General features: G+C 40.4%; 1 non-coding gene and 1 pseudogene across 1 annotated transcript; one reads left to right on the forward strand and one right to left on the reverse strand.

The window, feature by feature from the left end:
- Positions 1-9975: 9975 nt before the first annotated feature.
- On the reverse strand, positions 9976-59587 carry LOC100777896 (leucine-rich repeat receptor-like tyrosine-protein kinase PXC3; annotated as a pseudogene).
- On the forward strand, positions 49416-49522 carry LOC113000985 (small nucleolar RNA R71). The gene has a single exon (XR_003266293.1). It is a non-coding gene; the product is annotated as a small nucleolar RNA R71 (small nucleolar RNA).
- Positions 59588-60948: the final 1361 nt, after the last annotated feature.

Here is a 60948-nt window from a genome sequence, read left to right on the forward strand (position 1 = left end):
TAAAAGGATTTTTACAAGGTTGAAAGAAATCTCAAGGACCGCAGGTCGCTTGGGGACTGGAGCTAGGCATGGGTTGTTGCCGAACCAGTATAAAACTCTTGTGTGTTTGTTTCCTTCTTCCCTACTCTCTTACTTTCCGCTGTGCATTTAATTTCCACTTTTACTTTCTGTTAAGTTTCTCTTCTACTCCATATTCTCTTAACAACATAAGTAAAAGCCTTAAAAGAGTAATTTTTAATTGGTAAAGGTTTAGGAATAATTAATTCAACCCCCCCCCCTTCTTAATTATTCTGAGGCCACTCGATCCAACACAGAGGAGACAACACCATCACTCAATTGGTAGCCTTTGAAGGTGATGATTGCCCCATTATCCTCAAAGTTTAAGGTCCTCATTTTCCAATCCATTGTAGTGTTGCCATGTTTTTCTAACCAGTCCACCCCTACAACAACATCCATGTCACCTAAATCTAGCAGCTAGGCATCCACAACAAACATATATCTTCCAATTATGATTTTCACCTCTTTACAGACTCCTTGCTAGGAGCATTTGCTTCCATTCCCTAAGCCAACATAGAATTCTTTAGTATCTTCCACCTAAAGTCCCAATGAATTGACTAATTCTCGAGAAATGAAGTTATGACTCACCCCACTATCCACTAATAACAGAATTAGGTAACATGTTAACCAACCTTCCAGCTTGATGGTTTTAGATTTTAACAACTCAGTGGAATCAATGGCATTATAATCCAGAACTTGACAGGCTATTTCATGGTTGTCGATCCCGGGTAGAACGTCCTATTCTAATTACATGGGTATTTCTTCAACTAGTTCATCACCTTCCCAAATGAGAAGACAAATGTGTTTTTCTAGGCACAAGTGTGTTGGGCTCCAATTGAACCCACATTTGAAACAAAGACCCTTGTCTCTACAGCTCAAAAGCTGTGGGAAAGACAGGTTAAAAGTAACCTTACCACAATTGGGTTTGTTTTATGGATTTGGTCAAACTTGCTTTAGGCCCATGATCGAAAGGCCCATTAGAGATTTCCATAGATTAGGCCAACTGAGATTGTCCACTTCCCTGTGGATTTGAACCCAAGGAATGTGAGCATCTCATCGGAGTGGTGCGCCAACCGGACAATCCTCCAGACTGGTTGGAATAAGTGAGCTTGTGTTCAATTAGATGAGCCATAGAGATAAGGCGGTGGCGACGCCAATACTTCCATCTTGATATCTTCACGCAACCCTCCAAAGAAGAACCCCATGTATTGATCCTTCGCCATTGGTAGAACTTAGGCCATCAAAACATAAAAAATTTCCACATGATTGTCTCTAGATTGAGTCTGAGTAAGGAGTTTAGGTTAAGAAAAAGGGTTACCAAACTTAAGGTTACCATATCGATCTAAGAGCATGTGACACCCTCTACCCCGACATACATATAAATAAGAAAAACCTATAAAAATGAAAAATTTAATTAAACCAATTTTATCAAAATCATGTACACAAATTCATGTGGTAAAGGGTCACATTCAGTTCACTATTACCAAATAAAACCTATTAAAAACATATCCGGCTCAGAACAAGGTCGTCAAAGTTTACAAAAGAAATATTGTTAAACAGTGGAATAAAATAAAGTAAAATATCATCAACCAATTGAAATAAAAACTCATGCCCCAATGTCACATCCTATCAGAGCATTGTGTTCCAGCGTCCTCTAGCATGAGGTTCTTTAAAGTCATCCACCTAGTCATTTTGCTCCCACGGACACAAGGTTTGAGATCATCACATGATCCAAAAACAAACAACACACAGGGAATGGGTTATCACATTTTTAAATAAAATATAGATAAACAAAGACATATTCAAAATAAATTATAGAAGTGTTTATAACATATCTCAACTTAATACAACCATGTTACTTCACCACTTTATCATTTAAAATTCATTTTTCAATCACCAATCAGATTACACATGAATCACACACTCGAGTCAAGAAGTAATGATACTCGTCAATCTCATAATAAAAAATTCATAGGCATTATGCAACAATTATACTAAGACTCAAACCTATATATCCAATGTGGTACCATATCAGTGAAAAACCACACTGGGGCGCTTAGGAGTACATAACAAGACACACCACACAATGGGTATGTTAAGTCATTCTCACTAAGTAAAATCATAAGGTAATCAGTTAGGGTCACTCTATTTTGTGAGAATACTCCAACCATATGGGATCAACATAGGCTTAAAGGAGCACTCAAACCGAGTGTCTTTACCCCCAAGACCTAGACTGAGAAGAATATGTTAGGGCATCACCTTCCTGATTTAGGTCAAAACCCTAAAATAGTTTTTTTGCACGTAGACATTTCTCATAAATTATACAATACCCACGATCTCACACTAATGTTTCAAACACGTTTAACACATTGTGCTACAATTTAACACTTTAGGTTCCTAACTAAATGATGCAATTCTACCCCGTAAGGGTATTGGATAGAAGACTCTAAGTAGATTGGGCCAGAGATGCAAGAGAAGGCCCTAGGGTTATTATGAGCCTTAGGGTAGATTTCGGACCCATGGGCTAAGTACGAGCCCACTTATCTGTGTAAATATTAGATTAAGGATTCATTATTTTTGGGCCTTGTATTTAGGGCTCCATAATGTAGGTAGGGTACCCTAAAAATATAGGATTTTTCAGCCCTTGTATTTTAGGGCACCTAGACTAGTTTTTGTATTAGGGGTAGTTTTGTAATTTTACATGCACTAAGTGAGTATTTGATGTGTGTGATTGGAAATAAATATAATTGAATTGGTAGAAGCCCAATCCAATTAAATTTTAGAGGTGGAGGTGAGCATTTGCTTACTACACCTCATTGCCACATCATATAGTCACACTTTGTGCATGTCCTTCATGCTTTACATGCCTCATGACACCTAAGCACACTTAGTGGAGAATCTTGGAATTGATCTTGGATTAGTGGGCTGAACCATAACTAAAATTCACTAATCATAATTATTAAAACTTTGGCTCCAAAGTTTGGCTCTACGAATTCAATTTCAAATTCAAGTAAATTTTGAATTGAAATTCAAATTTCCCTCCATTTTTTGTGACACTTAGGCTATAAATAGAGGTCATGTGTGTGCATTTTTTTCAACTTTGATCATTTGAATATTAAATTTCAGATTTCAAAGCTCATTTAGAGCACAAAACTTTGTGATCTTCTCTCCCTCTCCCTTCATTCATCTCCTTCTTCCTCCAAGCTCTTATCCATGGCCTCCTATGGTGGTGAGCTTCTTCTAGACTCATCTTCTCCTTGAAGTGGCGTCTCCTCTCTCCCTCTTCCTTCTCCATTCCGCTGTCATTCATCTTCCAAGAAGAAAATGAATCCATTGATGAAGAAGATCCTAGGCCTACAAGCTCCAATGGAGCTTACATCGTGTGGTATCAAGAGCATCTTCATCTAGGTGATGTTCTTTTGTTTCCTCTATCTTTTTGTTCGGTGAATTCTCTTTAATTCCTTGTTCTTTATCTTATTCTCCATGTATATCCTCCATTGTCTTGTGCTTTGGTGCTTTTTAGAGTAGATTCAAAAAAATAAACCGATTAAATCTTAGATCTACACTTGTTCTTGCATTTCTATGGGTCAAATTTTGTAGATCTATTGTTGAATCATGTTTTTGTGTTGATTTTAGGTTCTATCATTTTTCATTCATAATATTCTTGTACTGAACCTTAGATCTAAATTTTCTTCCAAAATATTGATTAGAGAAAAAAAACACAAAAAATCTAAGTGTAAATCACTTAATCCATGTTGTCTTAGAGTCATGTTTAGTCATAGTAATTGTCACATTATGTTCCAAGTTTGTGTTGAATTTTTATTTTGTTGATTGAATTCTAGATACATTTGTTCATGTATTCTTGTCATTCTTAGCCTATCTTTTGAATTTTAAGTCTAATTGATGCATGATATTTAAGTTTCCTACATGATGCCTATGATGAAGTTGAGTTGTGGTGCTGAGTTGTGGCTGGATTTGTGAATCAAATAAGTCTTAAGCTCTCTTGAATTGTGTCATTCAAGATAATTGAGCATAAGCAAACACAAATTGTAACTATCCAAGCCTTAAGCAACATAAACACTACTCTTGATTTCTAGGTTGAAATTGCTGGTGCTGGCAGCTTGAACATACGAAATTGTATAAATTACTGGGAATTGGTCACTACGTTTTTTGAGCTGAAATTTTTACTGAATTTTCTAGACATCTGGAAAAAAATTATAAAAAAAGAACAAAGCGATTTGGATTAAAAGAAAAAAAATAAAAATCATACAAGTTGGCAGAAAAATCAGTGTCCAGGAAAAAAAAGTGAAAGGGAAGTGTGCTTGTTGTTTTGGCTCAAAATTTGTTCTATAATTGGTGCCTATTTTATACCAATCCTAGTTCTGAAATTTCAATTTAAAATTATTGTGAAAACAAGTTCCAAAACTAGAGGTTTCTTGAGTCTTTTTTTTATTAGTTTTTCTACTCTACTCTAGAGCCATTCTAGGTTTCTCTTTGAGTCCTAGCTTGCTATTTTGTGCTTTTCATTACTTTAATTGATAAATAATCCTTGAAAATTTGTCTTTTTAAAAATCCATTGATTTAGCTTTCATTTCATTTTTTTTGGTCTTTGGTTATTGCTTGTCTCTTTGTTTCCTTGCTTGTGAGTTGCCATATAGGGAATTGGAAAGGAGGATTGGTGCCATATCTTGAAGAATTTGAGTCAAGAAGCAAGGGGCCAACCACCTTAAGAGCTATTGGACTAATAAGCACTCCAAATTGAGTGAAACACTAAAGAGAGAATAGCCACCACAATTGAGGACTTTTTACTTTGTAATTTTGTAATTGGCAATTTGCTTTGCTTTCAAATTTTGTAACAAAAAGGCCTTTCATTGGAAATAAGTTGGGAGCCTCCGCTAGGTCACCCTACTTCCATTTGTGTGTAATAATTTTAGGCAATTTTCCCTTAGGATAGTGAGTGTTTTGTTGGGAACCTTAAATGAGGTCATCCTAACACTCTTAGGATCCGCCTAGTTTGCATTTCTTGCTTACTTTCATAGCTTATTTCCTTTACTCTCCATTGTCAAACCGCCTAGATAACTTACCTTTTACCAATTATTTTTTACCTTATATTTCACACCTCTTTTAGTGTTTATTTTGGCAAGTTTCAACCATAGTTTCTTTTACTTAGATTGGGAAATAAGGGTAGAGCAAAAACTTAAAAGAAAGTCTAGTTTAAAATCTTATGGCTCTCATTCTTATCCAAAGAAATACCAAGGTCTAGGCATCTTAGGGGCAACACCTTCTAAACCCAATGATTACAAGGGGATGACAATAGAAAAGCAACCCCCTAAGGCTAGTATGCAAGAAAAGACTAGCTCTATAAAGTGCTTTAAATGTATTGGAAGAGGACACATTACTTCTCAATGTCCCACCAAGAAAACCATGATTATGAGGAGCCAAAACATTTATAGTAGCCAAGATGACGCTACTACTACACCTTCCTCTAGTGAAAGTGAAGAAGCAAAAGGGAAAGAATCTAGTGAAGAAATCTACCCCCAAGAAGAAGGAAAACCTTTAATGGTTAAGGAGGAGTGTAAGGAGGTAAGTGTCTTCTCCAAGAGGTTAGCTAAGAAGGAAAGACATTTTGAAATAAAGACAAATATTAAAGAAATTTCCCTTCTTAGACAAACTCCACATTTTCTCCTTTGTAAAAAGACACTTGTTAGCATTGCCACACCTCTTGGGTTTGAGTTTATTCTTCAAGTAAAGGAGTTGCTGGATGAGGGTTGGGTTCACAGGAGCTTAAATTCTTGTGCTTTGTTGGTGCCTAAAATAGGTATCATTAGGCACCAAATCCCTATGATAGGTGGTATGATGAATGTGTTGAGTGGTGCAACACTCTTTTGTAAAATCACACATGCACCCAAATCTTCATGATTTGTGTACATAGGGACTCATTAGGTAGGTTTGTTCTTATTTTCTATTTCAATGCAAACCTAGGTGCTCATGTGCGACACCTTAGGTTTGTCGTAATTTTTTGTAGGAATAATCAACATGAAAATAAAGAAAAAGGTATGTTTTATTCCATTACTTTCCTTAACTTTTTAAATAGTGATCAAGGGCTTCCCATGGACCCTAAGAGAATAAAGGTCATTCCTGAGTGGCCTACTCCACCAAGTATAACGGAAATTTGGGGCTTCAATATATTAACAAACTTTAACAAAAGGTTTGTCCCATATTTTTCTATACTTGTAGCACCACTCATTGAGTTGGTGAGGAACTATATTCTCTCCTGGGAAGATGGCCAGGAAAGGGGTTTTCAGTCCTTACCATACTCTAACATACCCAACATCACTAATACATATGTTTTTATTCTTTTTACAGGTGTTGAGGAAAGAATTAATGAGTTTCAAGAACCTCGGGATTTGAGGTCAAATCCTTTTCAAGGGGGAGGGAATGATGCAATCCTATCCCGTAAGGGTATTGGATAGAAGACTCCAACTAGATTGGGCCAGAGATGCAAGAGAAGGCCCTAGGGTTCTTATGAGCCTTAGGGTAGATTTTGGACCCATGGGCTAAGTACGAGCCCACTTATCTTTGTAAATATTAGATTAAGGATTCGTTATTTTTGGGCCTAGTATTTAGGGCTCCATAATGTAGGTAGGGTACCCTAGAAATATAGGATTTTTCAACCCTTGTATTTTAGGGCACCTAGACTAGTTTTTGTATTAGGGGTAGTTTTGTAATTTCACATGCACTAAGTGAATATTTGATGTGTGTGGTTGGAAATAAATTTAATTGAATTGGTAGAAGCCCAATCCAATTAAATTTTAGAGGGGGCGGTGAGCATTTGCTTACTACACCCCATTGTCACATCATATAGTCACACTTTGTGCATGTCCTTCATGCTTTACATGCCTCATGACACCTAAGCACACTTAGTGGAGAATCTTGGAATTGATCTTGGATTAGTGGGCTGAACCATAACTAAAATTCACTAATCATAATTAGTGAAATTTAGGCTCCAAAGTTTGGCTCCACAAATTCAATTTCAAATTCAAGTGAATTTTGAATTGAAATTCAAATTTCCCTCCATTTTTTGTGACACTTAGGCTATAAATAGAGGTCATGTGTGCGCATTTTTTTCAACTTTGATCATTTGAATATTAAAATTCAGATTTCAAAGCTCATTTAGAGCACAAAATTTCGTGCTCTTCTCTCCCTCTCCCTTCATTCATCTCCTTCTTCCTCCAAGCTCTTATCCATGGCCTCCTATGGTGGTGAGCTTCTTCTAGACTCATCTTCTACTTGAAGTGGCGTCTCCTCTCTCTCTCTTCCTTCTCCATTCCACTGTCATTCATCTTCCAAGAAGCAAATGAATCCATTGATGAAGAAGATCCTAGGCCTACAAGCTCCAATGGAGCTTACATCACGACGAATCTTACACTTTCCCTTTAACACTTTGCACATAAACATTTTTCTCAAGGTAAACACCAGTTGGGTTGTTGTATAATTCACAGCATACAACACAAGTATTGTCAAATCAAGTGTTAACTACACACTTGTTCACAACCAAATTTCATGTCCATAATTTTAACATATCACAACGTCACAATCCACCATCACATGTTTACATGTATCTCACAAATCAACACATACTCAATTTATCCATTACACACAATTTCAATCACAATTTCATGATCCCAATATAACAATTTATTACGCTAATGTAATAATCTTGTTCAAAATACAAACAAATTATATGAAAATATTTCTTACAACATGGGGAGTAAAACCCCTCAAACAATTTCACATAATCATATAAGAAGAATTACAATTCAATAAACATCTCATAATAAATCCCCATTTGATCCTCTAAGGATCCCTACATGTGTTCATTCTAACCCCAATTGTAATAAACTCATCTCTTATCTCTAAGTGGGTTCACGTGCATAGTCCGGCAGCAATAGCAGCATCTCTATCAATTCTCTAAGATTTCTCAAGCTTTTCCTCTAGCTACTTTGCTATGATTTTAAAGCATTTGAGAGAAGGAGAAGGGATTGAAACTCCATTCAATTGTCCCTATACGAGGGAAATTTCTATCACCATAGACATTATTTCTCAAATCACCACAGTGGGAATGAGAGGAAATGCGTTTCAAACGTGGTCTTCAAATTTCACAATGATCCAACAGCTAATTAGTCCGGGAACATAGTTTTATTGGGATAAGTTTGAGAGTATGCAGGAAAAACAAAAAGTTACGTGCGAGGGACATTTCCCTCACCATAGAAATTATTTCAAAAATCCCAACGGTGAGTATATGCGGAAATAATTTCCAAACATGGTGTTCAAATTTTACGACAATCCAATGGCTAACGATGCTAAGATTGTCATTTTACTGAGACATATTTGGTTGTATGCGATAAAAATAGAGGGTTTTGGGAGAGAAAAAAGAGAACAAAAATAAGAGGAAGAGAAAATGTAGAGACTGAAAGTGTAGAGACATCTCTATTTATAACTAGGGTACCGACAGCCTATTGTTTACTCTATTTTTCCTTTATTTTATCATTTTATAAAAATAAACATTATTTTACTTCCTATCAAATAAATAAATAAAACATTTTTTCTAAGGATATATATATATATATATATCTATCTATTTTATTTACCTAAAAAATATTAGTTTAATTAATAAAATTATTTCCAGTGGTGTACCTTGGATAGTGAAGTACGTCTTAGCTTTGGCAATCCACCCTACTGGGTCATTGCCAATGAAGGTAACAAGTTTATTGTGCTTTGTGTGAAGTCTATGATTGTTGGAGATGGACAATCCCACAGGAGTAGAACCTGAGAACAATGAAGCTCCATTGGGAAACCAATGAAACCCATCACACACCTCTGAGCATAGGGAGGAAACTGATTTGATGAGCTCTCCGACACTGGTAAGTAGAGATCCGAGTTGGGTGGTATGTTCTTGTAGCGCTTGATTGTGAGATTTCAGAACAGTTTTGATAGTGGCAATTTTGGAATTAGCAACATCAAGTCGTGTCGACATCCTCGTGTGCATACGACAAACGAAATACTCTCAGTGAAAGCAACAATGATACGTATTGTATCAAATGATGCTGCAAAAGGAAGAAGAATAGAGAAAAGAGACAGATAGAGAAATGAGAGCAAGCTCCCCCAAGTTAGAATAATCTCTAGACTCCCAATTTCATTCCAAAGTATCCATACCATAACAGACAACACTCACCCCCATCTAACAGACTCCACTACCCCACACTCACTCCTCTAACTAACTTAGGACACAATTTCCCTTTTGGGCTTGCAAGTGTAATAAAATTTAAAAGACTTAGGGCCTATTTGGGTGTAAGCTTCTCTAGAAGCACTTCTAGAAGAAGAAAATAAGAAGAAAAAAATGAAATGAACTTCTCCATTAGCTAAAATGATTTTTCCATTAGTTAATTTGTAAATGTCATCTCATCTTTTAGAGAAGCTATATTGGTGAGCTTCTAAAAATTAACTCATAGAGAGCTTATTTTTGCTTATGGAAAAGTTCATCTCATCTTTTTTTTTCTTATTTTCTTCTTTTAGAAGTGCTTCTAAAAAACTTACCCAAATAGACCCTTAATCTGTTGGGGTGGGCTCCTATCAGTCATCTTTTCCTTAATAAACTCAGGACTTTAACAATTAGATTTTTGTTATAGTTTGGAGACTCTACAACATAAAAGAAGATTAAAAAAATAGCTAATCCAGAAGATAACATCACTTGCCTGCTTTCCTTTATCTTTGGAGGAATTTGTTTCTTATCAATATGTAAATGCTATTTAAAACCATGTGGACAATTATCAATATGTAAATGTTTATTTTTTTCACTAATAATTATAAAATCATCACTTTATTATACTGTATTTTTATCTTCTACAATGTTGTAGATCATGGCACAGAGAACTCATGTGGCTTGTGATTTCTTATTTCTCGAAGCATTCCCACTATATTCATCATCTTTGGTCGTTTTGCTGGCCTACAGTCAGTGCATAGCAATGCCACTTTTAGAGCAGCAAGCATTTGTCTCCTCCAATCAATAGAAACTGAGCTAAGCCTTGCATCCAGTATCTGCTCTGGAGTTTCACCTCTTGCTGCAGCTCCATGAACCCACTTCACCAAATCCAAACCTTCACCAAAAGCCTCATCAACCGATGTTCGAGTTGTCAGGATCTCTAGCAGAATCACACCAAAGCTATAAGCATTTCCAGGTTCTGTGACTCTCATTGTATATGCATATTCTACAACATAGAATAATTGAAAAAAGTAAAATGAAGCAATAAGTGTTCACCCAAGAACGTGTGACCAAGGGAGTCATGCCTATTTAATTAACTGCCTATCTAAAAGCTACTGTATTAGACCCAAGCATCAAACATGAAAGGCAGAACGCTTGCTCAATCGGTTAATCCAAACTCAGACAGTCCAAAAATATAAGATTATAGGTTAACTTTAAAATTTCATTGCTATACATGATACTATTTTTCAATTGTACCTTCATAAAAAGTCATTCATTTTGATCCTTTGCAAAAAGTAAAACAGTAATGAATTGGTCTAACCTTTTGCTGCAATTATGAAGGTAATAGATTTTGTTAACTTGTCTAACATTTTTAGTGAGATGGCACGTTGCCATGTAAGACAACATTAGCCAACTTAACAAAATCTATATATTATAATTTTGACGAAGGATAAGAACTAATTCATTAACACTTTTAAGGGTAAAATACTTTTTATGCCTCTCAAGATTTCGTCAAATTGATTTTATTCCTACATTTAAAAACAGTGGTTTTAGTTCTAATAGTGGATTTCGTCCCAAACATAGGGACCAAAACTAGCGTTTTTAAATGTAGGGAACAAAACCAATTTTGATCTAAACTAGAAGGACACATTTTATCCATATTTTATATAAGAACCAAAACAATAAACAGTGTTCAACACAACCAAAATTTTAATCTAGTCTAAACTTTTGTAGCAAGAAAATATGAAATAATTGGATTCCAGAAAGTAGTATACCTGGTGGAACGTAAACAGAGGAGCCAACATATGGGATAATCATAGTCGAGCCTTTGATTGAATCTAGAAATTCTGATATTTCGATGTCCCCAATCAATGGCTTAAAATCTGCATCCAGAAGAACATTGCTAGAAGAAATGTCAAGATGGATGATTGCCAAGTGATGAAGGAAAGCCAAACCTTTTGCCACTCCAATTGCAATAGATAGTCTAGCAGGCCAGTCAGGCTGATATCCAAGTAGCATTGTAGATTCATGAAGAAGTTGGGACAATGTTCCATTGGGTAGATACTAATGAATGAGAATAGCAACATCACTACAAATAACATATCCAATGGGTTTCATGACATAGTTTGCTCAGTGTCATACCCTAATTTCGTCCAAGGACCACCCGTTTGTTGGGATGCGACCCTCGTTTGACCACTTCGAGGTACTTGGCACCCATCGTTAGGCAATTCGTGAAATTCCGTGACATGCCGAAAGTCAAAAGAAAGCATAGTTGCACAATCCGTGAAGTTCTGTGACATGCCGGAAGTCAAAAGGAAGTGTTAATGTGCAATCCGTAAAGTCTCATAACATCCCGGAAGCCAAAGAATGGATGGTTACGTAATCCGTAAGGTTTCGTAACATTACAGAAAGAAAACAAGTATCGCTACATAATTCGTAAAGTTCCATAACGTTACGGAAAAAGAACCAGCAAAAAAAAGGCAAGGGGTGTATTTAGTAAACAGGGGGTGCAAATAGTAACCAGGCCCACTTGGGCCTTCCAGGAAGTTCTCCAAAAGGGACATCCTTTTGGAGGAAGCAGCCTAGCTTGCCTGGGCGAGTTGGGTGGCAAGCTCCTCCCTCATTTTCCTATAAATAGGGGGAGGAGGGCAGAACAAATTCGTTCAACCCTCCTGGTTTATGAGATTCACTTAAAATTAGTGAGAAAAATTGTTTCCGTGAAGAAAATTCAAGCCGAGGCGCTTTCGTAACGTGTTCGAGACGTTTCCGTGGGTGATTTCACGAAGATTTTCAACCGTTCTTCATCGTTCTTCGGTCTTCAATCAGTAAGTTCCATAAATCGAACTTTTCAATTCATTCTATGTACCCTTAGTGGTCCTCACTTGTTTCGCGTGATTTTATTTTCATTTCATTTACTTTATGTACCCCCTTCTGACGTGATTTAGTCATTTATTTAAGTCACTTTCTCGCCTAATCAAGAAATAAAATAAATTTCCACCGATCATTTGAATTGCAACATCTTTTAATTTCTGTTAAAATGAAATCTGACCGTTCGGTCATGCCGTAACCATGTTTAAAACAAAAAAAAAGGTAAAATAATAATATAATAATCAAAAAATATCTTTTACTCAAAAAAATCAATCGGACGTTTTTCTTTGGGATTTCTCTTTCTTAATCGAATTGACTAATAATCAAAGTGAAACTAAGACTAAAACCAATTCATAAATCAAACTTTTGTCATCACCTAAAAAGCCATTTTTAAGGTCCAACGCCTTGAAATGGTATTTTTCGTTTTTGTTGGTTAAACGTGGATTTCTAAAAAGCCTAAAATCAACACGTAGCTCTGTTACCTCTTTCAAAAATAAACAAGAGATCATTAATGGTCCAATGCCTTAATGTTTTCTCTCCTTTCGAAAGAATCGAAAGATTGTTTAATGCCTTAAATGACCTTTCATTCAATAAAAATATATCTTGCAAAAAAGATAAAAACAACTTAACCAACGTTCCGTTCTCAAAGAACTACGTAGGTCTGATTTCCTTATCACAATTGAGGAATACATAGGAGCAAGGGAAACACCCTTGTCGACCACAAAAAGATAAAAAAATACAAAAGGCATAAAAAGACATAAAAACGTAAAAGGGAAAATAATACAAATTAAAGTCATATTCGCACACTTGATTAAAGGCCGCTGTCCCTTGTGACGGACGCGTGGGGTGCTAATACCTTCCCCGTGTGTAAATACAACTCTCGAACCTTTAAACACTTAAGTTCGTAGACCACGTCTTTTTCAGTTTTTTCGACGTTTTCCTCGAATAAACATTGGTGGCGACTCCGCGCGTATTCTTTTCTTGGAAGACGCACATGCGTGTAACGCGTCGCCCTCCCGCCGAAGGGTAGGTTGCGACAGTTGGCAACTCCACTGGGGACTATTGTTTGAGAGTTAGGTCGATCAATCAGTGTGCTTTCCTTACTATGACTTCCCTTTTGTTCTTTTTCTTTGTCTCTTCTTTCTTATGTTCTTGTATATATAAACTCTTTTGATGCTTTTAGTGTATGCATGAGGTGAATATTTATTCATTTGATGCACATAAACACCAACACTATTCGCACACACGGTGAGTTGGAAAAAGGCCCTATGCCCGGGTCTGTGGGAACATAAGGAGTGGAGGTGAGTTTGTGATCATGCTAGGTCTCCGACTTGCTTGGTTACAGTGAACCCTCATCTAGAGTTTTTCTCTTTGATAACATGTTGTTGCTAGTAGTCCCTACTGCCGCAATATGTTCTTCGAAGGGGATGATACCTCTAGAGACCATCAAGAGAGATATGACCACCTTGGGGATTATCACTCAAAGCCTTTTAGTTCCTCTCAATTAGGTCCCTGACATAGTGGCACAAAGCAAAAACGTTGTGTGCCATTTTTTACACTGCCATGCATGTAGTCCTAAATGTCATGTACCCCTTTGCTTATATTTGTTTTTGGGTATTGTCGTACTATGTACATCCCTGTGTTGTGCCTTTCACGTATGCATCATGCACGGGTTCTGTCTTGATCCCCTCTCTTTGGCAAACCAATGGAGGGTCCGTGTCACCTTCTTAAATACATACGTTGTATCTAAGAAAGAGACAATTTCCCAAGCTCCCTGATCGAGGCCGTACCCGAATCAAATAAACATTAAAATGCAGTAACTAGGAAGTGATCCTAGGTCGTTTCCCTGTGGCGTCCCTAAATTAATGACTGGTTTAATAGTAATAATTTAAATAACAAAAACTATGGTAAATTTTTTTTTCTTTTTCTTTTTCATTTCTTTCTCTTTTCACCGTAACTAGGTTTAGAAGGAAAATCCTCACTATAAAGTCCTGAATGGCCAGTTCACAACTCTATTCGGAGTCATTTCTTTCTTACCGCTCATAATTCTCTAAATTATTTTGCTGTTTCAAAAGGAAGAATATACCAGCCATTACTTTAGGTCGTCACGTGAAAATAAAAGGGTAAAATACAATCGATAAACTCTTTTACAAATAAAGTTGCTAATGATTTATTTTCAAATAACAAGATCGATCATAAATGCATTCATCATTTAAAGCTGTCCAAAATATGGGAGTTTTACAAAATATATAGTGTCATCCAGAGCAAAGGTGTCCATAGTGGTGGCTTCAGCCACAAGTATACAATCATCAAATTCCTATACATCAAGTCTACCCATACAAAAACAAAAGAGTAAACCTAACAGTCAGTCCTAGATACACCCACCCTCAAAATACACAAAACTAATCCAAGGAGCTGTCCACTCCACCGTGCGCTGAAGCGTCCGTGCAGGTTCATCTGGATGCACCAAAGAAGTAGCCGTGAATCGAATGGTGCCCCGAAATCGGCACCTCGTGTTGCCTTCGAGGGTCTCCCAAGCTCCCTCTAGGCACTCCATCTCTACTCGATCACGGATTAGCTGCGCCGCCATCACGATCTACAAGAAAGAAGAGAAAGGGGTAGACTCTTTCACAAGAATCTAACTGCGCTACACACAATTTGTCTCATAACCACTACATGCAAGTAAAATGGGTATTTTAAGGCTTTCCATCTCTGGTAATCGATTACACAGCCTTGGTAATCGATTACCAGAGGCTAAACTTGAATTACACAGCCTCAGGACATGAAATATGCAAAAATGCACTGTGTAATCGATTACACATGCCTGGTAATCGATTACCAGTGACCCATCCCTCTGTGTAATCGATTACACAGGCTGGTAATCGATTACCAGAGGCTCCCTTAGCTTCCTGACTTCGTTTTCAAGCCTGGTAATCGATTACCAAAGACCATCTTAGCCCCCTGTCTTCATTTTTAAGCCTTGTAATCGATTACCCACCCTTGGTAATCGATTACCAGAGACCATATCTCACATATCAATCAAGTTTCACAGCTGGCCAGCCACCACAAGCCTCCTTGCTTTGTGGTCTTTGTTCCTTTTATCTGTTGACTGCCAGGAGCTCGCCTGCTTAGGTACATCACAGGTTCTCACTGACCGACTATGCCCGGGTTGGGTCGGGATTGGTCAAGCTTGGTTTTGGGCAATAGCACCCCACCTGACGTCCCCAAGGTCTCCTGACCCCCGCGACATATCTCCAGGTACCACTCTGTGGTCAACAATAAAAGCAGGAAGTTTCACCCTTCAACACTTCCTCATCTCAAGCTTGTAGGATTATGGGGTACCCATCACATGTGGTACTAGGTGGCGGTCGGGCGATGGTGCACAACAAGTGTTCCACATCCACAATGCGCGCATAAACCCACCATCCCCTGTTGCCCACCTCCAACTGAGCTCACGTACTCCCACGTAGCCCATATCCTCGTTTCTCTCAACACCGGGTCCCCATCAATCCTCCCAAGCTTCCACAACATCCAAACAAAACAACATTCAAACAGCACAAGCTATCACAGCCAAGCAAAACAGAGCAAAGGCAGAAAACTCTGCTCAACACATCAACCAAAATCACAGCTTTTCTCACTTAAAGACCACAGTAACAATTCCTTCGATCCAATTCGTTAACCGTTGGATCGACTCCAAAATTTTACTGGAAGTCTATAGTGCATAAGCCTACATTGTGACCGTTGGGATCTAATAGCAAACATCCAGAACTCATTCTGTACTACTCTTTCCACAGCCAACCACACACAAGCATTTTCTGCACTAAGCTAAAATCCTGCTGCACCTATTTTGACAGCAAAATTCTGCATAAGTGCAGATTTCGAAAATCACACTTCCCCTCATCCAATCTTGCTCAAATCAAATCCTACAAGTCCCAAATCAGGTATCAAACCTGTCTAAACCAAAGCCAAGCTTCAAACCACAGCAACACAAAATCTAGGTGTCCAAAACCCCTCAATTCAATGGGTTTTCTAGGTTTGAAAAGTGAAATTTAGAATGAGGTAACTATGAAGCAAACTCTCACCTCACACCAGTCCATAACATCAATCTAAACTTGCCCAAACTGGATTTACACCTAAAATTCCACCGAATCAAAATTTGACTCTTCAACACCCAATTTTGCCCTAGAAATGGCTCTTGGTTCACTTTGATCATTTGTTTTTCTCTCTAGCACAGTCCAAGCTTTCTCATAAGTCCTAAATGACATTTCAAGCTAGTGTTAACTCACTTTAACCTCCATTTACCACAGAATTCAGACTTAGCCTTCTAACCCTCAAAGTCTCACTCTTTTTCCACTCATAACAACACATTCTCACTTTCTAACCCTAGGTTAGTTCTACCCTTCGTCTCTAACAGATTTCCATCAGCAATTTCAGCATATAAACATCACAAACATCATCACAAAAACCCTAAAACAGAATGGGTATGTTTAACTCATTCCAACATGGCAATTTCAACAAGTTCTCAACAAGTTCCTTCACAAATAAACATCACACAGCAGAAAACTAACAAAACTATCCATCATATCTCCCAAAACCCCATACCCACGAAATTTAAGAGAGAAAGAAGTCCACCCAAACCTGGATTTTCGAAGTCCCACTCGTAGCCACGCACTTCACGACCCCGAAAATGCTCTCCTTTCACGATTTGGGGCAGAAATGAGCACCAAAGGTTGAAGCTTTGTGTGGAGCTTCAATGGAGAATGAAGAAGAAGAGAATGGCAACGTGAGGGAGAGAGAGGGCTGTCTGAAATTTCTGTTTTGCTGAGTGAGGAGAGAGAAAAGCTTTTTGGTCTTAAATAAAAGGTTTTCCTCTTTTTCTATTATTTTATTCAAGCTCTGCCACATGTCCCTATTTGATTGGAGCAAAAAGGTCCCACTTTCTCTTTTTGACTGTGACCCATACTCAGTCACAAAAGTGAGAAAAATCTGACCTTTGAAACGCTAAAATCCTACCTCGGTTTGCGTGCCGTTTCTCTGATTCCAGTTTCTCACGTTTCTCTGCGTTCGCCGGGGCCAGTTTCCGAAAGCAAGCAATATATATATCAAAACGCTCAGAATAAAACCCCGAGCGTGGTTCAGAGGTTGGTTTCGTTAAATTTTAAGTCGCACGCAAAACGATGATTTTTAACTAATTAATTAGGAATTAACCCATAACCTCCCAGTTATGGATTTCTCTCCCTTAATTAGTCCAACCCGCATATCTTGCCCCCGCTATTCCTACTCTAACCAAGAACATATATGCATATACACTGAATAATACTTATATATATAATCATTCAAAATACATCGTTTTCAAAAATTCCGGGTAGATATTTCCAGGATGTTACAATACTCCCACCCTTTTAGGAATTTCGTCCCCGAAATTAACTACTCGATGAACAAACTTGGGTACAATTCTCTCATCCTATCCTCCAACTCCCATGTAGAATCACCCTCATCAGTTCCCCACTGCACCTTCACCAACGCGATCTCCTTTCCTCTCAACGACTTCATTCTTCGGTCCGTGATCTTCTGAGGTTGTGCTTTATAGGTGAGGTTGTCCTTCACCTGTACCTCGTCCACTGCAAGCATATGTGATGGATCTGGGTTGTACCGTCTCAGTTGAGAGACATGGAACACAGGGTGCAAATTCGATAAACTCGGAGGTAAGGCGATATGATAAGCTACAGGCCCAATCTTCTTCAAAATCTGATATGGACCTAGATACTTGGGTGTCAACTTCCTAGCCTTAAGAGCTCTTCCGACTCCGGTTACGGGAGAAACCTTCAAAAACACATGTTCTCCTTCCTGAAAATCTAGTGGCTTCCTCCTTCTATCATAATAGCTCTTCTGCCTATCCTGAGATGCTTTTATCTTCTCTCGAATCAACCTCACTTGTTCGTTAATCTGTTGTAGCATTTCAGGTCCAAGAAGTACTGCTTCTCCATCATCATACCAACAAATAGGAGTTTTGCACTTCCGTCCATATAGAGCTTCAAAAGGAGCCATACCAATACTGGCTTGGTAGCTATTGTTGTAAGTAAACTCAATCAATGGCAAACAATCCATCCAGCTACCTTGTTGCTCTATAATACACGCCCGAAGTAGATCCTCTAGAGTCTGAATGGTTCGTTCAGTCTGACCATCTGTTTGAGGATGATAAGCTGAACTAAGCTTCAGCTTTGTCCCCAAGGCTTCATGTAGACTCGTCCAAAATCGCGAAGTGAACCTCGGATCCCTGTCAGATACAATACTAGAAGGAATTCCATGCAACCTTACTACTTCCTTGATGTACAACTCCACGAGTTTCTCCATTCTATACTTCATATTCACCGGAATAAAATGAGCAGATTTGGTGAGTCGATCTACTATGACCCACACGGCATCATGTCCACGACTAGTCTTGGGTAAACTAGATACAAAATCCATAGATATGCTCTCCCATTTCCATTCCGGAATCTCCAATGGCTTCAATTCTCCCGATGGTCGCTGGTGCTCAACCTTAGCCTTTTGACATGTCAAACATCTTGCTACATATTCGGCTACATCTTTCTTCATGCCATGCCACCAAAAACTTCTCTTCAAATCTTGGTACATCTTAGTCATTCCTAGATGGAAACTAAGACGACTTTTATGAGCTTCTTCCAAGATCTTAACTCTCAAATCATCTAAAGATGGCACACATATCCTCCCCTTGAATTTAATTAACCCGGTTGTGTCCTTCTCAAACTCCACACCCTTATCCCCTATTACATCTAACACCTTGCCTTGCAAAAACGGATCATCCTCTTGAGCCTTGCGTATGTGATCTACGAATTCATTGGTGATCTGCAACGCTCCCACAAATAAGCTCTTGGGTCGCATCTCGATTGCTAGATTCAGATCTCGGAACTCTTTTATCAATCTCTGCTCCAAACCCATCATAGTCGCAACATGTAAAGATTTCCGACTTAGCGCATCGGCTACTACATTAGCCTTTCCCGGATGGTAGAAAAGTCCAAAATCATAATCCTTAAGGAACTCCATCCATCTTCGTTGCCTCATATTGAGTTCCTTCTGATCGAACAAGTATTTGAGACTCTTGTGATCACTGAAAACTTCAAAGCGAGTACCGTATAAATAATGCCTCCAAATCTTTAAGGCAAAGACCACCGCTGCTAGTTCCAAGTCATGAGTCGGATAGTTAACTTCATGAGGACGTAATTGACGTGAAGCATACGCCACTACTCTTCCCTCTTGCATCAACACACACCCCAAGCCTTGCCCGCTTGCATCACAATACACTTCTAATGTTCTCTTAGGGTCGGGCAAAATTAACACTGGAGCTGTCGTCAACCGCCTCTTCAACTCTTGGAAACTTTGATCACACTTCTCATTCCAGACAAATTTCTCATTCTTACGAGTCAACTTAGTTAGGGGCAATGCCAATTTAGAAAATCCCTCAATGAACTTTCTATAATAGCCTGCCAACCCCAAGAAGCTTCGAACCTCTGTTGGAGTTGTCGGTTGTTGCCACTCCATAACCGACTCCACCTTGTTCGGATCCACCGCAACCCCGTCCTTAGAAATCACGTGCCCTAAGAACTGCACTTTCTCCAACCAAAATTCACATTTCGACAGTTTGGCGAATAACTTCCTATCTCTCAGGATATGCAACACAATTCTCAAGTGCTTCTCATGCTCCTCCTTATTCCTCGAATACACTAGGATATCATCAATGAACACAACCACGAACTGATCCAAGTAATCATGGAATATACGATTCATATAATCCATGAAAATAGCCGAAGCATTAGTCACTCCAAATGGCATGACTAAATACTCGTAGTGCCCATACCGAGTCCGAAACGCAGTCTTTGGGATATCTTCCTTCTTAACTCGAATTTGATGATACCCCGATCGCAAATCTATCTTCGAAAATACCGTTGCTCCCCTCAATTGGTCAATCAAATCATCTATCCTTGGTAGCGGATATTTGTTCTTGATAGTGACCTTGTTTAACTGCCGGTAGTCTACGCACATCCTCATACTTCCATCCTTCTTCCTAACCAACAAGACCGGCGCTCCCCACGGTGATGCGCTTGGACGAACAAATTGTTTGCTCAAAAGATCCTGTACTTGTGCCTTCACCTCTGCTAGTTCCACCGGAGACATTCTATAAGGTGCAATCGACACTGGATTCGCCCCAGGCACCAGGTCAATAATGAATTCCACTTCTCTCTCAGGTGGCAATTCACAAATATCATCAGGAAAAACTTCTGGAAATTCCGACACCACCGGTATACTACCAACTTCAGCGTCCTCTTCCACATACATAGAGAACAACACCATGTAAGTTCGAACATCCCCCGTTCCTTCGTTGGCCGCATCCCCTTTCAAAGATTCACTTGGAACTACCTCTCCACCAAACACTAGCATCTTCTCCTTACAGTCTAGAAAGATATGGTTAGTAGATAACCAATCCATCCCCAAGATCACATCTAGATGAGCTAAAGGTAGACAAATCAAATCCGCCATAAAAGATCGACCCTCAACAATTATAGGACACTTCAAACACACCCGAGAGGTGGTTACAGGCTCGCTCGTCGGAGTAGACACCACCATGTCATATGGCAACTCCGTCGCACATAACCCCAACCTCTCCACACATGCATGAGATATGAAAGAATGCGTGGCACTTGAATCATAAAGTACATCTAGAAGTTTATCAGCAATCAAACACTTACCCCGTATCAACTCGTCGGAGGCAACCGCTTCTGAACCACTCATAGCAAATACCCGAGAGGGTACTTTTGGTCTTCCACCACTAGTGTTGTTGTTGCTAACATTACCGCTCCTTGTGGAATTAGTGGGTCCACGATTGACGGTGTTGGAATTGGCAGTTACCGTCGGTCTCCCAGTAGCTCTACATTCTCGAGCATAATGGCCCACCTTGCCACACACATAACAACGATTCTCCTGTGTCTGCTGGAGCTGTGGGCAATTCCTCTTAAGATGCGGTCCTCCACACTGAAAGCATTGTACCCCAGTTCCCCTTGACTGGCTCATGTTGGAAGTAGCTATAGGTTGCTTCCCCTTGTTGCCAGCATACGGCTTCATCCTCTTGTTACCATTTCCTCTAAAAGGATGGTTCCTCTGAGGTCCTCCAACACCTCTAGCTTGCCTCTCCTTCATCTTATCTTCAAAAATCCTGCACTTCGTCACCAACTGATTAAAATCCGTAATCTGCATATAACTAACCGCCTGTTGGATCTCCAACCGAAGCTCATTCTCAAACTGAGCACATAAATCTTCCTCATTCCGAGCATCTTGGTATTGAGGCCAATACTGCAGAAGCTCATTAAACTTAGCCGTGTACTCCCCAACAGACATGTTTCCTTGCTTCAGATCCAGAAATTCCCTCGCCTTCCTCTTCCTGAGATCTCGTGGAAAGTAATTCTCCAGGAATTTGTCCTTGAAGGCATTCCAAGGAATCACGCCTCCAGGTGCAACAAATGAAGGCTTCACGAACTTCCACCAATTCTCAGCCTCCCCTTGGAGCATAAATGTCGCATAAAGAACCTTATGCTCCTCAAGGCAACCCATCGCCTCAAAAATCTTTTCCGTCTCAGCTAACCACAACCTAGCACCTTCCGGATCATAGTCTCCACTGAACTTTGGCGGGTGGTTCTTACGGAAAGCCATGAGTCCCCGATACTCCGCCGGTTCCACATCACGTTCCTGCACTAGAGTTTCCAGCACAGCGGTGATGCGGTCAAGGACATCACGGTTCTGATCCCTACTACGTCCTGCCATACCTATCCTGTAGGGAAACTATTAGCACCCAAGAAATCCTAAAGAGAGAGTGTACCACACAGGCTATGACAGTTATAACAACATCCTTCTCTTTATACATACTGATACACACAACAATCCTATGAATCAGTCACACATCCATGCTCAAGACAATAAGGCAGAAATACACACAATGTGTGACTTAACGTCACTCCCCGAAACCTACTCTCAAGTTTCAGAGATACACAACATTCACACAGCAAGACCATAAACAGGTTCACTAGAATCCAACTTTTGCTCTGATACCACCAATTGTGGCGTCCCTAAATTAATGACTGGTTTAATAGTAATAATTTAAATAACAAAAACCATGGTAAATTTTTTTTTTCTTTTTCTTTTTCATTTCTTTCTCTTTTCACCGTAACTAGGTTTAGAAGGAAAATCCTCACTATAAAGTCCTGAATGGCCAGTTCACAACTCTATTCGGAGTCATTTCTTTCTTACCGCTCATAATTCTCTAAATTATTTTGCTGTTTCAAAAGGAAGAATATACCAGCCATTACTTTAGGTCGTCACGTGAAAATAAAAGGGTAAAATACAATCGATAAACTCTTTTACAAATAAAGTTGCTAATGATTTATTTTCAAATAACAAGATCGATCATAAATGCATTCATCATTTAAAGCTGTCCAAAATATGGGAGTTTTACAAAATATATAGTGTCATCCAGAGCAAAGGTGTCCATAGTGGTGGCTTCAGCCACAAGTATACAATCATCAAATTCCTATACATCAGGTCTACCCATACAAAAACAAAAGAGTAAACCTAACAGTCAGTCCTAGATACACCCACCCTCAAAATACACAAAACTAATCCAAGGAGCTGTCCACTCCACCGTGCGCTGAAGCGTCCGTGCAGGTTCATCTGGATGCACCAAAGAAGTAGCCGTGAATCGAATGGTGCCCCGAAATCGGCACCTCGTGTTGCCTTCGAGGGTCTCCCAAGCTCCCTCTAGGCACTCCATCTCTACTCGATCACGGATTAGCTGCGCCGCCATCACGATCTACAAGAAAGAAGAGAAAGGGGTAGACTCTTTCACAAGAATCTAACTGCGCTACACACAATTTGTCTCATAACCACTACATGCAAGTAAAATGGGTATTTTAAGGCTTTCCATCTCTGGTAATCGATTACACAGCCTTGGTAATCGATTACCAGAGGCTAAACTTGAATTACACAGCCTCAGGACATGAAATATGCAAAAATGCACTGTGTAATCGATTACACATGCCTGGTAATCGATTACCAGTGACCCATCCCTCTGTGTAATCGATTACACAGGCTGGTAATCGATTACCAGAGGCTCCCTTAGCTTCCTGACTTCGTTTTCAAGCCTGGTAATCGATTACCAGAGACCATCTTAGCCCCCTGTCTTCATTTTTAAGCCTTGTAATCGATTACCCACCCTTGGTAATCGATTACCAGAGACCATATCTCACATATCAATCAAGTTTCACAGCTGGCCAGCCACCACAAGCCTCATTGCTTTGTGGTCTTTGTTCCTTTTATCTGTTGACTGCCAGGAGCTCGCCTGCTTAGGTACATCACAGGTTCTCACTGACCGACTATGCCCGGGTTGGGTCGGGATTGGTCAAGCTTGGTTTTGGGCAATAGCACCCCACCTGACGTTCCCAAGGTCTCCTGACCCCCGCGACATATCTCCAGGTACCACTCTGTGGTCAACAATAAAAGCAGGAAGTTTCACCCTTCAACACTTCCTCATCTCAAGCTTGTAGGATTATGGGGTACCCATCACATGTGGTACTAGGTGGCGGTCGGGCGATGGTGCACAACAAGTGTTCCACATCCACAATGCGCGCATAAACCCACCATCCCCTGTTGCCCACCTCCAACTGAGCTCACGTACTCCCACGTAGCCCATATCCTCGTTTCTCTCAACACCGGGTCCCCATCAATCCTCCCAAGCTTCCACAACATCCAAACAAAACAACATTCAAACAGCACAAGCTATCACAGCCAAGCAAAACAGAGCAAAGGCAGAAAACTCTGCTCAACACATCAACCAAAATCACAGCTTTTCTCACTTAAAGACCACAGTAACAATTCCTTCGATCCAATTCGTTAACCGTTGGATCGACTCCAAAATTTTACTAGAAGTCTATAGTGCATAAGCCTACATTGTGACCGTTGGGATCTACTAGCAAACATCCAGAACTCATTCTGTACTACTCTTTCCACAGCCAACCACACACAAGCATTTTCTGCACTAAGCTAAAATCCTGCTGCACCTATTTTGACAGCAAAATTCTACATAAGTGCAGATTTCGAAAATCACACTTCCCCTCATCCAATCTTGCTCAAATCAAATCCTACAAGTCCCAAATCAGGTATCAAACCTGTCTAAACCAAAGCCAAGCTTCAAACCACAGCAACACAAAATCTAGGTGTCCAAAACCCCTCAATTCAATGGGTTTTCTAGGTTTGAAAAGTGAAATTTAGAATGAGGTAACTATGAAGCAAACTCTCACCTCACACCAGTCCATAACGTCAATCTAAACTTGCCCAAACTGGATTTACACCTAAAATTCCACCGAATCAAAATTTGACTCTTCAACACCCAATTTTGCCCTAGAAATGGCTCTTGGTTCACTTTGGTCATTTGTTTTTCTCTCTAGCACAGTCCAAGCTTTCTCATAAGTTCTAAATGACATTTCAAGCTAGTGTTAACTCACTTTAACCTCCATTTACCACAGAATTCAGACTTAGCCTTCTAACCCTCAAAGTCTCACTCTTTTTCCACTCATAACAACACATTCTCACTTTCTAACCCTAGGTTAGTTCTACCCTTCGTCTCTAACAGATTTCCATAAGCAATTTCAGCATATAAACATCACAAACATCATCACAAAAACCCTAAAACAGAATGGGTATGTTTAACTCATTCCAACATGGCAATTTCAACAAGTTCTCAACAAGTTCCTTCACAAATAAACATCACACAGCAGAAAACTAACAAAACTACCCATCATATCTCCCAAAACCCCATACCCACGAAATTTAAGAGAGAAAGAAGTCCACCCAAACCTGGATTTTCGAAGTCCCACTCGTAGCCACGCACTTCACGACCCCGAAAATGCTCTCCTTTCACGATTTGGGGCAGAAATGAGCACCAAAGGTTGAAGCTTTGTGTGGAGCTTCAATGGAGAATGAAGAAGAAGAGAATGGCAACGTGAGGGAGAGAGAGGGCTGTCTGAAATTTCTGTTTTGCTGAGTGAGGAGAGAGAAAAGCTTTTTGGTCTTAAATAAAAGGTTTTCCTCTTTTTCTATTATTTTATTCAAGCTCTGCCACATGTCCCTATTTGATTGGAGCAAAAAGGGCCCACTTTCTCTTTTTGACTGTGACCCACACTCAGTCACAAAAGTGAGAAAAATCTGACCTTTGAAACGCTAAAATCCTGCCTCAGTTTGCGTGCCGTTTCTCTGATTCCAGTTTCTCGCGTTTCTCTGCGTCCGCCGGGACCAGTTTCCGAAAGCAAGCAATATATATATCAAAACGCTCAGAATAAAACCCCGAGCGTGGTTCAGAGGTTGGTTTCGTTAAATTTTAAGTCGCACGCAAAACGATGATTTTTAACTAATTAATTAGGAATTAACCCATAACCTCCCAGTTATGGATTTCTCTCCCTTAATTAGTCCAACCCGCATATCTTGCCCCCGCTATTCCTACTCTAACCAAGAACATATATGCATATACACTGAATAATACTTATATATATAATCATTCAAAATACATCGTTTTCAAAAATTTCGGGTAGAAATTTCCAGGATGTTACATTCCCAACGAGCAATGATAAACCAAATGTTCATAATATACTTGCAGTAACAGTAACAATGGGGGGGTTGTTTGTTTGTTTTGTGAAATAAAGAACAAGTGAACTAGAATACAAAATTAATAGTATTAAAAACGAGTTGTTTCCTCTGATTCAGAAGTCACTCTCTTGTCCTAGGTTATGGAGAATTCGTCCCTAACAGTTAACCACTTAATCCAACCCTATTTTAATTTACTAAGCGAAAATCAACTTAGGGCTATCAATACGTGATTAGGCAACACATACACCAATTAACCCTTCGTCCATTAAGCATGAACGCAAGTTAGGCTCAGAGGCAATTAATCGAACACGAAGCTTGCACATATTAATATTACGAATATGGGTTAATTAGTGAAGGGAGAACTGCCAGGAAGCCACATTATAAACAGAACCTCGAAGAGAGTTAAAGCATCGTTCTCAGAAGGAAACAACACCAGGAAATTAGCCTACCATCATTTTAATGAAAGCAGAGAACATAAATGAAACTAGGAGCAGAAACAGAAATGTAAATGATGATAAAAGCATAAAACGTAAATGAAACTAAGAACAGAAAACGTAAATGAAACCAAAGGCAGAAGAAGAAACAAGAACGAAATTGTAATTAGAAGCAGAAAATGGAAGATTGCATTACATGAATAGTAGCATTAGAACAGAAAAATGTAGAAACCCTAAACTGTGCTCTGAATAATGAATAGCCCCCTTACACGAATCCCAAGGCTGCTATTTATAAGGGTCACTCAAAGCTACTGCGCCCTATTACATTACTCTGGCCCAAAACGAAATAAAAATTGAACAACATAAAATAAAATTGCAATCTCCTAGTTAGAAATTAACTAAGGTAAACATTGCTTTGCCTGCCCTCTTTAAGTCCATAACCAAAATCTGGATTAAGCCCAATGCTTCATTAATTCCTGAAATTAGATTAAAAACATCAAATTAGCTGAATGAGCCCAAATAACAAAACTGCCTAATTAATTTGAAAATTAAGACTAATCCATAATTAAAGTGGTGCAAAAAGGGTTAAGAAAATGGGATAAAATAATGACAAATCAAATCCCCCCATACTTAGCCTTTTGCACTCCTGGGCAAAATGAAACAAAGAACAAAATCCAAGGATATCGAAGAGAGACAAACAAAAACATTTACATATTTCTCAATGAACATCAATGAATGAAAGGAATGGATAACATCTATCATGAAGAGATCCAAAGAGTCAAGACATTCGTGAGAATCATCCAAGCAACCCAATCATGGCAAAATAGTTAATCAGCTCAAGAATGAAAAAGTGATAAAGCCTCACAAGATATACACTCTATCTCTCAAGTGTCTAGGCTACTATTTACTCTCAAAGCACCCATGAAAACAAACACCACATAAACTTGGCAAGATTCTAGAATCGATAATCAACCCATAAACACAAGCACATGAAGATCAAGAGGTCTTTAAAGGTTGTAATGGGGCCAAGGACAAGGTAGGGAAAAATATGGAATAAGTAGCTAAATCCCAAAGGAATAGAGGAACAATGGGAATAAGTGCACATTAAGAGAAAATAAGAAAACTTAAAGATAAAATTAAAATATAAAGAGTAGAACCAAGAGTCTTATTAATCCTTTTTTTTTCATTTAAGATCTTATTCATTCAACTTTATTTCTTTTCTTTTTCTTTTTCTAATTGCTTCAACTAATTTTTTATTTTTTTTTAGAGATAGCCTTTGAGAACTAACATATCATTCAGCAGCATGTCCAACATTTAACCCATATACAATGTACATCCATATGGCCAAAAATATGTCATGAAGCCCCCCCCCCCCCCCCCCCCCCAAACTTTTTTCCCAAAAAATTTCCAAACTCCCAAAATTCTTAAGGGTAAAGGGAAAACATGGGTTTTTCCTTTAAGGTTGGAAATGAGCTTCAAAACAAAGAAAGGGAAGTATAGGCTCAAATGGGTTATCAAAGGAATTAACTCAAGGTAAGTTCGTTTGGCTAGAACCTTATAAGAACAAAATTGCCTCAATCATTTCCAAATATGCAAGTGAGTTAGGAAGCATCAACAAGAATCAAGCTAAGACTATTATGAAAGCAATCAATGGGGCAAAACACACCAAATGATTATGATGATGGATGGCTCAAATTCTCACAAAGGTAAACTTATCACTTTCAAATTGAGCTTTCAAAACTATCATGACATGTAGAGGAAAAACAAGGATTTCAAATCACAAAATGTCAAAAGGCTTTAATTTTCAAAACAATTACCCATTTCTTGGACATATCCTATAATTCAAAGAAAAACATGCAAAGTTGTACATGCAAACAGAATTGACCTAAAATGTTAACTAGAAACCTAACAACATTAACAAATTAACACAACTAACAAAATTAACAAAACTAGCAAAACGAAATAACACTCCCCCCATACTTTAAACAACACATTGTCCTCAATGTGGCACAATTAAAAGATTAAAAGAAATTAAACCATCAAATAGAATTGGACAAGTGTAATAAAAGTAAGGAAGGAGATAGGAAAAGAAGAACTCCCAAAGTCATGGTGGAGGAAGAGTAGGGTGGAGTAAGGAAGTCTCTTCCACCACTATGTCCACTAAAGAAGGGTTTGTGAGGAATGACTTAAGTCGGTGTCCGTTGACCTTGAAGCTCTTGTTTGTGGAGTCGCTTTTGATCTCAACTTTACCATAAGGAAAAACATTAGTAACAACAAAAGGACCAATCCACTTAGACTTCAACTTACCACTCATGAGTCCAAGCCTAGAATTATACAATAACACTTTTTGGCCAACCATGAAGTCCTTCTTAATTATCATGCTATCATGGAACTTCTTGGTCTTTTCTTTGTAGAACTTGGCACTCTCGTAGGCTTCTAGGCATATCTCATCTAACTCACTCAGTTGCAATTTTCTTTCCTCACCAGCTTGATCCATAAAGAAGTTGCAAGTTGTCATACCCTAATTTCGTCCGGGGACCTTTGCTTGATGACATGCAACTTTTCTTTGGTCCTTGTGAGGTTCTTGGCACCCATCATTAGGCAATTTGTGAAATTCCAGGACATGCCGGAAAACCAAAAAAATATTGATGCACAATCCGTAAGTTTCCGTGACACACCAGAAATCAAATGGAGGCATCGTTGCATAATTAACTGAGGTTCCGTAACATTCCGTAAGTCAAAAAGGGGATGATTATGTAATCCGCAAGGTTTCGTAACATTACGGAAAGAAAACAAGTATCGTTACGAAATTCGTAAGTTTCCGTAACTTTACGAAAAAAGAATCACCAAAAAAAAAAGCAGAGGAGGTGTACTTAGTAAAAATGGGGGTGCAAATAGCACCCAGGCCCACGTGGGCCCTCCAGAAGATTCCTCCAGAAGGATGTTGCTTCTGGAGGAAGCAACCTGGCTCGCCTGGGCGAGCTGGGCGGCAAGCACCTCCCCTATTTTGCTATAAATAGGGGAGGAAGTGAAGAAGAAAAGGGTTCAGCCCCTTAGGCACTTCCCTCTCTTTCGAATTTGCTTGGAAAAATTGTTTCCGTGAAGAAAATCTAAGCCGAGGCGCTTCCGAAACGCTTTCGTAACGTTTTCCGTGAGGAATTTCGCAAAGGTTTCGACCGTTCTTCGACGTTCTTCATTCGTTCTTCGATCTTCAACGGGTAAGTACCTCGAACCAAGCTTTTCGATTCATTCTATGTACCCATAGTGGTCCACATTGTGTTTCGTGTATTTTTATTCTCGTTTCATTTACTTTTTATACCCCCCTTTTGACGTGCTTAAGCCATTTTACTTAAGTCATTTCTCGCTTAACTTAAAAATAAAATAAATTTCCACCGATCGTTTGAATTGTATTATCCGTTAACTTCGGTTAAAATGAATTCCGACCGTTCGGTCGTGCCGTAACCACGTTGGAAATCAAAAAGAGGTAAAAAATAATATAATAACAAAAAATATACCTTTTAGTAAAATAAAGCGAAAAATCAAATCGGACATTTTCTCTTTGGGATTTCTCATTCTTAATTGAATTGACTAATAACTAAGGTGAAACTAAGGCTAAAATCAACTCGCCTAGTCAAGCTCGTCCATAAAAAATAGGTTTTTGAAGTTTGTCATTTCAATTTCTTACTAAGTAAAATGGATCATTTTCAAGGTCCAACGCCTTAAAATGATCACCTCTTAAAGTAAAAAAGAATCACTTGATAAGAAAGAACTACGTAGGTCTGATTTCCTCATCGCAAAATGAGGAATACGTAGGAGCAAAGGGAAACACCCTTGTCGACCACAAAAAGAAAAAATATAAAAAGGGTATAAAGGATATGAGAACATAAAAAGGGAACATAAAAAAAATCAAAGTCATGTTTGCACATTCGATTAAAGGCTGTCGTCCCTTGGGACGGACGTGTGGGGTGCTAATACCTTCCCCGTGCGTAAATGCAACTCCCGAACCTTTCACTTAAAGTTCATAGATTGCGTCTTTTCCGGTTTTTCCGACGTTTCCCTCAAATAAACGTTGGTGGTGACTCCGCGCGTATTCCTTTTGTGGAACACGCATCCCGCGAGTCACGCGTCGCCCTCCTGCCGAAGGGTAGGTTGCGACAGTTGGCGACTCCACTGGGGAATGTTTTTAGAGAGTTAGGCCATTTAATCTTGTGCAAAGTTTTGCCATGACTTACTCCTTTGTTGGTTTCCCTTTATTATGTTCTTGTATATATAACTCTTTGATGCTTTTAGTGCATTTTTTGTATGCTTGAGGTAAATATTTATTCATTTGATGCACACAAACACTAACACTATTTGCACACACGGTGAGTTGAAAAAAAGGGGCCCTATACCCGGGTTCGTGGGAACATAAGGAGTAGAGGTGAATTTGTGATCATGCTAGGTCTCCGACTTGCTTGATTACAGTGAACCCTCATCTAGAGTTTTTCTCTTTGAAAACATATTGTTGCTAGTAGTCCCTACTGCTGCAGTATGTTCTTCGAAGGGGATGATACCTCTAGAGACCTTCAAGAGAGATATTACCACCTTGGGAATTATCACTAAAAGCCTTGTTAGCTCCCTCCCATATAGGTCCCTTGAATAGGGGCACGGAGCGGACACGCTTCGTGCCATTTTTCACACTCCCATGCATAAGTGTCACGTACCCTTTTGCTTGTATTTTGTGAATATTGTCATATTGTACATTCCCGTGTTGCGCCTTTCGCATATGCATCATGCACATTGGAAAACCAACGGACGGTCCGAGTCACCTTCTTTAATACATACGTCGGGCACTTTGCTACCCCAAGATGTTGTATCTAAGAAGGAGACAATTTCCCGGGCTCCCGTGTTAATAAATTGCATTTGTGTCATATTTCCTCATGCATTCATCCATTCCACCCATGATAGATGTTGGAGTTTTGATTCGCACCGATTTTTGTTCACTTTAGTAAAACATGGGATCAAGTCAAATGCCTTCGCTTAAAAAGAGGTTCTATCAAGTCAAGGTCAAGAGCCTAGGGATCACCAGTCTAAAAGGGTTAGGGCAGTTGATGGGTCAGCTCTAGCGACAAGCTTCCGCAAAACCTATGGTAAGATTTGGGACCTAGCTAGGGTAGAAGTCTCCATGAAACCGATTGCATCCCTTTCCCAGTATTATGACCAGCCCCTAAGGTGCTTCACATTTGAGGACTTCCAGCTAGTGCCGACTGTGAAAGAGTTTGAAGAAATCCTGGGATGCCCACTGGGAGGAAGGAAGCCATATCTTTTCTCTAGGTTCTATCCTTCCACGACAAGAGTTGCCAAGGTAGTGAAAATCTCAGCACAGGAGTTGGACCGGGTAAAGCAAAACAGGAATGGGGTAGTCGGAGTACCAAGGAAGTGTTTGGAGGAAAGGGCAAAGGCCTTGGAAAATCAAGGCAAATGGGCTTTCTTTTATTGACATCTTGGCGCTTTTGATCTTTGGAGTTGTCCTCTTTCCGAATATGGAAGGGTTAGTGGACCTAGCAATGATTGACGCTTTCCTCGCCTTTCAGCATGGCAAGGAAAGCCCGGTCGTCGCCATTTTGGCCATGAATGACACGTTCGACCGGAGATGTGAAAAGAGCAGCGCAAGAATTGTTTGTTGTACACCGGCTCTCTATGTGTGGCTGGTTTCGCACCTTTTTCTCCAAGAAGGTAGGCTCGTCTATCCGCTACAAGGTCACCGCTCGTGCGTCGAAAAAAAGAAAGACGAATTGGGACCAACTCTTGGCTAGCATAGAGGGGCGTCTGTTAATTGGTTCCCTCGCTAGAAGGAAGGAAGAATCAGGATTCTATCTTCATGCGAAGGATGTCCAAATGTTCCCTTGATGGAACAAGGGGTTGTATTAATTATAATCTCGTCCTCGCCATAAGACAGCTTGGCTACCCCGTGAGAGGAGCGCCATTAGACAAAAGCATCACGCCTTTCATTACACGGGGTTTCTGTGACCCCAATGCAAAGGTACTCTAAGGAGTTCGCAAGGCATAGGATGCGGTGTGAAGAAAGGACAGAGAGCTTAGGGGAAGCAGTAATGGGATCATCGGCGGCTATCATAAGTGGCTAAGAGTCCGAACACAAGGATTGGATTGGCTCCTAAATCTAAAGACTGTGAGAGACGATGAGGTTAAAGCTTCGGAAGAAAGTGATGAGGTACAAGCCCTAAAGGCAGAGCTTGAAAGAGCCCGGGTAGTCGAAGAGAAGTTCAAGTCCATAGCCATCAAAGTCTGAAAAGAGTATGATGAACTAAGGGACGTCAATATGGCCACAGCTGAAGCCTTGGAACGAAGAGGTGAAAGGAATCATCACGGGTCAAAGGCATGATCTTGAAGGACGAGCTAAAGGCTTGCCTTAGGTCGAAAAGAAATTTGTCCCAACAGTTAAGCGAGACTGAAGGGAATATGTGGGCCATCGTCGATGAGTGCAAAGAGAAGCTAAATCTAGCAGCGACTCACGAGCAAAGGCTAGAGGATGAGTACGCCAAGATATCAGCAGAAAAGGAAGCAAGGGAAAGGGTAATTGATTCATTGCACCAAAGAGGCAACAATGTGGATGGACCAATTTGCTCTTACTTTGAACAGGAGTCAAGAACTTCCCCGATTGCTAGCCAAGGCCAAAGCAATGGCGGAAACCTACTCCGCCCCCGAGGAGATCCACAGACTTCTCAGCTATTGTCAGCATATGATAGACTTAATGGACTATATGATTAGAAACCGCTAGGAAGTTTGTATTGTCGCTCAGATCTTGACTAGTTATAACTTTTTGAATAAAATGAGTTTATCCCACGTTTTTACTCCAAAAATCAGTGCGAATCAAGTCACTCCCGCATTTTATCTCTAGCATGCATTGTATGTTGGTCTCGTCCTTTGTCCCGGGAAGCCGGAAGGTCCATATCACCTTCTTAATTGTACACATGGGGCACTGCGCCCCCAAATGCGCAAGTAAGAAGAGATAATTTCCCGGGCTCTCATGTCTGTAAAATGCATTCATATCATGCATCGCATAAGCATCTCTTCATAACATCATAATGAACATATCGTTCCTGCATTTGTCCGTTATCATATTCCAGCCTCACATTTTGCATGAGTCATGGCATCATCATGCATATGCGTTCAACAAACTTTTTGATCTGCAAAATTGCATACCATTTGTTTTCATGTTTGCTCATCCTTGTGTTTTCCTCTACAAAAACAAAAAAGGGGAAGCGTGAAACTTCACACTACATTCTTAGTTGCATGTGTTAGGCACCATGAGCCAACCATGTTGGGATCATAAACCCATTTCTAAAAATAAAAAAAACACACAACAACAAAACAAAATAATTGAACATGGTACCTAATGCATGGTTAACTAGGAAATGGTGTTTCTTCGGGCATCTCAATTTCATAATTACATTTTCCGTGCATAAGCTTAAAGTATGCCCGAGTCATTCATCCCTATGAGATGTTGTTGAAGTATTGGCGATCAGAATTGCCATTCCTTGGATTATAGGGTTGAACCAAGCTCATGCTTTTACAAAAAGGTTCATCAAGTCAAGTTGAAATATGGAAGTAACCGTCTTGCAAAATTGGGGCAAAAGATGAATCGAGTCACATCACTGCTTCGTCTACTGCCAAACATATTTAGGATTGTTGATGTCCTTGTTACTTCCAGTTTCACCTTGACAAAGATGTCATGGACCATGTTGAAAATCTAAATTGATTCAACCCCATATCCTGCGTAAATATTCGCAATACTTCAACTGTACATCATTCGCATACATCCATGCTTTTCATTGGTTGCATTGCTCATTGCATTCTTTCCTTGAAAAATAAAATAAAATAAAATAAAATGAACTTAATCATTGTTATAAAAAAGAAAAAAAAAACACATGCTTTACGGTGCCCTCACCGAACTTGTGCTAGAGCTAGAGTAATGGGTGAAGTAGAGGAGATACAAGAGAAGATGAAGGCCGACATGGAGGCTATTAAAGAGAAAATGGCCACAATGATGGAGGCCATGATGAGCGTGAAGAAGATAATGGAAGCCAATGCGGTTGCAATAGCCGCTACCAGCGTTGTTGCTAAGGAGAACCCGACGTCCCCATCCGGCATCAACCAAATGAATCATCCAACCTCAGATATGGTAGGCAAAGATTTGGGAAGTACGGGCGGCCCCCATGATGTGCAAATTCAAAACCAGCACGCCTTCCCGCCATATGGCTTGCCTCTCAACTATACGCCACCCAATGTGGCGTACACTCCCAATAAGAATGTCAATAACTCCACTCCTATACCCATTGAGAGCCAGCAACCCCAAACTGATCATGCACATGTCTCTTAAACCGTGGAAGAGACACATGAAATTCCCCACCACAATCTAGCCGACTTCGAGCCTTGGCTCAGATATGCCACTGAAGGGCAAGCAGTTGGTGGTATACCCTTTGAAAACACTTTGGAGGGCCCTCAGTTTCGCCCACAACCACAACCATTGCATTTTGCGGTGGGAAGAGCCCCTCCTGCTATGGCCGAAAAGGGAAAGGCGGATCATCTAGAGGAAAGGCTCAGGGCCATTGAAGGAGGTGAAGATTATTCCTTTGCTAACCTAGAAGAGTTGTTCCTAGTACCCAATATCATCACCCCTCCCAAGTTCAAGGTGTTGGACTTTGACAAGTACAAGGGGACTACTTGTCCCAAGAACCATCTAAAGATGTATTGTCAGAAGATGGGGGAATACGCAAAAGATGAGGAATTGCTGATACATTCCTTCCAAGAAAGTCTTACTGGGGTAGCTGTTACCTGGTACACTAACTTGGAACCTTCCCGAGTCCATTCTTGGAAGGACCTAATGGTTGCCTTTGTTAGGCAGTATCCGTACAATTTTGATATGGTTTCGGATAGGATGCAACTACAGAACATGTGCAAAAAGGGGGACGGATCTTTCAAAGAACACGCCCAAAAGGTGGAGGGATCTGGCGGCCCAGGTGGTACCCCCAATGATGGAAAGGGAGACGATAATCGTGATGGTAGACACATTATTGATACTCTACTATGAAAAGATGGTGGGCTGCGCACCCTCAAAGCTTTGCGGATTTGGTCTTCGCCAGTGAAAGGATCGATGTGGGTCCGAAAAGAGGCAAATTTGATCATTCTACTAGGACGAATGAGAAAACTGGGGCAAATGAAGAGGGTGAGAAAGAGGGAGAAACCCATGCTGTGACTGCCATTCCTATACGGCCAAGTTTCCCACCAACCCAACAATGTCATTACTCAGCCAATAACAAACCTCCTCCTTACCCACTGCCCAGTTATCCACAAAGGCCATCCCTAAATCAACCACAAAGTCTGTCTACCGCACTTCCAATGACGAAGACCACCTTTAGCACAAACCAAAAAACACCAACCAAGAAATGAATTTTGCAGCGAGAAAGCCTGTAGAATTCACCCTAATTCCAGTGTCCTATGCTGACTTGCTCCCATATCTACTTGATAATTCAATGGTAGCCATAACCCTAGCCAAGGTTCATCAACCTCCATTTCTCCGAGAATACGACTCGAACGCAACGTGTGCTTGTCACGGAGAAGCCCCGGGGCGTTCCATTGAGCATTGTAGGGCTCTGAAGCGTAAGGCGCAAGGTCTAATTGATGCGGGCTGGTTGAAATTTGAGGAGAATTGCGTGTAAATCCTGATATTGACAAGAGATGCCACACATGGGGCAATTTTGAAGGCTGTTGTTAGGTGTCTCTAATGACTCATCAGGATTTCCAAGTTTATGCCATTATTGTAAACCACAGTTACAATGTTAAATGAAATGGATAAAGTTGATATCTTTGTCCCTCATCCTCTCACAAACGCATGTTTGCTTATTCAACTTTCACCGGAATGTGGGTACAAGCCATTGGTCTGTTTGCTCAAGCGACCTGCGCTCCTGAGTGTTGACTTCCAAGACCATTCAATCAGAGATTACTCATCTTGCACGTTGGTGGGGGTGCCGTAAAACAACGAGCAAAGTTCAAAACAAATAAGTTTCAAAATAAAAAATAAGTTTCAAAATAAAAAATAAAAAGGCATTTGATTGACTGTGTTTTCAAGTAAAAATATAGACGTTCATGTGACCTCATTTTGTCTTTTTAGAGAGAAGTGAGTTATCAAGAATAGGATGTTGGACAAATGGCCTTAGTTACCTTAAGAAAAAGGGGGGTTGAATTAAGATGCAAAGACTATTCCCCAATTGAACTATCACTCTTTCTTTTTGGATTAACAATGCACCCTTAACATGAATTACTCAAAAGACAATTCAAAATAAACTTCTTTAAAGCAAAAGATAAATAGCAATAAATAAAAGAAGTTTAAAGGAAGAGAGGAATGCAAACTTGATTTATACTGGTTCGGCCACTTCCCGCGCCTACGTCCAGTCCTCAAGCAACCCACTTGAGATTTTCCACTCTCTTTGTAAAACTCCTTTTACAAAGTCTGAACCACACAGGGACAACCCTTCCCTTGTGTTCAGGAATCCTCTACAACAAGAGACCCACGATCTCTTAATCCCTTTTCAGAAATAAGAAGAAGAAATCTCTCTTAAAAGAGATAGATTGTACAATGAAGATCAATCAAAATTCCTTATTGAATATGCAAGTGGTTGACCAAGGAATCTTTTTGAGAGGATAAAACTTTTGGGCAATGAAAACTCTCTTTAAATTCGTGTTTCCAAGTCACCTTTGATGGCCATTCATAAACCATTTGAATAGATGTGACTCTTGGAAATTATTTTCTGAAAATCTCCTCTGGTAATCGATTACAAGACTTGTGAAATCGATTACAGGCTTTAAAATTTGAATAAACTGCTGGTAACCAATTACCACCCATGTGTAATTGATTACACATTATAAATTTTGAATTCAAATTTCTAGTGACTATTCTAAACATTTTTAGCTGCTGGTAATTGATTACCAGAGAGTAAATCTCAATTTAAAATGATTTGGATAGAAGTCTTTGGCCAAACCTTTTGCTTTTTCAATTTGGAAACTTTTTCCTAAGATTCTAGAGATCAACTTGATCATATATCTTGATTTTCTTGGATTCTTGGATTCTTGTCTTGAATAAAACTTGGAAGTACTTGATCCTTTGGCATCATCAAAACATCAAAACATCTTGCTTCTACATAGGAGTCATTTGACTTAATCCATCAAAAAATCCTTCAACTATTTCTCATCCTTGGAAAATTCTTTTTGCAAGAATCAACTGCTTCTTTCATTCTTCCTCCCTACGAGGCTATGAAAACAAGACAACGATTGGTACCTCAAAGCCTTACACTGGGGCAATGAGGGGCATCGTGCATGAGCCTCAAGTGAACCTAGGGGCAGATTAGAAGTTCTCACCCAATAGGTTCCCTCCTACAAGGTCATGACAAAAGACAACGATTGGTACCTCAAAGCCTTACACTGGGGAAATGAGGGGCACCGTGCATAAGCCTCAAGTGAACATACGGGCCGATCAAAAGTTCACACCCGTCGATGTTTTTAAACAAAAAGGGGGGGGGGGGACAAACCCTAGGATTTCAATGGATTGATTAAACATCAAACGACTCCATTGCCGTCACTCCAAAATGGTCAAATGACTAAATCAAAAAGAACATACACTCTGAGGGAATTCCCGGAGAGATTTGCAAAAAGATAGGATGAGGTTGCATGAATTATCACCTTTTTCAAAAGGACAGTCAATCTGTGTTTTCCAAAAAAAATCAAATCAAAATCAAACTCACAAAATAGGGAAAGAATGTCATGAACATTGTACAACTTTCCATTACATTGCATTGTTTCATATAAAGTCCGCATTTACCCAAATTTCACAACAAAGGTTGCATGCATTTGCATCCCTCAAAATCATGTTAACTACATTGATTTCCTACATCTAAATGTCCAAATCTTTTGGATTTGGGATGACCGATCCTCTCGATGAGTCGATCTCTTGCTTTCTCATAAGGGTGAACCCTTGGGTACTAGTACCCTCACCTTTAGAGGACTACACGTCCTCGCCTTGAGAGGGCTACCCGCCCTCGCCTTGGGTACTAGTTACCCTCACCTTCAAAGGGCTACACGCCCTCGCCATCAGAGGACTGCATGTTCTCACCTTCAGAGGGCTACACACCCTCGCCATCAGAGGACTGCATGTCCTCACCTTCGTAGGGCTACACGCCCTCACCTTTAGAGGACCACACGTCCTCACCTTCAGAGAGCTACACGCCCTCGCCATCAGAGGACTGCATATCCTCACCTTTGTAGGGCTACACGCCCTCACCTTTAGAGGACCACACGTCCTCACCTTCAGAGGGCTACACGCCCTCGCCATCAGAGGACTGCATGTCCTCACCTTCTGAGGGCTACACGCCCTCGCCATCAGAGGACTGCATATCCTCACCTTCGTAGGGCTACACGCCCTCACCTTTAGAGGACCACACGTCCTCACCTTCAGAGGGCTACACGCCCTCGCCATCAGAGGACTACACGTCTTCGCCAACAGAGGGCTGCACGCCCTCACCTTGAGAGGACTACACGTCCTCACCAACAGAGGGTTGCACGCCCTCACCTTGAGAGGACTACACGTCCTCGCCAACAGAGGGCTGCACGCCCTCACCTTGAGAGGACTACACGTCCTCGCCAACAGAGGGCTGCACGCCCTCACCTCCAGAGGACTACACATCCTCGCCTTGAGAGGGTTGCACGCCCTCACCTTTAGAGGGCTACGTGTCCTCATTTTCAGTGTGCTCCACATCCGCACCTTAAGAGAATTTAAGGTCCTCTGTCCTTAAATGCTTAACTGAGACTTGCACTCCCGGTTAAGGGACCAGTAGTTTCCTTTTAACGGTTCCTGGGCCACCCCCTGATATTGGAGGAGGGCCAACTGTGCGAGCACAACCAGAGAGGGAGGCTATCACACAGCTACTATGCATACCGGGGCAAGATTTCACCCGTGCCACTGCAAAGAGACGAGTGTGGATCATGCGCACCAACATGACCACTCTTACACAGATATAGATGACATTGCTACTTAGCAACATTCTGCCCAGCGACCGCAATGCCAATCTCCCCCTGCAAAAGTATCAGTTGGTCTGTGTCGTCCCGACATGGGTAAGTATGCATATGGTTCAACTGATTTCTGATACCATCTATTGTTTGCAGGGATCGCACCCACAAAGACACCCAGTGGACCTGAAGAAGTCCAACAGGGCCCTGGGGTTTCCAGCTCTGGTTACGGGCCTCTGTCGGCCCTACAGGGCGCCCGTTCCCCCCAGCAAGTTCATGTCGTCGTGGCATAGGTAAGTATGCACCTCCCCCAACTGATTTCTGATGTCATCTATTGTTTGCAGGGATTGTGCCCGCAAGACACCTAGTGGACCCGAAGAAGGCCAACAGGGTCTTGGAGTTGCCAGCTCTAAATACGGGTCTCTGTCAGTTTTAGGGAGTGCATGTCGCCCCCAGCAAGGTCATCAGGCCCCCCTACCAATCGAGCTTTCATCAAGAAGTACTGCGCCCCCAGGCAGGCGCAGGGCGAGACACCACAGTAGCATTGGGGTGGCCGGTAACGGGCAATAGACGCACCGCCACCACCTTTAGAGTTCACCTCTGCTCATCCACAAAAAGGTTTGAGTATTGCCTACACCACATGGCCGACCAATAGGCTACCAAGTCCAAAGCCAAAGGTAAGCAAAGTACTAGGTCCATGACCGACAAATCATTAGGCGTCCAGCTCAAGACGTTAAAGAAGCGCTACTAGGAGGCAACCTAGTACCTTTTGAATCTATGCTTGTTATTTGATCACTTTTTATAGTAGGACGCACCTAGTTGCTCGTGATCCTGGGAATTTAAATAAAACAAGCGCAAGCTCGGAAGGTAGTCATACCTCACAAAATATATATATGTATGTTTAGGTAGTGAAAATACCTTAGATATGCATGTATGTAAACAAAAAAAAACTTCACAAAATATATATATGTATGTTTAGGTAGAAAGATACCTTGGATATGCATGTATATAGCAAAAATACCTTAACAAAACATATATATGTATGTTTAGATAGCAAGATACCTTGGATATGCATGTATATAGCAAAAATACCTCACAAAAATATACACATGTATAGGTAGCAAAATACCTCATGGAAAAAAAAAAGAAAAAAAAAACAAAAACAAACAAGAAAAAGAAATAAAAAAATAAAAAAAAGGAAAAAGAGAGAAAAAAGAAAATAGTTGTCTAGATGAAAAACCAACATGCTTTTGAAAAGAGATGACTTCCAACTTTTCTTTGAAAAAATTCACTGATCATAACTAGTTTTTGAAAAAATGTGTATACACTTGAAGGGTGAAGGCTGTGAAATTTCCCCGGACGCCCAAAATGGACTCGGATGAATGCACAAATTGATAAAATAACATATTTTGGAAACATTGGGTTGACTAAAATGGAGGAAATGAATCCTGAGCCCTAGCATCACATGACCATAAAAATTTGACACTTGAGTGTCCGCATAGGTGCATGCATGACCAGTTTTGCATAAAGTTTCCAAATCATCATTTTTGCATTTGTGTCATGGAAATAATGTGGGGCATCCCCTTTTATCCTTGAACCAAACCAAACCCTGACATGTATCATGTCTAGCCATTCTACAAGCCTTGAGCCAAAATCCTAACTCACCATAAACCTTGACCCAGGGTGAGAATGTCAATCCTTACCCTCGGAAGCAAAAAAAGAAGAGAAGGAAAATTTCCAATCAACGAAAAAGAGAAGGAAAATTTCCAATCAAAGGAAAAAAGAAAGGAAAGAAAATTCCCAATCAAAGAGTGGGAGAAAGCGAAAAGAAAGGAAATAAAATTCCAAGTCAAAGAAAAAAGAGTGGGAGAAAGCGAAAAGAAAGGAAAGAAAATTCCAAGTCAAAGAAAAAAGAATGGGAGAAAGTAAAAAAGAAGAAAGCTCCTGGTCAAAGAAACCAGAAGAAATGTGCAGAGAGGTCTTTGGACCGGACAATGTCTGAACAATACAGAATTGTCACCAAATGAACAAAAAGAAGGAAAGGAAACCACGACCTAAAATGGTCTTCTCCCTTTAATTACCAACCAAAATCCTGTGCGTCGGTGACTTGTTCGCCTCGCGTCAAACAAAAACAGAAAAAGAAAAAGCCAACAAAAAATCAAAAGCCAAAAACACACAAAAACCGAAAAAACCACTAAAAGAACCCATTCCCAAGGGAAGTCCTATTGATCCATGATCACGCATGTAATTTTTGATTTGATAGGAAATAATTTGCAAAGTCAAGTCATGACATATCTATGGTTCGGAATTAGGATGAAACACTTACCTGTGTGAGATTGATACACTTTGAGTGGATTTCTTCTATTTTTTGTCGAACCCAGTGTTTCCTCTAAATGGTCATTTAGAAACTAAATGCTAACATCCAAAATCTCATTTATGGTTATGGGGGATTTCATCAGCAGACTCTCCTTCCCCGGTAGACGCGTTGTTTTTCACTCAAAAAAGCATATGCTGCTCTAATCAGCTGGAATATTTGTCTCTTTACTAAAGCATGTTTGCATTTTAGTGGAGAAAACACCAAGACCTTTTTAAGTCTCACAAGTTATCCAAAACTACGTAGGTCTTAGTTCCTCATTGGAGGATACGTAGGAGCAAGAGCCTCGCTTTTGTCGACTGCACCGCTTTTTGTTACCATGACTCAAGAGCTGGTAGTCCGCGGAGACACCTTACGGTTATCCGCACCTCCTCATTCAGTGACCCTAAGTGTGATTGATGAGCAGAGGCCAATGTGGTCATCTGCGCCCTTTCCGGAGATGTCAGCATCTTCCGGTGGAGACTTTTTCAAGTCTCACAAGTTATCCAGAACTACGTAGGTCTGAGTTCCTCATTGGAGGATACGTAGGAGCAAGAGCATTGCTTTTGTCGGCCGCCCCACAAGATCTGTCATATTGACCCTGAGGTCATGTGACATGCGGAGACAAAATTTGGTCATTCCGCACCCCTTTGCCATTCAGACACAGTCGTGTCCGATGGCACGCAGAGACAAAATTTGGTCATTATGCACCCTTTGTCATCCAGAGGCGGCGGGCCTGATGACATGCGGAGACAAAATTTGGTCATTCCGCACCCCTTTTCCATTCAGACACAGTCGTGTCCGATGGCGCGCAGAGACAAAAATTGGTCATTCTGCACCCTTTGTCATCCAGAGGCGGCGGGCCCGATGACATGCGGAGACAAAATTTGGTCATTCCGCACCCCTTTTCCATTCAGACACAGCCGTGTCCGATGGCGCGCAGAGACAAAAATTTGTCATTCTGCACCCTTTGTCATCCAGAGGCGGCGTGCCCGATGACATGCGGAGACAAAATTTGGTCATTCCGCACCCCTTTGCCATTCAGACACAGTCGTGTCCGATGGTACGCAGAGACAAAATTTGGTCATTCTGCACCCTTTGTCATCCAGCGGCGGTGGGCCCGATGACATGCGGAGACAAAATTTGGTCATTCCGCACCCCTTTGCCATTCAGACACAGTCGTGTCCGATGGCACGCAGAGACAAAATTTGGTCATTCTGCACCCTTTGTCATCCAGAGGCGGCGGGCCCGATGACACGCGGAGGTTTACATCATCTTCCGCACTCACAAGATCTGTCATACTGACTTTTGAGTCACGCTGACGGGCGGAAATACCCGAGTGGTTATCCGTATAAACATTCTTTTTCTATCTGTAAGACAGAACGCTTGATAGCATGCAGAGACTGATGTCGTCTTCTGCACCTTTTGTTCCCTCGGGAACAATAAGTCATTTGCATGTGGAGATTTTATGGTCACCCGCGACTCTCGTCAAATCGAGAGGAACGAAATTAGTGTCTTATCTTTACTTTCCTTTTATCTCCAATAAAAGACAAGTAAAGAGGGGCAACTGTCATACCCTAATTTCGTCCGGGGACCTTTGCTTGATGACATGCGACTTTTCTTTGGTCCTTGTGAGGTGCTTGGCACCCATCATTAGGCAATTTGTGAAATTCCAGGACATGCCGGAAAACCAAAAAAATATTGATGCACAATCCGTAAGTTTCCGTGACACACCGGAAATCAAATGGAGGCATCGTTGCATAATTAACTGAGGTTCCGTAACATTCCGTAAGTCAAAAAGGGGATGATTATGTAATCCGCAAGGTTTCGTAACATTACGGAAAGAAAACAAGTATCGTTACGAAATTCGTAAGTTTCCGTAACTTTACAAAAAAAGAATCACCAAAAAAAAAAAGCAGAGAGGGGTGTACTTAGTAAAAATGGGGGTGCAAATAGCACCCAGGCCCACATGGGCCCTCCAGAAGATTCCTCCAGAAGGCTGTTGCTTCTGGAGGAAGCAACCTGGCTCGCCTGGGCGAGCTGGGCGGCAAGCACCTCCCCTATTTTGCTATAAATAGGGGAGGAAGTGAAGAAGAAAAGGGTTCAGCCCCTTAGGCACTTCCCTCTCTTTCGAATTTGCTTGGAAAAATTGTTTCCGTGAAGAAAATCTAAGCCGAGGCGCTTCCGAAACGCTTCCGTAACGTTTTCCGTGAGGAATTTCGCAAAGGTTTTGACCGTTCTTCGACGTTCTTCATTCGTTCTTCGATCTTCAACGGGTAAGTACCTCGAACCAAGCTTTTCGATTCATTCTATGTACCCATAGTGGTCCACATTGTGTTTCGTGTATTTTTATTCTCGTTTCATTTACTTTTTATACCCCCCTTTTGACGTGCTTAAGCCATTTTACTTAAGTCATTTCTCGCTTAACTTAAAAATAAAATAAATTTCCACCGATCGTTTGAATTGTATTATCCGTTAACTTCGGTTAAAATGAATTCCGACCGTTCGGTCGTGCCGTAACCACGTTGGAAATCAAAAAGAGGTAAAAAATAATATAATAACAAAAAATATACCTTTTAGTAAAATAAAGCGAAAAATCAAATCGGACATTTTCTCTTTGGGATTTCTCATTTTTAATTGAATTGACTAATAACTAAGGTGAAACTAAGGCTAAAATCAACTCGCCTAGTCAAGCTCGTCCATAAAAAATAGGTTTTTGAAGTTTGTCATTTCAATTTCTTACTAAGTAAAATGGATCATTTTCAAGGTCCAACGCCTTAAAATGATCACCTCCTAAAGTAAAAAAGAATCACTTGATAAGAAAGAACTACGTAGGTCTGATTTCCTCATCGCAAATTGAGGAATACGTAGGAGCAAAGGGAAACACCCTTGTCGACCACAAAAAGAAAAAATATAAAAAGGGTATAAAGGATATGAGAACATGAAAAGGGAACATAAAAAAAAAATCAAAGTCATGTTTGCACATTCGATTAAAGGCTGTCGTCCCTTGGGACGGACGTGTGGGGTGCTAATACCTTCCCCGTGCGTAAATGCAACTCCCGAACCTTTCACTTAAAGTTCGTAGATCGCGTCTTTTCCGGTTTTTCCGACGTTTTCCTCAAATAAACGTTGGTGGCGACTCCGCGCGTATTCCTTTCATGGACACGCATCCCGCGAGTCACGCGTCGCCCTCCCGCCGAAGGGTAGGTTGCGACACAGGTCTTCACTGCCCAGTATGCTTTGTGCTCGATCTACACTGGAAGATGACATGTCTTTCCAAAGACAACCCGATAAGGAGACATTCCTATAGGTGCTTTGTAGGCAGTCCGATGTGCCCAAAGAGCATCATCAAGCCTGGTACTCCAATTTTTCCTGCTTGGCTGCACAATCTTCTCTAAAATTCTCTTGATCTCCCTGTTAGAAATCTTTGCCTGTCCATTGGTTTGGGGGTGATATAGTGTGGATACCCTGTGTACGACCTCGTACTTTTTAAGCAAGGCATGCATTGTTCTGTTGCAAAAATGGGTTCCTTGATCACTAACGATTGCTTTAGGTACTTTGAACCTGCAAAACAAATTAGATCTGACAAAATCTGCAACAACCTTAGCATCATTAGTTCTAGTGGGCTTGGCTTCCACCCATTTTGAAACATAGTCAATTGCAAGGAGAATGTAAACATAACCAAAAGAGACAGGAAAAGGGCCCATGAAATCTATACCCCAGACATCAAACACCTCACAGAATAGCATAGGTTGCTGAGGCATTTGTTGTCACCATGTAAGTGCATTTCCTGCTCTCTGACACTGCTCACAAGTGCTGCAAATCTTCCATGCATCTTTAAAGATGGTGGGCCAATAAAAGCCACAGTCAAGCTCTTTGCGAGCTGTCCTTTGGACACCCAGATGACCTCCCGGTGCGGAAGAATGACAGAACTACAGGACTGAGTTAGTCTCATGATCTGGAATGCATCGTCTAATGACCTGATCACTACACAATTTCCACAAGTAGGGGTCATCCCAAATAAAATGCTTAGCATCACTTTTAATTTTATCTCTTTGGGCCTTAGATGCTAAGGGAGGGAAAACAGAAGCAACTAAATAATTGATAATGTTAGCAAACCAGGGAGTAGAAAGAGAGTCAGAAATACTATACAGTATATACAAATAATCATCCGGGAAATCATCCCGAATGGGTGAACCCTCATCAGACACACGTTCGATCTGGCTCAACTGATCAGCAACTAAATTCTGTGCTCCGCTCCTATCACGGATCTCCAAGTCAAACTCTTGGAGCCAGAGCATCCATCGGATCAACCTAGGCTTTGAGTCAGCCTTCTTCAACAAGTACTTTAGAGTTGCATGGTCAGTATAAACAATAATGCGAGTACCAAGAAAATAAGAGCAAAATTTTTCAAGAGCAAAAACTATGGCTAGTAGCTCTTTCTCAGTAGTAGTATAATTTTCTTGGGCAGCATCCAAAGTCCTAGAAGCATAATATATCACCCTGGGCAATTTATCAATTTTCTGAGCAAGGACAGCCCCCAATGCATAATTTGATGCATCACACATAAGCTCAAAAGGGGTTGTCCAGTCGGTTGCCTGGATGATGGGGGCGGTAGTCAGTGCTCTTCTGAGGTAATCAAAAGCCTCTCTGCATTTATCATTAAAGTCAAACTCCACCTCCTTTTGCAACAAGTTGGATAGTGGGAGTGCTATTTTGCTAAAATCTCTTATAAAACGCCTGTAGAATCCTGCATGATCTACTTGAATGCCCTTATTGGAAATAATGTGGCCTAAAACTATACCTTGCTCAACCATAAAATGACATTTTTCAAAATTTAGAACAAGATTAGTTTCAATGCATCTATTCAAAACCTTTTCCAAACTATCCAAACAACCATCAAAAGAGGATCCATATACAGTGAAATCATCCATAAACACCTCTATGCAATTTTCCAAGAAATCACTGAAAATACTAATCATGCACCATTGGAAGGTACCAAGGGCATTGCACAGGCCGAAAGGCATCCTCCTATAAGCAAAAGTGCCGAAGGGGTAGGTGAATGTGGTCTTTTCCTGATCCTCAGCAGCAATAGTAATTTGCATATAACCAAAAAAACCATCACGGAAACAGTAGTGAGATTTACCTGCCAGGCGTTCAAGCATCTGGTCAATGAATGACAGGGGAAAATGATCCTTTTTGGTAACCTGGTTCAGCCTCCTATAGTCGATGCAGACTCTCCAACTATTCTACACCCGAGTAGGAATCAGCTCCTCCTTTTTGTTTCTGATCACGATGAGGCCGATTTTCTTCGAGACTACCTGGACGGGACTCACCCATTGGCTGTCGGTTGGTTACCTCCTTCTTCACTACGTCAAGAATCACCAGGTTGAGTCTTCTCTGTGGCTGTCTGACTAGTTTAGCCCCATCCTCTAAATTTATCCGATGCATACATGTGGATGGGCTAATACCAGGAATATCCGCCAGGGTCTAGCCTATAGCCTTCTTATACTTCTTGAGAATTGATAACAACTTCTCCTCTTGCTCATCAGTAAGGGAGGCAGATATAATCACTGGAAAACTTTTGCTATCATCCAGGTAAGCATATTTTAAATTTGATGGCAGAGACTTCAATTCTGGTGGGGCCGGCTGGATAGTGGTAGAAAGGGGTGGTTTCTCAGCCTGTAGCTCATAAAGAAAGTCAGAGGTATATGTACTTCCTGAAACATGGTTAGTTCTTTCTGACTCTAGAAAATCAATCTCAAGAGGTAAAACATCACCAGACATGTAATCAACATCAAATTTAGATTCACTCTCAGCATCAAGTACAGATTCAGACATATGATCAAGTGCAAATTCAGATTCAATGCATGAAGAGTGACAGTCATGTAGATTAGAATGAAGATCAGTTATGTATTCATCAACAAGATTGTCAATTATTTCAGCACGAAATATAGAAAGATCTTCAGGTGGATGTTTCATAGCATCAAGAATATTAAAATGAATAGTTATATCACCAAACTCCATAGATAGTGTGCCTGCATATACATCTATCTTAGTTCTAGCAGTTTTCATAAAGGGTCTACCTAGAATGATGGGAACTGATCCTTGAGAAAATCCCTCCTCCATATTCAAAATATAAAAATCAACAGGGAAAATCAGTTCACCAACTCTAACTAAGACATCCTCTATAAAACCAGCAGGATAGGCAACACTTCTATTAGCTAAATGAATTACCACATCAGTTGACTGCAAGGGACCAAGGGATAGAGAATTGAAAATAGACAGAGGCATAACACTAACAGATGCTCCTAAGTCTAGCATGGAATTGTCAAACTTATTGTTCCCTATAATACAAGGTATGTTGAATGTACCTGGATATTTACATTTTTTAGGGATTTGGGGAACAGATTTACCAATTAATACAGAGACATTTCTGCCCATGCTAATTCTTTCACTTCCTTTGAGCTTCCTCTTATTAGTGCACAGCTCCTTCAAGAATTTAGCATATCTTGGAATTTGCTTTATTGCATCCAGCAGAGGTATGCTTACCTCTACTTTTCTAAATGTTTCCAAGATCTCCTTCTCTGCCTCTTCCATTTTTTTGTCAGAAATTGCTCTTGGAGGGAATGGAAGAGGGATATGTTGCTTCTGCAAATCAGAATTACCAGTGGAAGATTCACCTGCATGGAAATTGTTAGGTAATTTATTCTTTAAATTTTTGTCATCACCTTTTTCTGGAGTAGAGTGAAGTTGGGCAGGTTCATTTGCGGATGAGGAAGATGCTACTGGTTGACACTGCTTTCCCGACCTCAATATAATGGCACTCACATTTTTGGGATTTTGGACAGATTGAGAAGGTAATCTACCAGAATTCTGGGACTGTTGTTGATTTAACTGTGTAGCCAATTGTCTCATCTGATTAGTCATGCTCTGAATGGAGACTCTTGTCTCTTGTTGAAATTGCATGTTTTGCATAGTCATTTGCCTCACGAGTTCTTCAAGGGAAGGTTGCGGAGGAGTCTCAATTGTTGGCTGTTTTTGGGGCTGTTGCTGCTGAATTGGTGGAGGAACGTATGGTTTGCTTGGGCCAGCAACATTCTGAAAATAAGGCTGTTGTTGTGGCTGCTCTTGTGAAGGATTCGACCATCTAAGGTTGGGATGATTCCTTCACCCTGGATTGTACCTGTTGCTGGAGAGGTCATAGTTATTCTGTTGTGGCTGATTTTGTTGTTGAGGTTGAGGAGGAGGAGGTCTATTGTAGATGTTCGCAGCATAAGCTTCAGGCTGTTTGATTGCTTCAGATTGTTGCACAGAAGGGCAAAGGTCTGTGTGGTGGTCGACAGAGGAGCATAAACCACAGACTCTTGTGACAGATATAGACTTCTGATTCAAGGCTAGCTGGGTTACGAGGTTAACTAAGGCATCTAGTTTACCTTCAAGCTTCTTGGTTTCAACTGCTGAAGATGAATTCGTGGCTACTTCATGCACTCCTCTAATGACTATGGCATCATTTCTGGCACTAAACTGTTGGGAGTTGGAAGCCATCTTCTCAATTAAATTTCTGGCTTCAGCAGGGGTCATGTCTCCAAGGGCTCCACCACTGGCTGCATCTATCATACTTCTGTCCATGTTGCTGAGTCCTTCATAAAAATATAGGAGAAGAAGTTGCTCCGAAATCTGATGGTGAGGGCAACTGGCACATAGTTTTTTAAATCTCTCCCAGTATTCATATAGGCTCTCTCCACTGAGTTGTCTAATACCTGAAATATCCTTTCTGATGGTCGTGGTCTTGGAAGCAAGGAAAATTTTTTCTAGCAATACTCTCTTGAGGTCATCCCAGCTCGTGATGGACCTTGGAGCAAGGTAATATAGCCAGTCCTTTGCTACTCCCTCTAAAGAATGAGGAAAGGCCTTCAGATGTTGGTGCGGGTCTTCACCTACAAGGCCATGAAACTTTGGAAGCAAATGGACTGGCTATAATGCTTCATAACCAAAATGCTTCATTTGGTTGTATTTTGCTTTCATTTTGGATACTCCTACTCACTCCGACAAGTAAGCATCTCATTCTTGAGCTTTCTAGCTTTCCATTGATGTATCTTGGTCTTCTTTTGGTGCTCTAAATTGTGTGAATGTGCCCAAATCTGTGGGGCAATTTTGGGCTTTGTTTCATGCTTGATTGGTTTGAGTTAGGGGGTTGTAAGAGATGGCCCTAGGCCTATGGGGCACTCTGAAGCAATTGGGCATGACACTTTGCCCCCATTTCCCAAATTTTCATGCCCAAACATGCGCCCACCAAGTGTTCGGTGAAATGGCTCAATGCCATTTGCGCATGCTTTTGTGAAATTTAGCTTGTGGAACGAGTTACGAACATATGGCTATCATTGTGAGTGTGTGGTCAGTTTTCTAGAAGCTAGACTAAAGTGCCAAAAGCATGACTTACGCCTAGGAATCTAAGTTTTGGGTTTGGAATGTAAAAGATGCATGAATATTAGAACATGTTTGAGAGGTTTTTTTACTAGAATTTGAATTTGCTGCCTCATGAGGAATACCTTGCACCTAGGTAGCATGAAAAATACCTTTCAATAGTATGTATATATGTGAATATATATATATATATATATATATATATATATATATAGCATGAAAAATACCTTTCAATAGTATGTATATATGTGAATATATATAGCATGAAAAATACCTTTCAATAGTATGTATATATGTGAATATATATATCATGAAAAATGCCTTGCAAAATGTTGAGTATATAGCATGATATGCCTTGCCAAATGTTGAATATATAGCATGAAGATGCCTTGCAAAGTGTATGAATATATAACAAAAAATGCCTTTCAAAATATGTATATTTGTGAGTAGGTAGCCTTTCAAAAGAAATGTGCATGTATGTGGGATGTAGCATGGAAATGCTTGTCAAAAACATACGTGGATACGGGTCATAAAATGCCTCTCACCCAAAAAATTAATTATGTGTGTGTATGTGTAAATGCATGTATATAGGTATCTCTCATAAAAATAGCACGTGCCCCAATGCGATTGTTTTGTAAAATGCATGTTGACGCTCGCACCATATAAGTATTGTTTGGCTCTTGTTTGTAATAATCGGTAATTCCTTGTCAACGAACTTTCCAAATGTTTGCCCTCGCAGGAAATGGCTCCGAAAAAGCTTTCCGCGAAGAGATCTAGGAGGGACACCGCGGCTGAAGGGACCAGTGCCGCCCCCGGATTTGATAGCCACCGTTTCAGGAGTGCCGAGCACCAGCAGCGCTTCGAGGCCATCAAAGGATGGTCGTTCCACAGAGAGAGACGGGTCCAGCTCAGGGATGATGAGTACACAGATTTTCAGGAGGAGATAGCTCGCCGACATTGGACGTCGCTGGTCACTCCCATGGCTAAGTTTGACCCTGATATAGTCCTGAAATTTTATGCTAATGCTTGGCCCACAAAAGAGGGAGTACGAGACATGCGGTCATGGGTGAGGGGTCAGTGGATTCCCTTTGACGTAGATGCCCTCAGCCAGTTCCTGGGTGACCCGCTAGTGTTGGAGGAAGGCTAGGAGTACGAGTTTAGTCAGAGGAGGAACAAGGCCGACGGGTTCGACGAGGAGGCCATGGCCCAGCTATTATGCACACCGGGGCAGGATTTCGCCCAGACCGCTACAGGGAGGCGGGTGCGGATCATGCGCACCAGCATGACCACCTTGACCCGGACGTGGAGGACATTGCTGGTCAGCAATGTCTTGCCTAGTGATCATAACTCCGATCTCCCTCTGCCGAAGTGTCAGTTGGTGTATGCCATCCTGAGACGGATGAGCGTCCATGTAGCTCAGTTGATTGCTAACACCATCTATTTATTTGCAGGTATGCCACCCACCAAACACCCTCTAGACCTGGATAAGTCTAACAGGGCCCTGGGGTTTCCGACATTGATCACGGGCCTCTGCCAGTCATTCGGGGTTCTCGTCACTCCTAGCAAGGTGATTTGACCGCCGATCACCCGGGCCTTCATTGAGAAGTATTGCACGCCTAGGCAGGTGCAGGGTAATGCACCTCAGGTCGCGGACACACCGCCACCACCTCATCAGGCTGATCCCGCTGGGTCACTAGGCATGTAGCATTATCTACAGCACTTGGTTCGCCAGCAGGCGGCCAACCACCAGGGGCAGGTGCAGATACATGAGTGTCTCTACTAGCTCAGCCTCAGTCAGTAGAGACAACGTTTCGCTCCTTTTGCGTGCCCTACTCCAGATCAGTTTAGGGCTGAGGTCGCATGGCCCGGAGATTGGCCCGTGGCCCAAGCAGGGGAGGCGCCTGCAGGAGCTCCTGGCGATGCAGAGGAGGCCCGTATGGAGGAGGAGATGACGGACTTGCTCGGTTTCTTGGGAGGAACCGGAGCCACGTGACCGAGGTCACCACACCTTTTTATTGACATTACGGTTTTCTATTGACGTTTTCTGTTATTGTCTATATTATTGTTGACACTATTATTTTTTGTTTTTGTTCATATGGTTACTAACATTACTATTATTATCGTTCGTTTCTATTAGAAATTTTTGACGGTATGGCTCCCAGTTATTTTGTCACTGTTTTTGCGACTTATCATTTCGTGCGTTTTTTGTTTACCTTGTGGTTAGACGTAAGTAGGTAGTGTGAGCCCTCGTCCGTGCGACCTTTTTCAAAGAGAAAAAGAAAGAAAGAAAGAGAAAATGAATAAATGATAATAGCTTAAAAAGAAAAAAAAGGGGGGGGAAGAGAGCAAGTAAGAAAAGAAAAAAGAAGGAAGGAAAAAGGAAAATAATAAAAATAAAAAGTTGTCTAGCTAAAAAACAAACATGCTTGTGAAAAGAGACAACTTCCAACTTTTCTTTGAAAAAGTTTTTCACTGATCATAACCAGTTTTTGAAAAAAATGTGCATATACATTTGAAGGGAAAATACTGTGAAATTTTCCCGGACGCCCAAAATGGACTTGGATGAATGCACAAATGGATAAAAGAACATATTTTGGAAACATTGGGTTGACTAAAATAGAGAAGATGAATCTTGAGCCCTAGTATCACATGACCATAAAAGTTTGATGCTTGAATGTCCATGTAGGTGCATGCATGACTAGTTTTGCATAAAATTTCCTAATCATCATGGTTGCATGTGTATCATGGAAATAAGGTGAGACGTCCCCTTTATCCCCGAATCGCTGGCCAAACCCAAACCCAAACCCGAACCGCTGGCCAAACCCAAAATTTCCTAATCCAGTTGTTCTACAAACCTTAAGCCGAAATGCCAACTTACCATAAACCTTGACCCAGGGTGAGAATGTCAATCCTTTTTCTTGGAAGAAAACAAAAAAAAAGAAAGAAAAAAAAGAGAAATGAGAAAGTTCCCATTCAAGAATTGGAAGAAAACAAAAGAAAAATTCCCAATCAAGGATCAAAAGAAAACAGAAGAAATATGTAGAAAAGTCTTTGGACTAGGCAATATCTAAACAATAAAGAATTGTCACCAAGAAAACAAAAAAAGAAAGGAAACCACGACCTAAAGTGGTCTTCTCCCTTCGATTGCCAACCAAAAATCATGTGCGTCGGTGGCTTGTTCACCTCACACTAAACAAAAACAGAAAAGGAAAAGGCCAAGAACACTCAAAGCCAAATTTCCCCACAAGAAACACCATTCCAAAGAAAAGGTCCTATCGATCCATGATCAAGCATGTAATCTTTGATTTGATAGGAAATGATTTGCAAAATCAAGTCAAGACATATCTATGGTTCGGAATTAGGATGAAACACTTACCTGTGTGAGATTGATATACACTTTGAGTGATTTTCTTCTATTTTTGTTGGACCCAGTGTTTCCTCTAAATGCTCGTTTAGAGACGAATCGCTAACATCCAAAATCTCATTTATGGTTATGAGAAAATTTCATCAGCATACTCTCCTTCCCTGATAGACACGTTGTTTTCATCCAAAAAAAATCATATATTGCTCTGATCAGTTGGAAGTTTTGTTTCTTTACTAAAGCATGTTCTCATTTCAGTGAAAAGAAACACCGAGACTATTTTAGTCTCACTTTATCAAGAACTACGTAGGTCTGAGTTCCTTATCATGAATTGAGGATACGTAGGAGCAAAAGCTTCACTTTTGTCGACCACTCCACATTTTGCTATCATGACTCAAGAGTCTGGTAGCATGCGGAGACACCTTTCGGTTATCTGATTGACACCCAGAGACTAACATCGTCTTCTGCACCCTATGTTTGCACCCTTTTTCAATCGCGATATATGCCCGTTGACACATGGAGACTAACGTCGTCTTCTGCACCCTTTTGTCAATCACGGTATGTGCACGTTGACACGCGGAGACTAACGTCGTCTTCTGCACCCTTTTGTCAATCGCGGTATGTGTCCGTTGCCACTTGTCAATTGCGGTATGTGCCCGTTGACACGCGGAGACTAACGTCGTCTTCTGCACCCTTTGTCAATCGCAATATATGCCCATTGACACGTAGAGACTAACATCGTCTTCTGCACCCTTTGTTTGCACCCTTTTTCAATCGCGGTGTATGCCCGTTGACACGCGGAGACCAATTACGGTCATCCGCGCACTTTTGCTATTTGTAAGACTCGATGAGTGATAAACGCGCAGAGACAAATTATGGTCATTCTGTGCCCTTTGTCATTCAGGAGTAGCAAGTTGAGTGATAAACGCGCAGAGACAAATTATGGTCATTTTGCGCCCTTTATCATTCAGGAACAGTAAGTCAAGAGGTAGGCGAAGACAAATTATGGTCATTCTGCATACCTTTCCGCCATCCAGAGGCGATCGTGTTCGATGGCACGCAGAGACAAATTATGGTCATTCTGTGCCTTTTCATCCAGGCCCAATCGTGTCCGATGGCATGCGAGTCGAGTGATAAACGCGTAGAGAAAAATTATGGTCATTCTGTGCCCTTTGTCATTCAGATTTCGTAAGTCGAGTGATAAACGCATAGAGACAAATTATGGTCATTATGTGCCCTTTGCCATTTAGGAGCAGCAAGTTGAGTGATAAACACGTAGAGACAAATTATGGTCATTCTGCGCCCTTTGTCATTCAGGAACAGTAAGTCAATAGGTAGGCGGAGACAAATTATGGTCATTCCGTATACCTTTTCGCCATCTAGAGGCGATCGTGTTCGATGGCACACAGAGACAAATTATGGTCATTCTGGGCCTTTCCATACAAGCCTGATCGTGTCTGATGGCATGCGAGTCGAGTGATAAACGCGCAGAGACAAATTATGGTCATTTTGTGTCCTTTGTCATTCAGATTTCGCAAGTCGAGTGATAAACACGCAGAGACAAATTATGGTCATTCTGTGCCCTTTGTTATTTAGGAGCAGCGAGTCGAGTGATAAACGCGCAGAGACAAATTATGGTCATTCTGCGCCCTTTGTCATTCAGATTTCGCAAGTCGAGTGATAAACGCACAAAGACAAATTATGGTCATTCTGTGCCCTTTGTCATTTAGGAGCAGCGAGTCGAGTGATAAACACGCAGAGACAAATTATGGTCATTCTGCGCCCTTTGTCATTCAGATTTCTTAAGTCGAGTGATAAACGCGCAAAGACAAATTATGGTCATTCTACACCCTTTGTCATTCAGGGACAATAAGTCGATAGGTGGGCGGAGACAAATTATGGTCATTCTGCGCTCTGCCGCCGAGGCTCGATTGTGTCCGAGGGCACACAGAGACAAGTTATGGTCATTTTGTGCCTTGTGTCAACCAAGAGGAACGAATTTGACAGTATCAGGATGATGTGTTGGTACTGATCACTTTCAAAATTTTTTGCAGGTTCCGCTGGCAGGGAGATTCACCAGCCGAATGATGTTTTGCTCGAACGAAATTAGTGTCTTATCTTTACTTCCTTTTTATCTCCAATAAAAGACAAGTAAAAAGGGGCAACTGTCATACCCTAATTTCGTCCGGGGACCATCCGTTTGTTGGGATACGACCCTCGTTTGACCACTTCGAGGTACTTGGCACCCATCGTTAGGCAATTCGTGAAATTCCATGACATGTCGGAAGTCAAAAGAAAGCATTGTTGCACAATCCGTGAAGTTCCGTGACATGCCGAAAGTCAAAAGGAAGTGTTAATGCGCAATCCGTAAAGTCCCGTAGCATCCCAGAAGCCAAAGAAGGGATGGTTACGTAATCCGAGATTCACTTGAATAGGGGGAGGAGGGCAGAACAAATTCGTTCAACCCTCCTAGTATCTGAGATTCACTTGAAATTAGTGAGAAAATTGTTTTTGCGAAGAAAATCCAAGCCGAGGCACTTTCGTAACGTGTCCGAGACGTTTCTGTGGGTGATTTCGCGAAGATTTTCAACCGTTCTTCGTCGTTCTTCAGTCTTCAACCGGTAAGTTCCCGAAATCGAACTTTTCAATTCATTTTATGTACCATTAGTGGTCCTCACTTGTTTCGCTTGATTTTATTTTCATTTCGTTTACTTTCCGTACCCCCTTTTGATGTGCTTTAGTCATTTATTTAAGTCATTTTCTCGCCTAATCAAGAAATAAAATAAATTTCCACCGATCATTTGAATTGCAACATCTTTTAATTTCTGTTAAAATGAAATCCGACTGTTCGGTCATGCCGTAACCACGTTTAAAACCAAAAAAGAGGTAAAATAATAATATAATAATCAAAAAATATCTTTTAGTAAAATAATCAAAAAAATTAATTGGACGTTTTTCTTTGGGATTTCTCTTTCTTAATCGAATTGACTAATAATCAAAGTGAAACTAAGACTAAAACCAATTCATAAATCAAACTTTTGTCATCACCTAAAATGCCATTTTTAAGGTCCAACGCCTTGAAATGGTCTTTTCCGCTTTTATTGGTTAAACGTGGATTTCTAAAAAGCCTAAAATCAACACGTAGCTCTGTTACCTCTTTCATAAATAAACAAGAGATCATTAATGGTCCAATGCCTTAATGTTTTCTCTCCTTTCGAAAGAATCGAAAGATTGTTTAATGCCTTAAATGACCTTTCATTCAATAAAAATATATCTTGCAAAAAAGATAAAAACAACTTAACCAACGTTCAGTTCTCAAAGAAGTACGTAGGTCTGATTTCCTTATCACAATTGAGGAATACATAGGAGCAAGGGAAACACCCTTGTCGACCACAAAAATATAAAAAATACAAAAGGCATAAAAAGACATAAAAACGTAAAAGGGAAAATAACACAAATTAAAGTCATATTCGCACACTTGATTAAAGGCCGACGTCCCTTGTGACGGACGCGTGGGGTGCTAATACCTTCCCCGTGCGTAAATACAACTCCCGAACCTTTAAACACTTAAGTTCGTAGACCACGTCTTTTTCGGTTTTTCCAGCGTTTTCCTCGAATAAACGTTGGTGGCGAATTCACGTGTATTCCTTTCTTGGAAGACGCACCCGCGTGTCACGTGTCGCCCTCCCGCTGAAGGGTAGGTTGCGACACTCATCCTTCAAAGCTCGATAATTATCTTGCTCTGGCACTACATTATAGTCATGTCCATAGAGATCAGTTTCCTTACAAGTAAGACTGTCCCAAAGGGCAGGAATGCCTTGTAAACTGTACTAAAAGCTCCCCTGCTAAGCATATTAGATTTGTTTAGAGTTGCCTTAACAACAAAACCAAGGTCCACTGCTTCTCTTAGATTGTTAACAAAAACCCTTCCTGATATTATAAATGATTTGTTATTAGTTCCATCACCTTCTATCGCAGCATCATTTTCTACTTGTTCTTTCCAATCTCTGATGATAACGAGAAAGACAGTTAGTGCTATAAAACCTGCAAAACAAGCTACAAATATAGTTACTATGGTTTCATAAACAATATCATGGTGGTATTGATCTTTCGTAGGCTCATAATCATCAGGATGATCTTCACAAGTAGTGTTCAATGGCTTCCCACAAAGCCCTTGGTTGCCTAAATAACTTGAAGGATTCTTCTGGAATGATCCAAACTGTGGCAATGGACCACAGAGCTGATTATTTGACAAGTTAACGTGAATCAAGCTTGACATCCTATTATGTACATCTGGAATAATACCCGAGAGATGACTGTTGGAAACATCCAGAGAACTAAGTTTGATTAGTCTTGCTAATTAGGGGTGGAAATAGGCCCGACTAGGTCAGGCTATGAAAGGTCTGAGCCTAGCCTACGATGAATTTTTTAGGTCTAAGCCTGGCCTATAGCCTATCAAAGGCATTTATTTTGGCTCGACCTGGTCTTTTTAAAAGCCTAGCTTGGCCTGATAGCCTCTTTAAAAGTCTTCTTCACATTAAATCTTTAATATCTCTTTGCTCTCGAGTAGTAGGAACGTAATAGGAAAGTTAAAGAAAAAGGAAACGTTAACAGAACTAGAAAAGCCAATAAAAATGAGGAATATAAATGGGCACATGACTCACACCTATATTGTAATTAAAGTCTTACTTGATTATAGGAATAGAAGTTATGGAACAGTAATGTGTAATCAATAGTTTTAAAAAAAAAATTAATTGTACCCAAAAAATAATATAAGTATATATTGGTACCCAAAAAATAATATAAGTATATATACATATATATAGGCCGACCTATCAGGCTTATGAGACTTTTTAATAAGCTTAAGCATAGTCTATTTAATTTAATAGGCTTTTAAAAAAGTCTCGGCCTAACATTTTAATTAAACAGACCAGTTTAGGCCAGACTTTATGTAGGTTAGGTCGTAGGCTCTTGTAGGCCGACCTGGCCTATTTCCACCCCTATTGCTAATTGAGGGGGCAATGGTCCATGAAGATGGTTATAGCTCAAATTTAAAGCTATCTCCAAGTTATACTTGTAACCAATCTGAGAAGGAATAGTTCCATTCAAATGGTTACTTCCCAATTGCAATTCACGAAGCTTTCTACACCTTCCAAATTCATGAGGGATCACTCCTCTTATGGAATTCTGACCCAACAGCAAGTTCTGCAATTGAAAGATGTTGCAAATTTCATTTGGTATTGTTCCATTGAACCTGTTATTGCTTAAGTCAAGCATGCTAAGATTCTTGCACTGCAGAATTGATTCTGGAATATCACCAAAAAGGCGATTTCCAGAGAGCATTAACACTTGCAGATTCATAAGCTGTCCAAATTCTGGCGGAATTTTTCCAGTGAATCCATTTGAAACTAAGTTAAAAAACAGGAGATTTGAACACAAAGAAAACTTTGATACCAGCTCACCATAAAGATAATTGTGGTTAGCTTCAAAGTAGACAAGGCTAGAAAGATTTTCAACACTCTTAGGAATATTACCTTCTACATTATTGTTGCCAATTCGAACACTGTAAAGGGTTTGACAATTCCCAATTTCAACAGGAAGGTTACCACTTAAATTGTTCTGAGTGAGGATCATAACTTCTAGCTTCCTAAAGTAAAAATGCTTCATGGTATAGGGCCTTCAAGGTTGTTTGAATGCAGATTAAGTATTTTAAGCTCAGAAATGAATCCAAGTGTACCTGGAATCCTTCCATTGAAATTATTCTCATAAGCAGCAAAAACTCTCAGATTTGTCCAATTCCCCACCCAAGATGGTATCAGACCACTCAAGTGATTGTTGAAAATTTGAAAATCCTGTAAACTCTCAATTCCCTGAAGTTCGTTTGGTATCTCTCCCACTAGCGAGTTATTGGAAAGGTTCACTGTTTTGAGGCTCCTAAGAGCACAAAATTTGGCAGAAAATTTAGCAAGCAGTATAGTATGTTCCTGCAACTCAGAACCCACAAGCAGAGAATTTGGCAGATACCAAGTTAAAAGAAAATGCAACAAGCACAAAATTCTCATCACAGAACACACTATCAAAAGCTCTTCTAGGAAGAATGAAGTTTACGGAACCAAGAAAGGTACTGTTTGCAACACACCCTCAAATGAAGATTCAGTGCTTCAAGGGAAAACCTTTGATTTTGAAAGCTTTCACCATATAACTGAGTAACGCCACATCACCGATCAACATTTTCAGGGATAAAGAAGCACCCTTTTGAGATGACCTCAAGTGCATGTGACACAATGTGCCTGAAACGCTTTTGGGGTAAAAAGTCAAACGCACACTCGAAGGAATGGCAAAACAAGAAGCGTGAAACAAACAAAAGGTGGTTATATTATGAACACGAAATATGCATGTTTTGTAGCAGAGGTGAAGAAAGCAATAGAAGCGAAGAAGTGACGATTTGAAGAGGAAACTAAAGCATAGTACACACAACGTTGGCTTTAGTACAGGATTTACGGACCCGGTGCTGGTGGTTTATTCTGTCTCGTATGCAGAGAGAGAGAAACTTGAAAGTGTTTGGCTTCACGAGAAATAAGCGGTGATGTGATGAACGAATGAATGCTGTACGAAACTTTACTCGGTGTATATTATTTTCTAACGTAACTGTAGTTATCATAGAGGGTAACGATTTTCTAACGGATTATTTATATATTATATTTTATAACACTTTATAATATTTCTTTTTAACACATTTATCTTTATTTATATACATATATAATATAATTAAAATATAAATCAATTATATAAATAAATTCTTTTTCTAAGTTCTAACATAACTAAATTGCATTATGAGGTTGATTTAAGAGAGGCAACAGTACAACATTCTGTATTGTAAAGGAAGTTGCATTGTGAATATACATAAGCAAAAATGGAAAAGAGTAACAGAACAAAAGAAGTGACGAAATGAAAGAGAAAACTAAAAGTACACAGTCCAAGTTAATTAATACGTTTTGGCATATAATTTAAGGAGCAGTTGTTTTCCTTAATCTCAAAGTAATAATATAACTTGTTTTTAACACGTATTGGACACACAGATGCGCGTAACTCTTGAAGTGTCCAATAATTGCTTATACGTTATGTTGTTATAGGCAGGTTAAATCACAAATTTCGAACTCACGATCACATAAATTTTGTTGAACATGAATCTCAACCTAATTTCTTACTCATAGGATTCCACACCATAGTCCGAGACTTGTATTAGAGACATTGTCTCTAAGGATTTATCCGCTTAAAGTATAAATCTCTCAAAATTTCACATATTCATTCTGAATTAATCGAGTTATTAGAAAATATAAGAACTAAAAATTTAAATAAAGAATAATTGAGATTGTGTTTTTTTTAAGGATATAAAACCAATATGGAGAGCATTCCATTTATA

This window comes from Glycine max, chromosome 2 (genome assembly GCF_000004515.6).
Source record: "Glycine max cultivar Williams 82 chromosome 2, Glycine_max_v4.0, whole genome shotgun sequence".
Classification (NCBI taxonomy): Eukaryota; Viridiplantae; Streptophyta; class Magnoliopsida; order Fabales; family Fabaceae; genus Glycine; species Glycine max.